Source organism: Silurus aristotelis (assembly GCF_946808225.1).
Source record: "Silurus aristotelis genome assembly, chromosome: 24".
Classification (NCBI taxonomy): domain Eukaryota; kingdom Metazoa; phylum Chordata; class Actinopteri; order Siluriformes; family Siluridae; genus Silurus; species Silurus aristotelis.
This window is the reverse complement of record NC_139597.1, coordinates 1,340,621-1,400,620: the sequence shown is the minus strand read 5'-3', so window position 1 is coordinate 1,400,620 and position 60,000 is coordinate 1,340,621. Positions and strand designations below refer to the sequence as shown.

Genomic DNA, 60,000 nt, shown 5'->3' with positions numbered 1-60,000 from the left:
ATTCCTGCTGTGCAGAGCTGTCAATCCCCGAAATTAGATTTCCAGTTCATTACTGTCTAATCTCATTCATTTACAGCAAAATAAACACAGTCAGAAATTCTTACAAGATTAATAACAGTAATAATCTCTATTTGATGTTCCATAATTATCATATGGTTCTCCTACACTGGCAGAAAAAACTATATAATTATGTCTAATAAAAAAAGCACCCATGAGAAAAGGTGAGTATTTTTCTATAACAGAAATCACAGATGATTCTTAGTGAGGTGGTCTGATGTAGAGACACAAAAGCCCGCAAGTGAAACGTATTTCCAATCCACTGACTGCTTCTTCCTGCTACTCTGCTTTTTAGTTTCACTCTCTTCCCTTTTTTTTTTTTTTTTTTTTCAATATGAATAAAAAATAGACGGAAAATTAACAAACATGTCAAGGTTGATTTGAGTTTGACTTTTTTTGTGTAAATGATAAACATGAACAAGGAACTTTTCAGAACATCAACTGAAACGATATCTTATAAAGCACGAGTATTTTACCTCCTGCACCCGCATTCACCAATTAAATCTTGTTTTCTGGTAGAACATTCAGATTTGTACGTGGTTCTGTGAGGTGAAAACCTCATGCAAACATGGATCAGGAATCAGAGACGATGGAAATCACAATACTGATGACATTTGCGTAGAAGTGATGATAGCAGAGCTGAACAGTCTGGTCTGAACCGAACAGTCTGTCTCAGACTAGACAGTTCGGCTCAGACCAGATGGCTTAGAACAAACAGTCTGATCTAAGGTGTCTGGTCTGAGTTGAACAGTCTGGCCTAATAGGGCTTGTCTGAGCCAAGTCGTCTGGTCTAAGGTGTCTGGTCCGAGCTAAATCGTTTAGTCTTAGCTATCTGGTAAAAGTTGAGCAATCTGAACTGAGCTGAACCGTCTGGTATGAGCCAAGTCATCTGGTCAAAGGTGTCTGAGCTGAACCGCCTGGTCTTAGGTGTCTGGTATGAGCTGTGCCGTCTGAACTCAGCTGACCGGAGACATTTGGTTGTAATCTGTCAGGTCTGAGCTGAGATGAATCTGTGCCGAGCGGTCTAAGATGATCTGAGCTCTCTGGTCTGACCCAAGGTGAGCAGTCAGAGCTGTGCCCACTGGTCTGAAGCGAACCATCTGGATTAGCAGGCAATTACTCGCTCTGCACTTAAATCACTTCCTGTAAATCAGTAATCACTGTTCATCTGTTCCTTCAGAAGCTGGTTGTAGACTGATTTGTTGGGTGTGCAGATGTCTGACACAATGAAGGTGTTTGTGAAATCGTAAACTGGTTTTACACCACGCTGTTTTAAGATCAGTTCTCGTCACGCTGTGATCTACAGCAGGATAAGTTTTTCAGGTCAGATTATATCTCTAACCAGTAAGATAACGACTACGCCATCATTGTGCACATCCTCTGTCAGAGTGATCCTTTATCTTCATGAGCAGGTGAAGTAGTAGCTGTTGTAACACTCATCTATAAGGCTATAACATTCTTTTTTTTGTTTTTTGTTTTTATCATGAAATCTATTTATTATTCTCCAGTCAGACTCCGAAATATCCAGCAGAATCCAGATGTTGGTCATCTGGAACGTGGTGTTGCAACAGACCGAACCACACTTAAATACGTGAACATCGAGACATGATTCTAAATTGAACATGACTGTAAGATTCTTTAAAAGGAACGTAATTCAGAAATGTCCAACAGGTTCCAGTGCTAACTCAGACCTAGGACTTCACGCTGTTTCATCGATGGTACGAAGAGGTGAAGCTTCCTCAGCAAACATCTTCTCGTTAATTCCTCCATCGACTGTCGCCATAGAAACAGAATAGAAATCCAAAAGTGTTTACAAACTGACTCATCTCGTCTCACGTCCTATTATTAGCCCTGAGTTTTCCCACTTTCATCTCATCAACCCACCCTGATCTTTCACTAATATCACCTCAGCAGGAGTTCTGAAAGTTACAAAAAGAAAGAGCTTCAGTACTTTGTGCAGACGAACAGATGAAACCACACACCACATATTTCATATACTGTATTTATATATATTTTTTTTAGTGAAGAAACAAAAAGCACAAGCAGGTCAGCATGTGTTCTGTCTTTGTGTTGCACAAGGCACAATGCATTCGCGTTACACAAACCACCACAATATATTCAATTAAGCCGATTTATTATTATTATTGTTATTTTACCAATTTCTCCATTAATAAGTATTGTGTACATCTCATGGAAAGAACAACTGGCAGCAGGACACCTGCAAAATCTGATCTGAAATAATCTGTTAAAATTTTGCTAGCTAATTTTCCTTGTAAACATCAGCTAGCAACATGCTTGTTCTGATCACGACTGTTTACAATGTGAGTGCAGGTTTTGTGAAGTTAGTTTGGAAATTAAATGTTGAAATGAACTCCCTGTGGTGTCTGTAATTATGTAAATTTAATTATTATAGTTAGAGCAACTCGGTGTTCATTAAACATATCTGGAATCCAAACCTGCTAATCCCAGAGATGACCAATGACTCAAACACTTTTATTCCAAAAGCAGTCATTTTCTAATAAATATACACTTTGATGGTGAAATTATTGTGGACACCTTATATCCTACTTACTGTTGTGTCCCTATTTCCTGTTATAATAACCTCCACTCTTCTCGGAAGATGTTCCACTAGATTTTGAAGAGATTCATCTGATGTAGATGAGAAGTTGAGGAGGCTGCTTCACATCTTTACAAATGTAAACCAACTTAACTTTATTCCCAAATGTACAAATCTACCTCGAAAGTAATAATAATCAACATATATACATATAAAATACGAGTACAGAGCACATTTATCACTTTGTGACCGTTACATGTGCTGCGTTCTGCTACAGTTTTTAAGTGGAAGAACAGAATCCACATAGAATAAGCAAAAAAATGACAACTCATAACCGATAGGTCTGATATACGGTCAGCATGAAGACATTGCAACAGAACTATCAGGAACAAACATTTTCCTCAGATTTTTTGGTAAATCACTAAGAAATCGGCTAAAAGTCCGATCAATCTAGCTAGCATGCAGGTAGTTAATAGTTTATCTGGCTAAAGTAAGGATATGAAGAGTAAAAACTGGACAAATCTATGAGGAATATCAACATTTCCCTCAGTAGTGTTGGTGGAAAAACTAATAAATAACATGTGGCTGGAATTATCATTCATCTAGCTAGCATGTAGCTGTGAATTCATTTCTACAGTCTAAGTACAGAGGACTATGTGAAATATAAATATTTACCTCAGATATGTGATTAAAAAGACATAGTAAAGCTGAATTTTAGTTTTGCTAGCTAGCATGACAGTAGTAAATCATTTATATGAGAAAGTAAGGACATAGATTTACATTGTTCTTGCTCACTATCAAGAATATAAACATTTCTCTCAGAAGTGTTGGTAGATCATTAGGAAAAGACACTGTGTGCCTAAAATGATCATTTTGTCTAGCTAGCATGTAGCTGCTTATTCATTTCTACACAGTCTCAGTAAAATGTAATAATAAAACCAAGACCAATCCATTCAGAATAGGAAATTTTTCCTCAGATATGTGCTTAAAGCAGTAATAAAAGACTTTGTGAATCCTTAACTCGCATATTAAATCATTTATATGGCTATAAAAAGGTAAAGATACAACATTTATCTCAAAAGTGTTGCTAGTAAGAAATAAAAGCTAGTATATTACTGTAATAAGATTTAGCAGTGATGCTAAATGATAGCATGAAAGTTCCACCATTATGAAAAACAAGATTGTGAGCCCTACTGGTGACGTGACCGGAATGTACACTATTTATGAAATATTTCACTCTGATTAGTGACCATGTTAAAAACTAGCATAAATAACCGACTAGCTAGCTAGCCACAATGCTAGCAGTGTTGGATAGGAACCTGCATCAGGAGAACTTTAAAGGCGTTCTACTAACAGAAACAGCTGAAAGGATGTCAGAGGGTTGTGGAAAAGTGCTGAACTTCTAGAACTTTCTCTCTGCCTGCTTAACATTCATTTAATCAACCACCTGACTTTCACTCTACAGTTAACTGCTGAGAAGGAGTTCATCCTGAGGGAGCTTTTTCTCACACTTCTGTTGAGGTTCCAGCTCTTACACGCTGTTCCTGCGGTTGTGGATCATGGCCACAATGTGACTGAGGTCCAGACTTTTCATCATCACCTCCATGAACTCCTCATCTCGTCGTGCTCCTTCTACAAACTCCTCCAGCGATAGCTCACCTGTTCAGGAGAAGAACCTTGAATATTATTCATGAACCTCCCTTAGAACCAGAATATTTTGTCGTTAATTATAAAATAGGAATTAGGAAAAATTTGGAAATTTATTTATTAAAATTATTGGAACATCTGATCATATGACTTTCAAAGGGTTCCTGGGTTGTTCCTCTTGTAGAACATGGCAGTTTTGCAGTCAGAAAGAGTTCCAAGCAGAGCCCACATATGGAAGTTTATACATCCCATGAACTATTAAAGAGCATCTGAAACTTATAAGGGAGCCTTGAAGAAGCTCACATTAGAGTCCTCTCAGATAACGTTCCATGTTCAACCTTTTCATGGACCTTAAAACCCCTAAATATCCAACATGCCCTAAGGGAACAACTGAAACCCCTTTTTTGTAATTGTTTAGGCTTTTTAGCCTCCTAAACATGTTCTACCTGCAGGTCCCCAGCCTGATAAATAGATTCTACCAGAAACACTCCTGAAGGTAGATCTGAAGAGCTCATGAGTGAAGCTGTAACGTATTTGTGTGACTTTGTGTTCGAGTTTCTGACTCACCGTCACCATTCGCATCGATCCTCTCGAACACTCGGTTGGTGAACTCTTCTGCACTCATTTCCTGGGAATCACTGCCGTTAATGGCACGGATAGCCTGGTGTATACACACACACACACACACACACACACACACACACACACACACACACACACACACACACACACAGTAGATACATTTTGTAATAAATCATCCTATAGTAAATTTTTAGAAACATCATGTAATTATTTTGTATCTGTTTATTCTATTTTTAAAAATATTTTCAATATTATTCATTTTTCAGATCTTTTGACTATTTTCTATTTTTTTATACATTTTGGTAAAGATTTATACAAATTCAAATCAACTATTGAAAATTAAATTTTTTTGTAATAAAACATTTTTACTCAACATGCACATTTGGCGTAACATCAGAGACTCGGTTTTAGAAACAAACGACACAAATCATGACCTTAACCTTTATCTTAATCCTAATCCTGTCTCTCTCCATAATCCATAATCCATGAAGAGATGTTGGGAGTCTTTATAAAAAATAAATAAATAAATTAAATAAATAAATAAACAGAAATGAATAATAAAGAGATTGTGTGGTTTCGTATATGGCTATATTGCTGGATAGGAGTGAAAATAAATAGAAATGTATTTTTATTTAAATATTTATTTATTTCAAATCACTATATTTAATTGATTTATTAATTTTTTTATATTTAATCCATTATAACTTTAGAACTTTTACTGAAAAATTGTATGTGCAATGTAAAAAAAAAAAAAAGGTCATTATTATTAGTATTATTAGTGTTCTTCTTCTTATTAACCCCTCAGGACTGGACAGTGGAGGACATGCTCACATTCAGACCAGACGCTCGGGTTAAAGCCTGAAACAGGTCAGAACCAGTAACGGGTTACAGAAATATACCTGAGCAGCTGATATCAGGATACAGCCATCATAAGACACTTATAAACACTGAATACCACGACATAAAACACTGATTGGACATAAGTTTGTGGGCACCTGAGCACCTGATTGGTGTGTGGATCTTTCTGAACATTCCATTCCACACTGATTCCCCATTTACTGGTGTTATTCCCTTCACTCTTCTGGGAAGATGTTCCAATAGATTCATTCCACCACAAGGGGGTTAGTAAAGTCAAGATATAGGTTGAGGATTCCCAATGTTCCTAGATTACCAAGGTTCTTATATGCCCCAGGTCTTATTTTTCAGGGCACTACATTTTTCTATATTCCATGACTATGTATAAATGCCATCTTTGACCATGGTTCTGATATTCCCAGTGTTTTATATCTCCAGGGCTCATACATTTCAATGGTGCTATGTTCCCTGCATGTATGTAGTCCTAGAGTTCCTATATTCCGAAGATTTAAAATCTTCCTTATTATAATTTTTCAGTTTCACAAGGTTTTAAATTTGTCAGATTTGCCCAGGAGAACTTATACTTCCATATAGTCCTACAGTTCACATATTCTCACATGTCCAATATTCTTAGAGCTCCTGTTTTCCCACGGTTTCAGAATTCCTGTTTTTCCAGGGGGTCCAATATTCCTAGAGTTCCTGTTTTCCTATGGGTCTTATATTCCCAGGGGTCCTATATTCCTAAAGATTTCTAGATTTCCACAGATCTGATATTCCTAGAGTTCTTACAGCAGTTCCCGGGCCGCTGTATGTTTACCTTTATGATATTAAGCAGCTCGTGTCGGTCTATGCAGCCGTTGCCGTCCACGTCATAAAGTCTGAAGTACCAGCGTAGTTTGTGCTCCATTTTTCCTCTCATCACGAGACTCAGTGCCGCTACATACTCCATGAAGTCTATATAACCATCCTGTGAAATGTCACATGCAACGTGTCCAGATATCACACGAGAAACAAAACCAGAATAAAACATAACTGAGGCACATCACAAACTCCGGCTCTCTCACATGTCTAACTTCTACATCTGTAGTTACATCTAAGTTCTGAACACTGGTGTGTGTGTGTGTGTGTGTGTGTGTGTGTGTGTGTGTGTGTGTGTGTGTAAAGTTTTATTTTAGTGGCTCTATAGGAAAATGATTTGCATTGATTTATTGTAACTTTTCATGTGGGATGACACCCCACTGAAATGAACCTGAGTGATATCTTCAGCTACGTTTGAACCCTGCAGTGGAGACGCTGGTGTGACCTGCAGCAGGTCTGAGGTGTGACTGAACATAACCTATTTATAAAGGTCTCATCGGGCTTGTGTGTCTTTAACCTGAAGGTAATCTTCTAATCTGTGTGTTAGTATGACTCAGTGTAATCATGACTGACAGAGTCCGAGTGTAGCATCGTCATCATCATCATCAGAAAAGAAAAGAAAAGAAAAGAGAGCTCCTCCAAAGGTTCCTATATTCCTAGGTTTTATTAACCAGTGGTTCCTATATTCCTAGGTTTCTATATGTCCATATATATATATATATATATATATATATATATATATATATATATATATATATATATATATATATGTCTATACTTCCCAGGCCTTAAACCTCCCAGGGTTCCTCTCTTCTCATGGTCCTACATTCCCAGAGTTTTATATTCCCAAGATTTATACATCACCAGGTGCCTATAATTTCAGGATTCTACTTCCCCATGTTTGAAGGGTCCAATATTTTCAGGCCACAAACATGAACTCTCTTACTTTTGTCTTCAAATGTTTCTACATTCCAAGTCTTTCTCTGTTTTGAGGATTCCACAATCACCAGAGATTATATATATTTATAATTCATGGATTCTATTATCTCATGTTCCTATATTGACTTTATTTAGTGTCCCCAATGTTCTATTTACACAGCAGGCTTCTAAGCTTCCACGGTTCCTATAAACCCAGTGTTCCATATTCTAAAAGTTCCTATTTTTTTAGACTTCTGATTACTCAAGGTTCCTATATTCCTATTCCTAATCCTATTTTCCCAGGTCTCCAAGGGCATCCTCTTTATCCTGAATATTCCCACTTCCCACAATCCTATTTTTATATAGTAATATGTTTCTAAAGCTCTGCGAACTGATGCTCTCAGGGTCCTGAGTTCCCTGGATCTATTTTCTCAGGTTCTTCTTTTCCAAAAACTAAAAAACCTCTGTTCCCATGGTCCTATAAAGCATGTCTTACTTTTCCTAATTTAGGAAATATTACTGTATTCAACATATTTCTAGTTTCCATGATGCCATGGTTATAAGTTCTCCTAAATGAAATGTTCTCAAGGGTTGTTCTACATCCTCAAACAAAATTATGTAGTCACGTTCATTTCCACCTAAGTGAGTGTTTGATAAATGATCTTTGGTGACCCAGCCATGATTCCCTACATCACTATAACTTTAGTTCCTCTAGAACCCTTTTTTTGACAGTGTTCATGTGTCTGTCACTCACCTTGTTCATATCAAACGTGCGAAACATCTGTTCGATGTAAGCGTTGGCCTCTGGATCGAGACCCCTGAGTCCGAAGAACTGCTTAAACTCATGGAGCGTTAACTGACCTGAAGGACACTCTGTCATGAACTTCTTGTACCAGAGGTGCATCTCGACGGCCTGTAGGTCGTCCACGGTGCATCCTGTGGAGTTCCCCATGTCTGCAAGTGTGTGGAAGCCCAATCGATCCTCTGTGCAGGCGAGATCCTGCGGAGATCTTCGCGTCTCACAGATTCACGACTCGGGCGCTTGGAGAGGAGGCAGGAGCTTCACACGGCTTTTATACACGTCTCGGGTCAATGAGGAGAAGATGAAGGCGTCTAATCCAGCGCAGAATATAGTTATGAGGCTAAGACCGAGTCGGATTTTCTCCAGCTCACGTGTAAGTGTGTGTGTGTGTGTGTGTGAGAGATGTTCAGGGTCAGCAGTGACATTTACTGTGCATTCGTTCATAGTTACATTTTCTCTCTAAATAACACGTACTGAACTCACACGTGCTCTTCGTCTTGTTGTACGGTGAAGTCGCTTTTGACGAGCCGCAGTCCAGACGGACCTGCATGATGATGAAGTGTTGGAATAGGAGCCATGTAGGTTCAGGATTCCTTTCATTTTCTGGAACCTTCTCTGCTCCAAAACAACCCCAAACCATTAAACCTCCACCTCCATGTGTGAGTGTGTGGGTAAAGGAGTCTGATCACAAGTTCTTCTGGTGGACAAAAATGTCAGATTTGGACACCACAAAACTTCATCCACTCGCATCCATGTCACATTACTGTGTGTTTTTGCCTTTTACATGGAACAATGGTGTGTTTCCACACTTTAAACAGCGGCTGTGTATATAAAGATGTTCCATGAGATTTTGTGGAGATTCATTCAGCTATAAGGCTGTTGATAAAGTCAGGTACTGATGGAGGTGAGAAGATGAGGAGGTTCCTGGGCTGCAGACAGCATTCACATTCATCCCAAAGGTGTTCTATAGTGTTGGAGCTCTAGAGCAGGAGATCTTACACCAAATCCAAACCATGTAAAAGCAGATCTTCATGGTTCTGGCTTTGTGCACAGGGTTAGTGTCCTGCTGAAACAGGTTTGTGTCTCTGTGTTCAAGTGAAGAGAAAATTTCATGCTGCATCCAAAGACGTCTGAAAGAATTTTGTGCGTCAAAGTGGTTACAGATGATTTCATAAAAAACACTAAAACTCCGGTAGCTCCGCCACGTCTCTACTTTCATTTTCACTTTTTCTTTTGTATTTCTGAAAAAAATTCCTCACTTCTGTGTTTAGAGTTCTTCTTCTCATTCCTGCATCCTTTAACACGTGATATAAAACCACAGCACTGAGCTCAGAGACGCACTTCACATGAAGCCCATGTTCCTCATAGTTGTGTTGATCTATTATGATCTCAGATGTTAGACTCCAACTGACATTAGTCATAATCACACACTCTGGAGCTCATGATATTTGGTGTTTGTATCGTTTTAATGATTTATAATCACACGCTTGGCGTCACCCAGATGAGGATGGGTTCCCTCAAGGTTTCTCGCTCAAACCATCTAAGGGAGTTTTTATTGCTCCAGGTCGCCCCATGCTGCTCATCAGGGGTAAATACACAATTCACGTAATCACTTTTTGTTCTATAATTCTTACATTCTGTAAAGCTGCTTTGAGACAATGTCCATTATAAACCTGAAATGAATTAAGGGCCTCGCTCGGGGGCCCAGGAGTGGCCGCCAGGTGTGGCTGGGATTTGAACTCATGACCTTCAGATCCAAACTCAAATGTCTTAACCGCTAAGCTACAACCTACACATGTCAACTACAATACATACAAAATATATTTACATATATATGATATATTCCTTTAATTATTTATTATACAGATGTTTAAAAGTGGCCACATTAAAGCATAATACAGATTCATATTTATTAATATGTGACATTTCAATCATTTTTGGACATTTTGGATGTTTTTTACACTCGTATTGATCGGAAAATAAAATTAATAGGAATTAATAATAAATTTAATTCCCCAAAAAAAAAGGAATAAAATGAAAAGAAAGTTTTATGATAATAATATATAATGGTTATGTATTTCAGTCTACATAAAAGGGAATGATTACAAAAAATAAGTACAAATGGTTACATACAAGAACAACTTTCCCAAATGAGAAATTTCAGTCCTGAAGAAAAATTTGGATTAAATGTTTGTAAGATGTTCAACGTCTTTATATAAAAAAAAAAGTTTTATGTCCAGACCTCACTCCGAGTCCGACTCTTTCCCTGACCGGATCTCCACAGCGATCCCGGTGCATCTCCGGCTCAGCCTGCTCAGGCTCCTGTGTAAGGAGTCGAACAGAGACGCTACACATCTCACGGAGATCGTCGTCCACCTGATGGCCTCCATAAACCAACCTGCGGAGCGAGACGTGAAACTCACAAACACCGCCATGTAGTGGGCGAGCAGGAGGAGGCTGCGAGTCAGCTGCCTGGCGTACTGGACCATCAGGTTCACTCTGCAGTCCAGACCTCGCATCCGGCTGGGGTTCATGATGACCGTCGCAGGATGATCAGTACAAGGATGCGGTTAATGTGCCGTAAGAACGGATCCTTCAAAGATCAAAAGGACTAAAGAAAGCTGGAGCAGAGGGTCATAGGTGTCGCGATGAGAGAGAAGACGTTGTGGGTCTGCTGACGGGTTGCTTTGTGGTTCATCTGTGGGTGTGATGTCTTCAAATGACTTCTTCCTGTGATCCTTAACAGTTAAATAAGTTGGAAAATAAAATGCTATGAGAATCTTTTTCCTAACATCTCTCGTCACGGGTTTGCAGGCGATCGCTCTCCGTCTCGTCTTTATTCTGTGGATGTTTTTCCGTCCACTTCGTGTTTGTTCATTAGCAGTTGCACTTCGTGGACGTTAACGCTGACACTTCCTTTTAGCTCGTGGTTAGAATTCGCAAACACTTTCTGTGCGGTTTGCGTTCAGTTTCCTGAAACTTCTTTGTGACTTCATTTTCCTAAATGAATTACGAGGGCCTTGTTCAAGGGCCCAACACTGGCAGCTTTGTGGAGCTTCCAATCCACAGTCCAATCCCTTAATCACTGAGCTTCCACTTGATGCTCTGTTTTGGGCTTTTACATTTGATCATTTATTGACGCTCCCTTGCTGTTTTTCTTCACTTTGCAGGCGTAATCTTTCTGCTGTTTCAGGTTTTTATCTGTAATCAATTACAGTTACACTTTTTAAACATTCCTTTGTTGCTTCCATTTACAGTTAAACTGTGTGGTTTATTGGTTTTAGGTGTTTTAACTCGAGCAGGCTAATTGCTTGAGTTTTTCAAGATGTTTGACGACGTGAGGTTGTAATTTGTTGACTTTCTCGTACTTTTTCCTCTCAGATTTGGTTCGTAGATCTTTTCCCTGTAGATGTCTTCTTGCTAGAACTTAACTACAGGTTTATTTTTTGTCATTTGGAGATGCTTCTTTGCCTTTTCATTTCAGGTTTGAGGCTGTAATTTGTAGACGCTCTCTCGCCCTCTCATCTCTTTTCTCTGGGTTGTGGTTCTGTATTAATAGAACCAGTGAGACTTTCAGCATCTTCAGCTGGGATCACTTGCTTTTCATTCTGGTGAAATAAAAAACAGGGACAGTCTTTAGATATATAATGTCTGTGATGAACAAGTTTATCCAAGTAATAAAAAAAAAGACAGAATAAGAAAAGAATAATCAGATCAATGGGAATAATAACATGATAATAGGATGAGAAGATTAATAGAAAAATATATATGAAATTTATTTTAAAGCAAAAATAAAATAAGGATAATCACAGCTCAGCAAAAACATACCTTTTCCATTCAGATACAGAACAGGAGAAGAAGGAGGCGGGGCCAATCATGAAGCATCCTGAAAACAAAATGAAAGGAGAAACACAGACATTAGTATATCATTTTTTGTAATACTACATAATTAACCTGTGTAAACTAAATGTACACTAACACTATACAGATTCGGGGTTGTACGTTTGTAGACGCTCCCTGGTGGGTTATTTATTTTTCAGATCTCTGGTTCTAGCTTGTTGAGGTTTTGTGTTACCTTTATATTTGTAGTTGTCATTTGAAGTTTCCTCAACACATTGTTTTAGGTTTGAAGTTGTTATTGTTCTTATAAGTTGTAACTTATAGACAAATCGGATAATAGACGAAGACTCTTTATTTCAAGTTTGAGGTTATAATTTGTAGACACTTTGTTTCAGGGATGAGGTTGTAACATATAGATGCGCCCTCCCTTCTTCGTTTTAGGTTTAATCTGTAAACTAAAATGTTTTAGATGTGAGGTTATAATTTGTGCACGTTTCCTCTGCTCTTAATCTCAGATTTTATTTTGTAACTTATAAACATTCCCTCCCTTCTTCTTTTCAAGTTTGAGGTTGTAATTTGTAGACGATCTCTCTTTTCATTTCAGGTTTGGGTTGTAATTTGCAGATGCCCCCTCGCCTATTCTTTGCAGGTTTTGGGTTGTTATTTGTAGATCCTCCCCTGCCTCTTCTTTCAGGTATGAAACTGTACCTTATAAATGATCCCTGTCCTCTTCTTTTCAGATTTGAGGTTGTAATTTGCAGACTCTCCCTCCCCTCTTCATTTCAGATTTAAGTTATTAATATGTAGATGCTTTCTCGACTCTTCAGTTTAGATTTAAGGATGGAACTTATAAACACTCTCTCCCTTCTTTGTTTCAGTTTTAAGATTGTAGTTTGTAGATGCTCTCGTCCCCCTCTTCTCAGATTTAAGGATGTAATATGAAGATGCACTCTCACCAAATTTCAGACTGTAAGATATATACACCCCCCCCCCCTTTGATTTAAGTTTATAATTTGTAGGCATAAATGTTTCAGATTAGAGGTTGTAATTTGCAGACAGTCGCTCCACCTGTTCTTTTAAGGTTTGCGGTTGCAACATATAGATGCGCTGCCCCGTTTTTGTTTCAGGTTTATAATTTGTAGACACTCCCTCACCTCTTGTTATCAGACTGTAATTTAGACACTTCCTCCTCTTTTAGATTCAGGTTTGTATTTTGTAGACATAACTGTTTTTTTTTTAATTGAGTTTCTAATTGGTAGACGTTCCCTCCCTTCTTTGATTTTATTTTACTTTTTAAGTTATAATATTTAGATGCGCCTTCGCTTCACGTTTGAGGATGGAAGTTGTAGATGATCGCGCAACCTCTTCGTTTTAGGGTTTCGGTGCCCACGGTACAGATGCCACAGTTCAGAGTACACAGCACAGTACTGTTTCAGGTTTGTAATTTGTAGAAGTTACTTGCCTCTTCGTTTCGGGTTTGGGGTTGTAATTTGTAGACACTCTCCTCTTTGTTTCAGGATTAAGGTTATAATTTATAGACATTCTCTTCGTTTCGGGTTTGGGGTTATAATTTGTTGACACTCCCTCACCTCTTGTTTTCAGACTGTAATTTGTAGACGCTCCCTCACCTCTTGTTTTCAGACTGTAATTTGTAGACGCTCCCTCACCTCTTGTTTTCAGACTGTAATTTGTAGACGCTCCCTTGCCCCTGCGCAGGCCAATCAGCGCTGAGAGAGTGTGTGGTTTCCGGGATGTTTTGGTGATGTGGCTCTGCTCACAAACCCCAAACACGACACATTTATCATAGAGTCCGCTAACAGCAGCGTTTACTCACCTGAGGAGGATCCACAGCAGGTGGGTTTAATGGCACCGTGAGTGTGTGATGATGATGATGATGATGATGATCAGAGACTCTGTGCACTAATCCACACGACCCTGGTGGACAGAACCGGTTAAACATTCCTCAGCAGCTCGTCTCATCACTTCACGCTTCCCTTCAGCTTTCAGGTGTTTTTCAGGAGCTGCGCGAGATCGCAGTGTTGCTTCATTAATCTCGTTCTGCTTGTTGTATGTGTGTGAGGGGGGGGGGGAAGAGAGAGAAAACAGCACGGCGCATGCGCAGGCGGCTCCTATTCTCCACTATGTCTTTCTGCACTTCTTGAGCATCTGATTTCATGACGCACCGCTTCCGGGTTTAACTCATGAATATTGATTAGGCAGCAGCAACTCGGCAACGTGATTGGCGGATGCTGTAGAGGCTTTAAATCCGGTTTACCTGTGTGTGTGTGTGTGTGTGTAAGTGTGTAAGTAAGAGAGTAAGTAAATGTGTGTATACACTCATTAGCTGTGTACAGGTTGAACCTGAAGCCGATCTGCTGTGCTGCTGAAAACTATTGGCACCCAGACCCTCTCTCTCTTTGCAACTCACTGCCCCCCCCCCCCCATTTTAACACGTTTCTAGAAATCGGAGAAATTGTCATTCTTTTAAATATATTATAATTGTTTTTTTCTGCTGGCAGGGCGGCCATGTTTAGCCGGCTGACCCAAGGCGTGACCTCCGTCCTTCAGGAGTTATCTGGAGAGGAGCAACATGGTGATGAAGCTGATCCTCAGGTACATGTTCTCCACCTGTACAGTGTTTAGGACATGGAGAGACCTTTTTATTACAACACACACACACACACACACACACACACCCACACACACACACACACATACACACACACATACACACACACACACACACACACACACACACACACACACTGTTTCCTCAAGTCATATTTATTTAACGAAATGTTCCTTCAGCAGGAAATAATTTTTCCAAAACCCAAACAAGTTCCTGTATTTATTCTTCTTCATTTCTTGTGTTCTGATAAACTCAAGGTCATGTAGGGACAGATATTTCTCACATGACTGGAGAGAGAGAGAGAGAGAGAGAGAGAGAGAGAGAGAGAGAGAGAGAGAGAGACGCTCCATACAGATACAAGGAAGGACAAAATTGATTGAGAATAATGGTGGAGAAAAAATTTAAACACCGACATTCACCATCACACACACACCAACATTCACCATCACACACACACCAACATTCACCATCACACACACACCAACATTCACCATCACACACACACCAACATTCACCATCACGCACACCAACACTTACCATCACACACACACCACCATTCACCATCACACACACACCACTATTCACCATCACACACACACACCACCATTCACCATCACACACACCAACATTTACCATCACACACACACCACCATTCACCATCACACACACACCACCATTCACCATCACACACACACCACCATTCACCATCACACACACACCACCATTCACCATCACACACACACCACCATTCACCATCACACACACACCACCATTCACCATCACACACACACCACCATTCACCATCACACACACACCACTATTCACCATCACACACACACACACCAACATTCACCATCACACACACCAACATTCACCATCACACACACACCACCATTCACCATCACACACACACCACCATTCACCATCACACACACACCACCATTCACCATCACACACACACCACCATTCACCATCACACACACACCACTATTCACCATCACACACACACCACCATTCACCATCACACACACACCACTATTCACCATCACACACACACACACCAACATTCACCATCACACACACCAACATTCACCATCACACACACACCACCATTCACCATCACACACACACCACCATTCACCATCACACACACACCACCATTCACCATCACACACACACCACTATTCACCATCACACACACACCACTATTCACCATCACACACACACCACTATTCACCATCACACACACACACCACTATTCACCATCACACACACACCACTATTCACCATCACACACACACCACTATTCACCATCACACACACACCACCATTCACCATCACACACACACCACCATTCACCATCACACACACACCACCATTCACCATCACACACACACCACCATTCACCATCACACACGCACACCACCATTCACCATCACACACGCACACCACCATTCACCATCACACACGCACACCACCATTCACCATCACACACGCACACCACCATTCACCATCACACACGCACACCACCATTCACCATCACACACGCACACCACCATTCACCATCACACACGCACACCACCATTCACCATCACACACGCACACCACCATTCACCATCACACACGCACACCACCATTCACCATCACACACGCACACCACCATTCACCATCACACACGCACACCACCATTCACCATCACACACGCACACCACCATTCACCATCACACACGCACACCACCATTCACCATCACACACGCACACCACCATTCACCATCACACACACACCACCATTCACCATCACACACACACCACCATTCACCATCACACACACACCACCATTCACCATCACACACACACCACCATTCACCATCACACACACACCACCATTCACCATCACACACACACCACCATTCACCATCACACACACACCACCATTCACCATCACACACACACCACCATTCACCATCACACACACACCACCATTCACCATCACACACACACCACCATTCAATATCACACACACACCACCATTCACCATCACACACACACCACCATTCACCATCACACACACACCACCATTCACCATCACACACACACACCACCATTCACCATCACACACACACACCACCATTCACCATCACACACACACACCACCATTCACCATCACACACACACACCACCATTCACCATCACACACACACACCACCATTCACCATCACACACACACACCACCATTCACCATCACACACACACACCACCATTCACCATCACACACACACACCACCATTCACCATCACACACACACACCACCATTCACCATCACACACACACACCACCATTCACCATCACACACACACACCACCATTCACCATCACACACACACACCACCATTCACCATCACACACACACACCACCATTCACCATCACACACACACACCACCATTCACCATCACACACACACACCACCATTCACCATCACACACACACACCACCATTCACCATCACACACGCACACCACCATTCACCATCACACACGCACACCACCATTCACCATCACACACGCACACCACCATTCACCATCACACACGCACACCACCATTCACCATCACACACGCACACCACCATTCACCATCACACACGCACACCACCATTCACCATCACACACGCACACCACCATTCACCGTCACACACGCACACCACCATTCACCGTCACACACACACCACCATTCACCGTCACACACACACCGACATTCACCGTCACACACACACCGACATTCACCGTCACACACACACCGACATTCACCGTCACACACACACCGACATTCACCGTCACACACACACACCGACATTCACCGTCACACACACACCGACATTCACCGTCACACACACACCGACATTCACCGTCACACACACACCGACATTCACCGTCACACACACACACCGACATTCACCGTCACACACACACACCGACATTCACCATCACATAATTTTGAATCACAGAGATGTTTAAGATCGTTCACAGTTCTGTATTTCTGGCATGTGCAGGATGGCTTGGTTCCCCGGTTGTTGTCTGGCCCTGACGTCTCCTCAGATGTCTTGGGTGCTTCAGATGAGATCCTGGAGCGACTGGCTCAGACAGAACAGCTGGTGGTTCAGCTTAAAGATCTCATCAGAGAGAAGGACGGTCAGCTGGCCAGATCCGAGAAACTGCTCAAGGTGAGAAATAACCATGTGTATCGGGAACATCTGGAATGTTCTAAAAAGTCTAATATCAGAAATTATCTTTGATCTGAGGTCCTTTGTTTTGATGTAACCGTGTGCGTGCGTGCGTGCGTGCGTGTGTGTGTGTGTGTGTTTATAGGAGGAGAAAGAGCAGGGTGAGGCAAAGTTCACCAAACTGAAACTGCAGGCGAAAGCTAAAATGGCTGCTCTAAATAAACAAATCATTGAACTGAAGGGAGAAGAGGGACTCAACACCAGTCAGGTAATGGTGAATGTCGGTGTGTGTGTGTGTGATGGTGAATGTCGTCGGTGTGTGTGATGGTGAATGTCGGTGTGTGTGTGTTGGTGAATGTCGGTGTGTGTGTGTGTTGGTGAATGTCGGTGTGTGTGTGTGTTGGTGAATGTCGGTGTGTGTGTGTGATGGTGAATGATGTCGGTGTGTGTGTGATGGTGAATGTCGGTGTGTGTGTGATGGTGAATGTCGGTGTGTGTGTGATGGTGAATGATGTCGGTGTGTGTGTGATGGTGAATGATGTCGGTGTGTGTGTAATGGTGAATGATGTCGGTGTGTGTGTAATGGTGAATGATGTCGGTGTGTGTGTGTGATGGTGAATGTCGTCGGTGTGTGTGATGGTGAATGTCGGTGTGTGTGTGTTGGTGAATGTCGGTGTGTGTGTGTTGGTGAATGTCGGTGTGTGTGTGATGGTGAATGATGTGGTGAATGATGTCGGTGTGTGTGTGATGGTGAATGTCGGTGTGTGTGTGATGGTGAATGATGTCGGTGTGTGTGTAATGGTGAATGATGTCGGTGTGTGTGTAATGGTGAATGATGTCGGTGTGTGTGTAATGGTGAATGATGTCGGTGTGTGTGTGATGGTGAATGTCCGTGTGTGATGGTGAATGGTGTGTGTGTGTGTGTGTGTGTGTGTGTGTGTGTGTGTGTGTGTGTGTGTGTGTGTGTTTAGAATACAGAGAGCTCTTTCACGATGCCTGCTGGTTCGGAGGAGGAACTCCGGAAGTTAAAAGAGAAATTAAGTGAGGAGGAATCGTCCAATCAGAGCCTGCGAGAGCAGCTAAGAGTCGCTGAGCAGCGAATTAAAGAGAAGGAGGAGGAGCATGCAGAACAGGTGCGTCCTTTACCCACATATATTCACATTATTATTTCTCTCCAGGACATGAGTCTGTGCAGGATGAGCTTCTCACTGCTCTGAGGATCATTCATGCACGTCCAGTCTGAATCAGAGTGAACTCTAGCATTCTGTTTTGTTGACTTTTCCTGTAAACGAATCAGGCTGCATTTCTTCAGCACTGCGGCTTGGTCACGTCCCGAAAGATCAACCAAAAAACACAAGGAAGATGCTGGAATACACTGCATGTTTGATTAACGTTCTCGTTAATCTCGTTTTCTGAATCAATCTCCAATCTTCCCAGAAGAGTGGCGCTTATTATACCAGAGAATGGAGATTAAATGTGGAATGAGATGTTCGAAAAGATGCCAAACACATACCAAAATTATGTTTAGGTGTCCACAAACTTTTGACCATATAGTGCATCTTCTCAGAGCTAGTCTTCTTCTAAATATTTCTGCCTTGGTCTATAATTTTAGAGAAGAAACTTTTTTTTTCTGATCTTCTCACCCCAGGTTGGAGTTCTGCAGGCTGTAGTGAAGGACAAAGATGTTCGGTTTCAGGAGCAAATCCAAAAGCAGGAGAAGGAGCTTCTTCAGATCAACACCCAGGCCTCGAACGATGCTGAGCTGCATCAGGTGATCTCTCATAGGCACTTGGTTCACCCTTAGAGCTTTTGAGGATTCCAAGAACCTGCACAATTCACACTGATCCTTTTTTTTATTATTGAATCTGAAGGCTCTGCGTGATTCCCAGAGGAGGATCGAGGAGCTGGAGGAGTCCCTGCGCTCTCGTTCGGAAGTCCTGGAAATGTTACAGCAGGAGCTGAACAGTGCAGATCAACAGAAACAGGTTCAAAATAAAGTTTCTTCTCAGGTTCCTTGCAACCTCGCAACGTTCTCCTTATCATTCCGTTTCTCGTCTAGATTCTGACCGCACAGTTCAGACAGATGGAGCAGGAGTTGGCTGAGGTCCACAAACTCCGAGAACAGGAAAAGGAGCAGTCTTCTGCGCATGCTGAGGAACAACTCCAGGCTTTGAGGAGCAATCTGGAGGCTCTGGAGAGGGAGAAAGAGCAGACCATGATGGTTCTGGAGGCAGAATTGTCTTTGAAGACATCTGAGCTGGAGCAAGTGAAAGCAAGTCTGGATGAACATTTGAGTAAAGAAAACAAGGAAGATGCTACCATGGGGGCGGAGCTACGCACGCTGCGAGCCGACCTTGAAGCTTCTGAGAAACAGAGACAGGAAGTGACGGAGAAGCTGGAGGTCGAGGTTGAACGTCGAGTGGATGAGCTGCACCACTTGCAGGAGAAGCTCGATGAGGTGGAGAGGGAAAGAGAGGAAGCGATGCGGACTGAGAGAGAGGAGCTGGAGAGGCTGCAGATGGAGCTCACGTCCCTCAGAGAGAGGCTGGACACAGAAAAAGAGGAGCAGGAAGCCGGGGTACGAGCCAAGCAAGCGCTGGAGAAGCTCTGGAAAGGACTTTACTCTCTCAGCAGTGAAGGATCCGAGGTAGAGACGGACGTCCCAGGAGATCCTACTCAGGTTCTGCATGTTTTGGAAGCAAGATTCGACGACATGAGAGCAGAACATCAGGAGAGAGACCAGCGGATGACTCAAATCAGCGTTACCATAGAAACGCTACAAGGTATAAAGGCAGAAGAACATCCTAGATGGAGAGTTTATTTAATTATTAAGGGGGGGGTTCCTACCACTGAGATGAAAAACCAAATTTACCATCATGTTTACAGAACAGCTGGATAAAAGCACGGCAGATGCCGAGGAGGCAGCAGGCAGGATTCGGGAGCTCGAGCAGCAGCTGTCTGAGCGTCAGGTGAGGAGATATCAGAGCCGTAATCAGGTAATGATGTATCTGAGACTCGGGTCAGAGTGTTGATAATCCTCTACTGGCCTTCATCCCTGAGCTATTCCACACTCCACGCGTCTTTAGAACATATCGAGTGGACAATCCTGAGCATTTTAATGGTGTAAGATCTCACACGTAACCGTGGATAATCATCTTATACCATGAGCACTTTCAGGAGTTCTGACTGAACGCTTTAAAATAACGCTCCATTCTCTTGTTTTATATACGAATGATTATAGCTCCAATTCTGCTGCTCCGAGTCTCGCACAGATATAGTAGAGCCAGAAGATTATTCACCATAGAAGTTCCATCACATGCTAAACTCCTCCATGGAGATCAGTGAGGTCATTAGGAAACGTGTACAATCGCCGTCTCACTCTGGATGGAACTGGAACTGGATGTTACTATGGTTACCGGTGTTTATAAACAACATTCATTTAGATTCAACGAGACATGTGTTCAAAACTCTGAACTCACACCTGAACCTCCATCCAATCACAATCCACTATTTTCACCTGAACTCCCTCCAGCCAATCACAATCCACTATTCACACCTGAACTCCCTCCAGCCAATCACAATCCACTGTTCACACCTGAACTCCTTCCAGCCAATCACAATCCACTATTCACACCTGAACTCCTTCCAGCCAATCACAATCCACTATTCACACCTGAACTCCTTCCAGCCAATCACAATCTACTATTCACACCTGAACTCCTTCCAGCCAACCACAATCTACTATTCACACCTGAACTCCTTCCAGCCAATCACAATCCTCTATTCACACCTGAACTCCTTCCAGCCAATTACAATCCACTATTCACACCTAAACTCCTTCCAGCCAATCACAAGCCACTATTCACACCTGAACTCCTTCCAGCCAATCACAAGCCACTATTCACACCTGAACTCCTTCCAGCCAATTACAATCCACTATTCACACCTGAACTCCTTCCAGCCAATTACAATCTACTATTCACACCTGAACTCCTTCCAGCCAATCACAAGCCACTATTCACACCTGAACTCCTTCCAGCCAATTACAATCCACTATTCACACCTGAACTCCTTCCAGCCAATTACAATCTACTATTCACACCTGAACTCCTTCCAGCCAATCACAATCAACTATTCACACCTGAACCCCTTCCATCCAATCACAATCCAATATTCTCACACACACACACCCACACACACACACACACACACACACACACACACACACACCAGGGTTAGTGTGAATAGTGGATTATGTTTATATATAATTCCGAATTCTGTAAATCTAATTCTGGATGCACCCCCGCAGCCCCTATGGTACTTTAGTGAACTCTTCTTGACGTTACTTTAATACAATCGTGTTTTTAAAAAACGTATAAAAATTACCGTGAATTTCAAGATAATCCACAACTTGCTGTTAGAATTCAAATAAGAACCTGCAAATTTTCTGAGCCGTGAATTATAAATATATATAAATAAATATAACGCTGGTGATAAACATGTTCACACTGTGAGTTTCTAAAGTCGGTGTGTGTGTTCTAGGTTACTGAGGAGCCAGTGGGAGAGCAGGTGACTGAACTGTCTGTCAGGGATTTGGATAAAGCAGAAGGTGAGTGTGTTTGTCTTCACGAGTTGGAAGGCAACCAAGTAGACTTTCCCCCCTCGTGCTGCAGGTCTTTTATATACACATCTCACACGTGAGATGCCTCACTCTCCAGCGGTGTTATTTTTAGTGTTTCAAAGCCCAATTTCAGTTCTTGTGTCTTCGCTTTTAATCAGCATCGCTTCCACTCACAACCATGTACATATATACAGTCATATATACTGTAAACTTTACGGTACGCTACTGTAAAGTGCTTTGTTTTGCTGAATTATAATGAAGTTTTTCAATAAATGACGGTACACTACCCCTTACTGATCACTATTCTTCCAGACTCCTGGGTACGCTAATCATGTCTCCACTTTAAATTACCATGGAGTTATCAGAACACATCTCCATCGTAGGTCAGGGAACTACCTGTATTTATATACACTGGGCCTCCCCTGGGCTTTTCCAGATTACCCATAATCCAATCATGAAGTGAATATGAATCATTGTAATCCTCCACTTCCTGTTCAGGTGAGGACGTGCGATTAAAAGCCCTGCTAGTTCTCCTCAGCTGATCCACATTTGTAAAAACATTGTGTATTTGAATTCCAAACATTGATGCGATTAGGTGTTATTTCTCTTCAGGATTGTTTTTGATAAGATTTTGATGTGATTTTCCCAACCAAAGGTGCAGATGAACACAGTTCTGAGAAGTTCTCAGCTCTGGAACAACAGCTATTGGAGCAAGAGAAGGAACTTGTTGCCCTCAGGGAACGCTTGGCATTCAGCGAGTTGCAGAACCTGAAGATTTCACAGGATGAAACCTCAGACTCTCAGAACGATGCAAACGTTCCTGCCATGCCTGACAGTTCTGGAGCTCAACCTGGTGTTGAAGATGTTTCAGAGGAAGACACGACACTGATTGCGGTAGATTCTGAAACGTCTGCACTGTCTACGTCGGTCGTGTCGTCTGCCGACAACGAGAGCAGTCCTGAGAAGACCGGACCACAACCTGAGTCACCTGTAGAGTTAAAGGAAGCTTCCTCAGATGAGATGGTGACTAGCACAGACTCAGAAGTTGCTCATAGCAGCTGGACACTTCTAGAAGCTATTAATCCAGATGCAAGTCAAGAGTGGCCTCAACAAATTCAGGATCTAAATGCTCTTCAACTGTCCACCCAGTCCTGGGAAGAAACTAGTGAAGAGCAGGTCACATCGACATGCTCGATGGTAAAAGTAGAGTCATCCATGGTTATCCAGAAAACTGTTCAGATTCAACAACACCAGCAGGAAGAAAACTTGCTGAATGCTGATTCCAGTCCTGATCAGGCTTTTCCACAGGAACTCCAGAAAACATACAGCGAACTCCTGGGTGAACTTCAACAAATGAAGGATTCAGCTGCTGAGTCCCAGGAGAAGGTACACCTTCTGGAAGAGGAACTGAAGTTACTTACTGTTGTTAAAGATGAAGCAGAAGCAAAGGCGTTAAGATATGAAAAAGACTTGCTTGAAGTTCGAGATGAGATTTGTAGAAAAGCAGAGCAAAACGCTGTAGAGAAAGAGAAACAGAAGGAAGTTCTTGAGGTGCAACTGGAGATCTTGCAAAAGGAGGCTTTCTCCAAAGATCAGACGATCCAGTTGTTGCAGGCAGATCTTAAAGAGATTCAGGAGAAACTGGCTGAAGAAGGTGGTCAAGCTCGGATGCTGGGTGCACAGTTGGAAAATAGAGAACTTGTGTCCTCAGAACTGGAGGAGAAAGTCATCACAATGGAGGCAAGGATTCAACAACTTTCTGAGGAGGCTGAGAAAGATAAAGCTGCTCTCCTTGGCAAGACCACGGAGCTTGAAAATTTGCATCAGTCTCTGTCACTGAAAGAGCAGGAGATGATGGAACTCAGTGAGAGCATGACTGCCAAACTGCTCCATGCAGGTGAGGAAAAGTTTGCGATATCTAGCGAGGTCAAAATGCTAAAGGAGCAGATGATGGAACTTGAAAAAACCTGGGCTGACCAGCAGAAAGTGAAGGCAGATAAGACAGCTGATGAAAGTGAGGACTTGGTAGTTTTGCAAAAGGAGAATCAGAACCTGGTTGCTCAAATAGCCACCATGAAGACAGATGGGGAACAGGTGAAGCGAAAGTTGCAGGCGGCCTTAGTGAAACGTAAAGAGTTGATGAAAAAGATTGCTAAGTTTGAGAAGGAAGCAGGCAGTTTAAAAGAAAAAGTACACCAAGAGGAAGATGTTAGCTTTGAGGATGGAGAAAAAGAACAGGAACTACAGAATCTTGAAGCACAATTAGAAGAAACGAGACAGTCCTTGACTTCCAAAGAAGAAGCCTTAAGTTTGCTGGAACAGAAAATGCTGAGCCAAGATCAAGCACTGGCTGAGGCACATGTAGAAATCCAACGCCTTGTAGAAGAGGCTAAAGCACTCGCTGAACATGAACAAATCATAAGGCAAGTTCAAGAAGAGAACACCAAACTCCAGTCACAGGTCACCAACATGGAATCTGAGCTTGATTTGTTGCAGAAAAAGCTCCACGAGGCCACGGGCTCTCGCAAAGACACTCTGCACAAGGCGAAGGAAAAAGATCGGCATCATCGTGAACAGCTTAGGCAGCAGAAAAAAGAGTACAATGTTCTCCTAGAACGGTCTGAAGCTAAGGAGGACGAGAACGCCGAGCTACTAAAACGTGTAAAAGAACTGGAACATCTTGTGGAGTCAAGGGAACCAGGAGATCAAGAAAAGCTTGTGAATGTAACAAAAATGGCTGAGACTCCAACTGAGAATGTGGAGAACATAGGGTCAGGAGATTGGGGTCAAGAGGACTGGGTTGACTTCACCACATCTGATCCTGAAATCAGTCAAAAAGAATCAGCTGCCGAGCAGGAACCACAAACCACATCAGGAAATCATGAGCGGGAGGAAAATTCTCTCCAAGACCTAGTAAAGTCTGAACAAGCTGCCCATGTGGATCTGGAGAACCAGCTGCGAGAAAGCCAGGCAGCTCTGTCACTCAAGGAGACCGAGTTGCTGGAGCTCAGCAAGGAGCTGGAGACATTGAGGGCTAAAGAGAAACAGATTGATGCGCTTTCAGAAGAACTGGACGATTTGAGGACAAAGTGTGAGCAAGCGGAGGCCCATGCAGAGATGTTAAAGGCTGAAGTGGAGGAGGCTGCTTCTGTGGTCAGGAAAAACATGTCCGACGCAGAATCTCCCGTTGTAGCTCTTCAGGCAGAGGTAGATGAGTTTAAGCAGTTCCTTAAAAACAAAAATGATGAGATCATTGACCTAAGCCAGCAGCTGAGTGAGCAGAGTTTCCTTCTGCAGAAGATGCAGGAGACTGTTCTGGAAAAAGATCAGCTGATTGCATCTTTGCAAAATGGACTGAAAGCTGAGCAAGAGAGGAGTCAAAAGCTAGAAGCAGAAATCCCACTGAAGCAGGAGGAAGAAAAAGATAACAATGCCAAGTTTCAGCAGCTACAGCGCAAATTTCAGGCTGCTCTGGTGTCACGGAAGGAAGTTCTCAAAGAAAACCAAACTTTAAAAGAAGAGCTAAGCAGAGCCGACAAGTCGAGATCGGAGCTGCTAGCAAAGATTTCAGCTGTTGAGGCAAATCTGAGCAATCTAAGCATGGAGAAAAACAAACTAATTGAAGAAGTGGATAGGACTTTGCTGGAGAACCAGAGTCTTGGTGCCACTTGTGAAAGCCTTAAGCTAGCAATGGATGGTCTTCTAAACGAAAAAGAAACGTACAAGCGCCAAGCTGATAGCGCCACAGAAGAAGCCGAACAGGCATCTAGGCGGTGGGAAGAGAAGGTGCAAGGCATGAAGGAGGAGTACGAAACCTTACTGAAGTCATACGAGAACATAAGCGATGAAGCTGAACGGGTTAGAAGAGTGCTGGAAGCTGCAAGGCAGGAGAGACAAGAATCGGCGGCTAAAGCACGAGCTCACGAGGCAGCCAAACTCGAGGCTGAGAAGGTAGCGAACGAAGCTCAGAAGGAAATCGATGTTGTGAAAGAGAAAATGCGAAAGTTCGCCAAGACAAAACATCAGAAAATTATGGAACTAGAAGAGGAGAATGAGAAACTTAGAGAAGAAATAGAAAAGAAAGGAACCAAAGAACATGACCCAGGTTTGGAGCAGGAACTTGAGGAAGTAAAGAATGAGTTGGAATCTTTGAAAGCTAAATTTGATTCATTAGAAGCTGATCGACATTCTTTGGAGAAGGAAACTGAAAATCTGAAACAACAGCTGGATCATGAAATGGATAAAAAGAATGGCAGACTTTTGGATGTTGGTTCTTCAGAAAACGTTGAGGAACATGTGGTGCAGCATTTGCGTGCGGTTTTACCTGAAAACCAGGAAGGTGGTAGCTTTTCCAGAGGGTATAATTTGTTGATGCAACCAGTTAACTCTGGGGGAACCAAATCTGAACAAGAGGCTTCAGAAGTAATAGCTAAAAGGGATGAAAGCCAACATGTAGAAACCGTTGAGCAGCGGAAGGAAATGGAGGTGGCCCTTGAGATAACAGAGAGCAAGCTGAAAGAACTACAAGCAGCTCTTGAAGATGAGAAAAGAACCAGACTTGAACAAGAATCATTGCTTAATGAAGAGCTATCTTCTCTAAGGAAACATCTCCAGGAGTCTCGGGAACGAGAGAAAAAGTTGATGGAGGAGGGCTCTAATAGTGAATCCCAGCTACAGGTGACTCACAAAGGACTTGAAGTAACGATGGGAACCAGAATAGAGCAGGAATCTTTGCTTAATGCAGAGGTGTGTTCCCTTAAGCAGAATCTTCTGGAGTCTGCAGAAAGAGAGCAGAGTCTAAAGGAAGAGTGCACAAAGAAGGAAAATCAGCTTCAGGAACTTCGCAAAAGTCTCGAGGTTGAGAAGGATGACCTGGAAGAGCGACTGATGAACCAGCTAGCGCAGGTCAATGGCAGTATTGCAGGTTACCAACAGGAGGCAGCCGACAGCCGAGATTGCCTTGCAGAACTCCAGCGAGAACTGGAGAAAGTGCAGAGGGAACAAGCCGAGTTGGAGGCCATGCTGGCAGGAGAAAGGGATCGAGCAGCCAGGCTTGAGGAAGATAAAAGACAGGCCCAGAGAGAAAGAGCTGAAGCAGAAGCAGAAGCGGGTCTACAAAGAGAACTTGAGCAGAAACTAAAATCAGTGAAGAGGGTAAAGGAAGCTAGCCAGAGCCGAACACGTCAGCTTGAGGAGCTGCTGAGGGAGAAACAGCTGGAGGTCCGACAGATGCAAAAAGACTGCATCCAGTACCAAGAACGTATCAGTATACTCGATCGGGAAGCTAAGACTCTTCTGTTGGGTAGAGATGAGGTGTCTAAGGAGCTCGATGCAGCTCGGCAGGAGATGGCAAAGCTCGAAGAAGAGAGACGCAGACTTGAAACAGAGTTGGCAACGTATAAAGGGAAGCTGGATATCGCTCAGAGTGAGGTGAGCCAGGCACTTGCTGAGAAGGTAGCCTCCGAGCAACTTCTTCATCGACGGGAGGCTGAGTTGAAGTCCGAAGCTGAGCGAACGCTGGATGAGGTGAGATATCGCTTGGGAGCAGAGCTAAAACAGATGGAGCTTCAGTTGGAGCAGGCCTACCGAGACAGAGAACGAGAAGAAGAGGCAACGCTGGTGGCTAAGAATATTGCAGATGCTGCAGAGAAATATGCCCGGGAGACTCAAGCACGTCTGGACGAATCGCTAGCACGATTGGCCGCCTTTTCGCGCTCCATGTCTTCACTGCAGGACGACCGCGACCGCGTTCTGGATGAAGCTAAGCAGTGGGAGAACCGGTTCCACAGCGCCCTCCAGGGAAAAGAGGCTGAACTGCAGGAAGCCGAAAACAGAGCTAAGGATGTTTCTGAGCGACTTCAGAAGGAGACGGCACAGAAAGAGCAGATGCACAGTTTACTGGAGAGGTTTGTTTTTTGATTAGATCATTTTCTTTCACAATTACTAACGATCTTTTATTATTATTCATGGCAAACTATTAATTATGATCTTGTGTTTGTTTTCAGGTTGCAGAAAGCAGAAGAGCAGTGGCAGCTACAGTTATCCGAAGCAGAGAAAAAGCACAACCAATCTCTGACCATTCTGGAAAAAGAAAGAGATGAGCTATTTCAGAAACTGTCTCAAACCGAAAGCTCTTTGTCCCAGACACGGTCTCAGCTCACTTCTCTGGAAACTGAGGCAGAAGGTCTCCGCCATCGAGCTAAAGCCCTAGAAGAAGCAGTCGACAAACTTCAGAGCGACGCCAATCAAGTCAGGGCTGAACTTAAGGAGCGTGAATCAGAAGAACGAAGGTTGTGCTTGAACCTGGAGCAACTAGAGACAGACCTGCGTTCCTCTAAAACCCTTACAGACACTCTTCAGGCAGAGTTGGCTGAGAAGCAGAAAAGGGAAGTGGAGCTCCTTGGAGAGAAGGAACACGCCGTCACTCAGGTATTCGCTGTTTTATAAGTGTATCAGTCCAGAAAAACTCTGTGCCATATTGTTCTTCATATCATGATTTTGTTCTGCCCCCTGTAGGCTGCAGAGGAGGCCAGGAAGGAAGCCGAGAGCAGGGCAGAAGGAGCGGAGAGTCAGCTGGAGGAGAGAAGAGCAGTCGTGCGAGATCTTGAGGAGAGGCTTTGTAAGACTGAGGAGGAAGCGAGTCAAAGCAAAGCTCGCCTGGACTCTTTTACGAAGGCTATGGGATCCCTACAGGATGATCGGGACAGGGTACTAAACCAATACAAGCAGTTAGAGGAGCGACACCTCCAGGTACGGTTTTGTTTATTTTCATTTCAGAGCTTTTCAGAGTCTGTATTGGAGTCTGACTGATTCTTCCATTTTCAGGTCATGATGGAAAAGGACGGTCTCATTCAAGAAGCTGCTACAGAAAACAACGGCTTGAAGGAGGAGCTCCGTGCCCTTCTGGCCCAACGCGACGACCTCAATGCGGAAAACGCCAAACTACACGCCCAACTCCATGGCTACCGAGATGAGCTAAAGCAGGTTCTGTCTCTGAAGGACTCTCAGCATAAGAAGCTGCTTTCGGTTCAGCTTGAACGTATCAGTGCCTTAGAAAAAGAGAGAGAAGGTTTCCAGGCTAGGATGGAGATCCTGGAAAAAGAAGCTTTGGTAAAAAAAGGACCTGCAGTGGAACGTGAGCTTTTGAGCCAGTCTGGAAAAGTCGAAGCAGTGCTCCATGATGCTCCTGGGGCAGAAGTAGAGAAACTAAGGGAGCAGCTTCAGGCAGCCGGGAAGAAGATCAGCTCCCTGGAGGAAATGCTGGTTTCTGAAAGGGAGGCATATGCAGCCCACAGTAAGGAGTTGAAAGAACTGCGCTGGGAGGGCGGCATTCTTCGGACGGAGACCGAGACGGCTGAGGAGAGGGTGGCCGAGTTGGCCAGAGACTTGATGGAAATGGAGCAGAGGTTGCTAACCGAGAAAGAAGCAGCAGCTCAGCTACGAGCTCAGAACCAGGCCTTTGGCCAAGCCATGGCTTCTTTGCAGGATTCACGTGACGAGGCCATCAATGAAGTGAAGGAACTGCGCCTTCGCATGGAACAGGGTCACCAGTCGGGAAGCTCCTCTGCGCCACCTAGCAGCACGACTGGGGAAGTGTGGAGTCTGAAGAATGCCCTCTCTGCACTCCAGAATGACCGTGATAGAATGGTATCTAAGTTTTAATGCCAACTTTAGAATTGTAGGCAGTATTTTTTTAGTCTTGACCTGATTGAAGTATTATAATATTATTATAATAATAGTTATTAGTATTATTGTGGAGATTTGTTTGAGTTTTAATGTATATGTTTTGCCACCTAATGCCAGATTAGTTGATTATTTTGTTCTGCACCGTACAGATACATAAGCGATACATTTTAGCAGATATATCGCCTATTAAAAGAGCATTATTACTATTATAATGAAATTTTTTTCATATCTATTGCTATTAAAATCAAAACATTTACTAAATTATGCATAATTCTACCAAACATTTAATATAAATAATAAATATTGCGCTCTTCGTGCAGTCTCGTGTAAGAAACAGCACGTGGTGTCAGTGATTCGCCACTAGAGGGTGCACTTGTAATGACAGCAGACCGGAAGCCGGAAAAACTATCTGTATTAACTTTTGCCAATAGTTCCAGCGATCAATATCGGTACCTCTTTATTATCCTTTATTAATAACTAAGGGACATTTTAGTTTGAAACCCATCCTTTATTACTAAATACAGATATGATATGAGTAAAACATAGATTTAAAATTTTCTATATATGAGTCTGGCATTGTTCAGAGGGCCGTTCCAAATGTAAGGCCGTAGTTTGGGGACACATGATTTAAGCAGTCCCATAATTCAGTTCTCACCCTGAGTTGATCTCTTTCTGTAACAGCTGGAACAGCTGCAGATGCAACAAGACGAACTGGACCGACTGGGATCCGGAGAGCTCGCGAGCCTCACCGAGATCCTGGAGCAGGAAAGGAAGAAGATGTTAGAGATGGAGAAAAGGACGACTGTTCTCCTACAAGGGAGAGATACACAGCAGGAGAGAGACAGGCAGGATTTGGAGATGCTCAAGTAAGAGGAAGTTCTAGTGATATTTTTATAGCACTCGCATTCAATCAATCAGTAGCTTGGGGTTGTTTATTTTTAGTAGTTATAGTTGCCAGGGGTAACAACCTAAGTATGTATGGTTTAATGTTTGCACACCACACACCAGGCTGATGGGAAGCACCTTGTGTAAGCTATTCGTTTTCTGAAACCCACCACTGCTCAATGTATCGCCCCCTGCAGGCTGGAGCATAGCGACTTGCAGGCTCAAGCAGAGACTCTGAGGAAGCAAACTTTAGCAACGCTTTCTGAGCGTGACCAGCAGATACGCCATCTCAGTGCCATGCTGGAGGAGGCACGATTATCAGAACCAAAACTACTGCAGGAACACCAAACACACAGACAGGTGAGGGGAACTGACTTTCTGCTTATTATAATACTGTATAAATTATATCATTATCTATATATTATTAGCCTTAATTAGCTTTTACCTGTTTCAATTAGAATAATAGTAATTCTTGACTTTAATTGAGTATTGACTATATATTTCCTGACATATTTTTAGGGCAGAATGGCAGAAGACAGTGCCCCCGGAGGTCCCCTGGGGCATAGGGAGGACTATAAGGCAGAGTGTGTCCTTCTCCAGAACAGGTATCACTTTAAAGTCAGTTATAGTTACATTAAATGTAATGATGAACAGTTGGTTGTTTACCAATAACGTGTGTGTGTGTGTGTGTGTGTGTGTGTGTGTGTGTGTGTGTGTGTGTGTGTGTGTGTGTGTGTGTGTGTGTGTGTGTGTGTGTGTGTGTGTCAGGTTGGATGAGGAGATGGAGTTGAGACTCAGAGTTCAGGTGCAACTCTCGGCAGCACAGGATCATCTCAAACGGTGCGACCTCAATCTCAGAGTGACATCACTTTCTGTCTGCTATCTGATATGAGACAGACTGACAGACAGACAGAGAAATAGATAAAATATGTGATGAGATGAGAGTGATGTACAGACACACAGACAGTTGAGAGTGATGCAGACAGATGTGAGACACAGATAAAAGAGATGTGAGAGACAGACAGGTGAAACAGACAGACAGACAGACAGACAGGTGAAATAGACGAGACAGACTCAGACTTTATTCCACAAATTTATAAGATATGCTTACTTTTTGCAAAAGGTTTTAACTCTTAGCAATTTATAATGTATCCCCTTTATTAAGTACGTGTTTGTGTCTGTGCGCAGATACACACAGGATCAGTGGCTCTCTGGACCGCACTCTGAGACGGCCGTGCTGATTGAGCCACCTGAGGGCGCTGTGACTCGGGTAAGTAATAAACCTCTCGTGATTAAGGGACGTGAGAACAGGAACTCACTGGTTCCTCATGATGATGATGATGATGATGAAGTTGTGTTTGTGTTTCAGAGCCGGAGTGGAGGTCCCGGATTGGGCCGATCGCTCCGAGGAGCCTTCTGTTCCCGTCAGAGGACTCCACTGCTCGTGTCCCTGTACTTACTGACCATCCACGCCCTGCTGCTGCTCTGTCTGGGGGGATATCTGTGAGAGAGAGAGCAAGATCTCCATTAGAGATCAACAGTTACACGATACATACTGACCTACAAACAGGGCAAACTTTTTATTTCCCCCTTTTTTTATAATAATGTATATATTTTTAGCTAATTTGCCAAAGTCTTCCTCGTGGAGTTTCATCCAAGAGGCCAAAACCTCTCACTGCCAAATTCAACACTATCACAGGGGCTAGAAACAAACCTGTCATTATGTAGAATGTGTTTACACACGCCCACATTCCAGCCAACTACAAACTATTGATCTACAGAAAACAGGACTTTTACCAGCTGTGGGTTCCAGCTGTGGGTTCCTACAGATGGTGAGATATAAAAATATTTATCAGAAAACGCTGTTTATTTCGTATCTGATCTTTGGGAAACTCTGCTTATACTTTGCATTATAATAAATGGAATTAAAGCGGCGCTCAGTGATTTTTAAGGCCCGTTTTAATACTCGTTTGTGATTATTATTATTTTTTTTATCTAATTAAAGCGGCAGCCCATCAGGTGTCTCTACCTGTCCATCATCGGGTTTAAAGTCTCCGCCCACTTGTAGACGTTTTCACACGTTCTAGAATTCCATCATTCCATCATCTTTCACTTTTGGAAATGAAAGGTGCAGAATTAGATTTTAGCAAAAAAGGACACACTGATTAAAAGAAATCTAAAACGCCTCTGAGTGAAATTAAAGGACGACAAGATTGGAGGCAGGTGGAGACGTCGCCGTTTCCTGATTAGTTGCTTTTTAATGTGATTGAGCTACAAATTCTTCACATCGTCCTCTCAGTTCTGACTTCTAATAAAGTAGTGTTTAAAGGTGTTACGCTAACTTCAAGCTGTCGTAACAATTTTCCGGTCATGTGCGTCGCCATGGAAACGAGCGACTTTGGAATCTAAAGCACAGATCTCAATGTTCTTCCTGTCATCGCCGTGATGTAAAAAAAAAAAAAAAATCCTAACGATCTTTCATTCCTTCGTATTTATGTTTTTAGCGTCTTTTCCCTCTCCATAGAAACGACTAGAAACACCTGTAGCTCCGTACAAACGCGACACATTCCACGATCAGGGGTTTAATCCGGGTTTTATACGTTATACATCAGATACAAGTGCAGAATGTAAAAACACTAATCATAGGGTTTCTTTCCCATTTTTCTGTCTGAAAGACTTTTCCTGTGCTGGGTTTGGGGGTGTGGCCTGGAGGTTAACTCCTTGTTTACTGGGTGATTTGAAGCACAGCCCTGAGCAGGACTTCCTGTTTTACCTGTATACCTACCTGTAAATGATCCGTTATTTTCTCCTGTATTTCTTTGTAGGGGTTATTTTTTTGGAAATAAAGCTTATTTATAGAAGGGGAAGTCGAGTCTTTCTACAATCTTTTATGCCTTTGTATTATTGTGTATTTACTATGAACAAAAATGCAACATTGAAGTGCATGTACACTAAAAAACTACAATAATGATCCTTTATACACCCTTAATACAGACCCTACACATAGACCCTTCATAAAGACCCTACATACAGACCCTGCATACAGACCCTGCATACAGACCCTTCATACAGACCCTTCATACAGACCCTTCATACAGACCCTACATACAGACCCTACAGACAGACCCTTCATACAGACCCTACATACAGACCCTACACACAGACCCTACATACAGACCCTACACACAGACCCTTCATACAGACCCTACACACAGACCCTACATACAGACCCTTCATACAGACCCTACATAAAGACCCTACATACAGACCCTACACACAAACCCTTAATACAGACCCTTCATATAGACCCTACACAGAGACCCTACATAAAGACCATACACAGACCCTACACACAGACCCTTCATACAGACCCTACACACAGACCCTACATAAAGACCCTACATACAGCCCCTTAATACAGACCCTACACACAGACCCTTAATACAGACCCCACAGACAGACCCTCCATACAGACCCTACATACAGACCCTACACACAGACCCTTCATACAGACCCTACACACAGACCCTTCATACAGACCCTACACAGACCCTACATACAGACCCTACACACAGACCCTTCATACAGACCCTTCATACAGACCCTACACACAGACCCTTCATACAGACCCTACATACAGACCCTTCATACAGACCCTACATAAAGACCCTACATACAGACCCTACACACAAACCCTTAATACAGACCCTTCATATAGACCCTACACAGAGACCCTACATAAAGACCATACACAGACCCTACACACAGACCCTACACACAGACCCTACATAAAGACCCTTCATACAGACCCTTAATACAGACCCTACACACAGACCCTTAATACAGACCCTTAATACAGACCCTACACACAGACCCTTAATACAGACCCTTAATACAGACCCTACAGACAGACCCTTCATACAGACCCTACATACAGACCCTACACACAGACCCTTCATACAGACCCTACACACAGACCCTTCATACAGACCCTACATACAGACCCTACACACAAACCCTACAGACAGACCCTTCATACAGACCCTTCATACAGACCCTTCATACAGACCCTACATACAGACCCTACATACAGACCTTACATACTGACCCTTCATACAGACCCTTCATAAAGACCCTACATACAGACCCTACACACAGACCCTTAATACAGACCCTACACACAGACCCTACATACAGACCCTTCATACAGACCCTACATACAGACCCTACACACAGACCCTTAATACAGACCCTTCATAAAGACCCTACACACAGACCCTACATACAGACCCTACATACAGACCCTTCATACAGACCCTTCATAAAGACCCTACATACAGACCCTTCATACAGACCCTACATACAGACCCTTCATACAGACCCTACATACAGACCCTTCATACAGACCTTACATACAGACCCTACATACAGACCCTTCATAAAGACCCCACATACAGACCCTTAATACAGACCCTACACACAGACCCTTAATACAGACCCTACATACAGACCCTTAATACAGACCCAACATACAGACCCTACATACAGATCCTTCATACCGACCCTACATACAGACCTTACATACAGACCCTTCATAAAGACCCTACATACAGCCCCTTAATACAGACCCTACACACAGACCCTTAATACAGACCCCACAGACAGACCCTACATACAGACCCTCCATACAGACCCTACATACAGACCCTACACACAGACCCTTAATACAGACCCTACAGAGAGACCCTACATACAGACCCTTCATAAAGACCCTACACACAGACCCTACACACAGACCCTACATACAGACCCTTTATACAGACCCTTCATACAGACCCTTCATAAAGACCCTACATACAGACCCTCCATACAGACCCTTCATACAGACCTTACATACAGACCCTACATACAAACCCTTCATAAAGACCCTACATACAGACCCTTCATACAGACCCTACATACAGACCCTTCATACAGACCCTACATACAGACCCTACACACAGACCCTTCATACAGACCCTACACACAGACCCTTCATACAGACCCTACACACAGACCCTTCATACAGACCCTACACACAGACCCTTAATACAGACCCTACATACAGACCCTACACACAGACCCTACAGACAGACCCTTTATACAGACTCTACATAAAGACTCTACATGCAGACCCTTCATACAGACCCTACATAAAGACCCTACATACAGACCCTACACACAGACCCTACACACAAACCCTTAATACAGACCCTTCATATAGACCCTACACACAGACCCTACATAAACACCATACACAGACCCTTCAAACAGACCCTACACACAGACCCTTCATACAGACCCTACACACAGACCCTTCATACAGACCCTACACACAGACCCTACATAAAGACCCTTCATACAGACCCTTAATACAGACCCTACATAAAGACTCTACATACAGACCCTTCATACAGACCCTACATACAGACCCTACACACAGACCCTTCATACAGACCCTTAATACAGACCCTACACACAGACCCTACATACAGACCCTACATACAGACCCTTCATACAGACCCTTCTTACAGACCCTACACACAGACCATTCATACAGACCCTACACACAGACCCTTCATACAGACCCTTCATACAGACCCTACACAAAGACCCTACATAAAGACCCTTCATATAGACCCTACATAAAGACCCTTCATACAGACCCTACACACAGACCCTACACACACAGAACCTACATAAAGACCCTTCATACAGACCCTATAAATTGACCCTACATACAGAACATACATACAGACCCTATAAATTGACCCTACATATGGACCCTACATATGAATCGTACATATGGATCCTAAATGCAGAACCAACATGTGGACTCTACACATCAACCCTTCGAAAGTGAAAACAGGGGGCATGAATAACATGGTGAAACTGTGAAAATATTCATTGGGAATTACTGACTTCTCCTGGCTCCGCCCCTCCACTCACAAACCGCCCTCATATCATCACACGTCTTTGAATGCAGGAGCATGTACTTTTCCCTCCACTTAAACTTGGCCCAAACCTGTCCCAGCATGACCCATGACTGGGTTTGTGCCCCTGTGCACAAACCCAGATCCATAAAGTTCTAGAGCTCCATCCTTATTGAACACCTTTGGGATTAATGCAAATTCTGACTGTACCCCAGGCCTCCTGATCTCACCTACATGTAGCTGCAGGAATCTCCACAAATCCAAAAAGATGCCAGGATGCTGCCATTAAGAGAAAAAAGAGGAAAACTAAATCATATTATAAATGCTGACTTTGTCTTTATAATGACTCAAAAATACTCGACTGAACAGAAATCTGTGATCTCAAGCAACAAAATTCTGAGAGTTCATCAGAATCCACAACCTCCTCTCTCTCTCTCTCTCTCTCTCTCTCTCTCTCTCTCTCTCTCTCTCTCTCTCTCTACTTCCTCCTGACTTCCTATATCTCTCTCTCCTCCTCATGCACGAGCGCTACTTCACCGACTGCTGGTTTTCTCTCTCTTTTTCTCTCTTCCATATTTTTATCTGTTTTTTTATTTACTCAACGCAACCGCAAAGTAAGTAAACTATAATTCGTTGTGTTCTCTTTTTCTTTCTCTCCCTTTTAATAAAGTTCTAATATATATAATATATTATAATTATTCTATTGAGTATACGTCTTTAATACCAGAAAGTGTGTTTGCAGCTTGTTGTAAAACGTAATAATTTTCTGCTCTGTATTTTCTGTTAGTTGTGGTTTAGTGAATGTGTGCTTGTAACTGAAATAGTGAGGGATCTGGAAATAAAGATAGAAAAAGTGCAAAAAGTTTTGCAGAAATTGAGGAACTTGTGTAGTGACATGACACGGAAGAAACCATCAACTCTGACAGGAAGCAACAACAATAACAATATATGCATATATATATGTGTGTGTGTGTGTGTGTGTGTGTGTGTGTGTGTGTGTGTGTGTGTGTGTGTGTGTGTGTATATATATATATATATATATATACAGTTACTGATACCACACCTGTAAAAGCTGCATTTAAACACACTGTACTGCATCAAATAAAGCTAAAGTGTCTGTAAGTGATTTTCGGTAACACACGTCTTAATTGTGTTCACACCCTGAGCTCTACATTCACGCTACCAAGTGATAAGTGTGTGTCTTGTGGGTGTGTAGTGACCAGTTCTGTCTTTTAATTCCCTCGAGAAACAGCTGTAGCAGGGCTTATAACTAACTACTGAAACACAAATCAATAGGGTCTGATGTTATTGTATCTTACTAATGTTACTTACAGCAGCTTTAATTTTCCTGATGTTATTGTATCTTACTAATGTTACTTACAGCAGCTTTAATTTTCCTGATGTTATTGTATCTTACTAATGTTACTTACAGCAGCTTTAATTTTTCTGATGTTATTGTATCTTACTAATGTTACTTACCGCAGCTTTAATTTTACTGTGATTTTAGAAGACTTGCCAATATAACTGCAGGTTTATAATAACACTGACCTTTGTGATGAGTGCAAACGCAACTTGTGTGTAAGATAAGAAAGGTTTTTGGACTTTTTCTTCTCTGTAGATGTGGAAGTCTGTGGTGGGTCACAATGTGAGTGTGAAGGTGGCTTCTGAGGGGGACGACTGGGAAACCGATCCAGATTTTGAAGTATATCTTATATTTATCTTATCACTTTAATTACACTGTACATCAGTGAAAAGAATTCAGAATTGAGTGGAATTTATATGATACGAAGTGAGAATGTGTGTTTTTGTGTGTCAGAACGATGTTTCGGAGCAGGAACAGAGGTGGGGATCAAAAACCATTGAAGGATCAGGACGCAAAGAGCACATCAGGTACAAACCAGGACAAAAACCAGTACATATCAGTCGAGGGTTTACTTTATAACGTGCTGTTGTTTTTCCTCAATTACAGACTGAGTATCTCATGACTCACTAACTGACTTACAGACACAATGACTCATTGGCTGACTCTCTCATTGACTTACTGACAGACTGATTTGCTGACTATCACACTGACACAGTGACTGACTATCTCATAAACTCACTGACTCTCTCATTGACTCACTGACACAGTGACTGACTAACTAGCTCATAAACTCACTGACTCTCTCATTGACTCACTGACACAGTGACTGACTAACTATCTCATAAACTCACTGACTCTCTCATTGACTCACTGACACAGTGACTGACTAACTATCTCATAAACTCACTGACTCTCTCATTTACTCACTGACACAGTGACTGATTTACTGACTATCTCTCGACTCATTGACTTACTGAGACAATGACTGACTCACTGACCCACTGGCAGACTGATTTACTGACTATCTAATTAACTCACTGACTCACTAATACAATGAATGACTCGCTGACTCATGAAGACAATGACTGGTTTACTGACTCTTACTGACTCCCTGAGACAATGATTGATTCACTGACTTACTGAGACAGTGACTGATTCACTGACTCACTGACTCACTGACCCACTGATGGCTTGCTGACTTTTTCAAGGACTTAATAATGACTCTCTAACTTATTGATAGACGTACTGACGACTCCTTGACTGACCGATTGACTGACTCATTAATTGACTCGCTGACTGACTCTGATTATTGTGACTTTAAGTAAATGAAGTGTACAGTACACCTCATACCCAGTTATCAGTTCAGTAGTTATTACTAGCGCTAGCTTCATTCGCCATATAACTGTATTCTGTGCAGCTCAGCGTGTCTCAGAAGAATCGTTCAGACCTTCAGGAGGTGTAGAATACATTTATAGACGTTTCTATTCTGCACTGAACTGAAACCCAGGCGGTTAAAACGTCACCCAGTATGACAGAGGAAGTGAGAGAGAGGAAGTAGCCGAACTGCAGGGTATTAAACACCCAAATATGGACTCGGTTTAGCGAGAAGGCGAATCGGCACATGGAGGCAGTAGAAATGTTGAGAGCAGAGCATTCTGGGAAAAGAGGAGGACTGCTGTGTGTAATGGAAAATACTGAATCAGCGGCTGTGAATAGAACGTGTAAAAAACGTGTTGGTGAATAAGGTCATGTGACCACTCTGCTTTATCTCCTACTCAGTTGTGAGTAAATTGGACTTTTATACAGGACTGTAATTATTACAAATAATTCACAATAAATCCTAAACCCCTGCACTTTTTATACACACAATTTATACACCTACAAATATGCCCTTTAGCCTTTAGTTTATTTCCTGATTACACCTGCCCTTGTGCTAGCTAGCTAATAAATTAGCCTCAGTCGTTTACTAGCATAGAGTTTGGGTTCATTGTTACTTAATGCTTAGAAACAAAACTTTACACAAATTTGAGATTCATTACTGTAAAATATAAAAATGTAAATAATAAGTAAAGAGTAAAGAGTGAGGAACTTAACGCTAAACTGCTCAGCTGGTTAATAATAAAAGTGTAAGTGGCTCTGGAGAAGAGCGTCTGCCACATGCCACAAATTATAATGTACTGGGATTTATGTGGAAGTATGTGGTGTGTGTGTGTGTGTGTGTGTGTGTGTGTGTGTGTGTGTGTGTGTGTGTGTGTGTGTAGTGTGGCTGATCTGAGGCAGAAGGTCTCTCAGGAGCATGAAGTGGTGCTGAAGAAGGAGCAGGAAAAAGGTCCTAAAGCTTCATACGGATACGGCGGCAAATTCGGCATCGAGAAAGACCGAATGGATAAGGTCTGAAATATTACGCATGTAATATCATTATTAAAATAAATTGGCTTATTTTTAAAAATGTACGCTGCAGCATGCAGGAGTTATTTATTTATGATCTATTATTGATTCATTATTTGTTTATATAAACATGGCTTATATAACGCATTGCATTGTAATTATTACTATTATTATTATTATTATTATTATTATTACAAGTAGTGTTAAATTGTTTATATTATTTTATTTAAAACTAAAAATATTAATAATAATAATAATATAATAATATATAATTAATAATATTAATATTCAATAAAATAAATATTTGTTATATTTTACAGGGTACCGTTGTGTATAATTTTATTCCAATGCTAATATATTAAAATTACATTTAATATAACAAGTATAATTTTCTGAGCCTTGTTTGTTGTTTTTATATATAAAAGTATTTTATTACTATTTTGATAAAGTGGGTGGAGTAACAGAGATTCAGCATTACATGATTACATGTTTGATAAATGTTTTTTCCCAGGATGCAGTGGGGCACAGCTATGTAGCTCAGGTATGTCAGCACTCGTCTCAGACAGACGCAGCGAAGGGTTTCGGAGGGAAATTCGGTGTACAGAAGGACCGTAAAGACCAGGTACATGTGATAACTCACCATATTTAACATGTTCAGAACAACAAGGAAGAAGATGTTCTGCGTTTCACGCGTTCACACGGTTTCCTGCATTGTGTTCTCGCTGCTCGGGTCTGATTCTATCGCACTTCCTCTCCACAGTCTGCTCTGGGCTTCGAGTATAAAGGAGAAGTCGAACAACACGCCTCTCAGAAAGGTACTTCATTTCACAAACAGTGTTCAGGTGAAAGGAAGGAAGTGAAAGACGTCACTTCACCCTTTCCACCTGCCACCCAGGGCTCATATTAATCGAGACCTTTTTCTCCTATTGTATGTAAAATTCTGCAGATTACTCTAAAGGTTTCGGGGGGAAGTTCGGAGTGCAGAAGGAGCGAGTGGATAAAGCGGCTCTGGGATACGATTATAAAGGAGAAACCGAGAAACACGAGTCGCAGAAAGGTGAGAAAAACACAAATTATATATATATATACAGTGGGTACGGAAAGTATTCAGACCCCCTTAAATTTTTCACTCTTTGTTATATTGCAGCCATTTGCTAAAATCATTTAGGTTCATTCTTCTTCCTCAAGAATGTACACACAGCTCCCCATACTGACAGAAAAACACAGAATTGTTGACATTGTTGCAGATTTATTAAAAAAGAAAAACTGAAATATCACATGGTCCTAAGTATTCAGACCCTTTGCTCAGTATTTAGTAGAAGCCCCCTTTTGATCTAATACAGCCAGGAGTCTTTTTGGGAAAGATGCAACAAGTCTTTCACACCTGGATTTGGGGATCCTCTGCCATTCCTCCTTGCTGATCCTCTCCAGTTCTGTCAGGTTGGACGGTAAACGTTGGTGGGCAGCCATTTTTAGGTCTCTCCAGAGATGCTCAATTGGGTTTAAGTCAGGGCTCTGGCTGGGCCATTTAAGAACAGTCACGGAGTTGTTGTGAAGCCACTCCTTCGTTATTTTAGCTGTGTGCTTAGGGTCATTGTCTTGTTGGAAGGTAAACCTTCGGCCCAGTCTGAGGTCCAGAGCACTCTGGAGAAGGTTTTTGTCCAGGATATCCCTGTACTTGGCCGCATTTATCTTTCCCTCGATTGCAACCAGTCGTCCTGTCCCTGCAGCTGAAAAACACCCCCACAGCATGATGCTGCCACCACCATGCTTCACTGTTGGGACTGTATTGGACAGATGATGAGCAGTGCCTGGTTTTCTCCACACATACCTCTTAGAATTAAGGCCAAAAAGTTCTATTTTGGTCTCATCAGACCAGAGAATCTTATTTCTCACCATCTTGGAGTCCTTCAGGTGTTTTTTAGCAAACTCCATGCGGGCTTTCATGTGTCTTACACTGAGGAGAGGCTTCCGTCGGGCCACTCTGCCCCGACTGGTGGAGGGCTGCAGTGATGGTTGACTTTCTACAACTTTCTCCCATCTCCTGACTGCATCTCTGGAGCTCAGCCACAGTGATCTTTGGGTTCTTCTTTACCTCTCTCACCAAGGCTCTTCTCCCCCGATAGCTCAGTTTGGCCAGACGGCCAGCTCTAGGAAGGGTTCTGGTCGTCCCAAACGTCTTCCATTTGAGGATTATGGATGCCACTGTGCTCTTAGAAACCTTAAGTGCAGCAGAAATCTTTTTGTAACCTTGGCCAGATCTGTGCCTTGGCACAATTCTGTTTCTGAGCTCTTTAGGCAGTTCCTTTGACCTCATGATTCTCATTTGCTCTGACATGCATTGTGATCTGGAAGGTCTTATATAGACAGGTGTGTGGCTTTCCTAATCAAGTCCAATCAGTATAATCAAACACAGCTGGACTCAAATGAAGGTGTAGAACCATCTCAAGGATGATCAGAAGAAATGGAAAGCACCTGAGTTAAATATATGAGTGTCACAGCAAAGGGTCTGAATACTTAGGTAATATGGTAATAATAACATGGTAATAATACCATGTGATATTTCAGTTTTTCTTTTTTAATAAATCTGCAACAATGTCAACAATTCTGTGTTTTTCTGTCAGTATGGGGAGCTGTGTGTACATTCATGAGGAAGAAGAATGAACTTAAATGATTTTAGCAAATGGCTGCAATATAACAAAGAGTGAAAAATTTAAGGGGGTCTGAATACTTTCCGTACCCACTGTATACAGTGAGGAAAATAAGTATTTGAACACGCCGCTATTTTGCAAGTTCTCCCCCTTAGAAATCATAGAGGGGTCTGAAATTGTCATCGTAGGTGCATGTCCACTGTGAGAGACATAATCTAAAAAAAAAAATCCAGAAATCACAATGTATGATTTTGTAACTATTTATTTGTATGATACAGCTGCAAATAAGTATTTGAACACCTGAGAAAGTCAATGTTAATATTTGGTACAGGAGCCTTTGTTTGCAATTACAGAGGTCAAACGTTTCCTGTAGTTTTTCACCAGGTTTGCACACACTGCAGGAGGGATTTTGGCCCACTCCTCCACACAACTTCTCTAGATCAGTCAGGTTTCTGGCCTGTCGCTGAGAAACACGGAGTTTGAGCTCCCTCCAAAGATTCTCTATTGGGTTTAGGTCTGGAGACTGGCTAGGCCACACCAGAACCTTGATATGCTTCTTACAGAGCCACTCCTTGGTTATCCTGGCTGTGTGCTTCGGGTCATTGTCATGTTGGAAGACCCAGCCTCGACCCATCTTCAATGCTCTAACTGAGGGAAGGAGGTTGTTCCCCAAAATCTCGCAATACATGGCCCCGGTGATCCTCTCCTTAATACAGTGCAGTCGCCCTGTCCCATGTGCAGAAAAACACCCCCAAAGCATGATGCTACCACCCCCATGCTTCACAGTAGGGATGGTGTTCTATTTATAAAATATAAAGTTCTATTTTGGACTTTCTCCCATGACTCCTCTGGATCATCCAAATGGTCATTGGCAAACTTAAGACGTGCCTGGACATGTGCTGGTTTAAGCAGGGGAACCTTCCGTGCCATGCATGATTTTAAACCATGACGTCTTAGTGTATTACCAACAGTAACCTTGGAAACGGTGGTCCCAGCTCTTTTCAGGTCATTGACCAGCTCCTCCCATGTAGTTCTGGGCTGATTTCTCACCTTCCTTAGGATCATTGAGACCCCTACAAGGTGAGATCTTGCATGGAGCCCCAGTCCGAGGGAGATTAACAGTCATGTTTAGCTTCTTCCATTTTCTAATGATTGCTGACTAACAGGTCTTTGAGGGTCAGAATTCTAGCTGATAGACAGGTGTTCAAATACTTATTTGCAGCTGTATCATACAAATAAATAGTTTAAAAATCATATATTGTGATTTCTGGATTTTTTTTTTAGATTATGTCTCTCACAGTGGACATGCACCTACGATGACAATTTCAGACCCTCCATGATTTCTAAGTGGGAGAACTTGCAAAATAGCAGCGTGTTCAAATACTTATTTTCCTTACTGTATATGCTGAAATCAGTTGTGGTCTTCCTGTGTTACTAACGAGTGTTTGGCCTGCTGGGGCTCCTCCCCCAATAGCTCCGCCCTCCCACCAATATGCTCCACCCCCCAGACCATACAAATCATTCGCAACCTTCAATAAAAAAGGTTAAACACATTTAATAATGTTTGCAAAATTGCCTGAATTTTAGTATGTAAGCATTTACTGTATATAAAAGTTCAGCAGAAAAACAGATAAATAATTGAAATGAGCGAGGGTGGGCGAGGGGGAGGGCGAGGGCGGCCGCAGGGCAGTCCCCCCCAAATGTTTGCATCCTAGATTGCCGCTTAGTTTGCCTCTGCCTAGAAACGGTGCTGTGGCCTGCCCTAAGGAAGTGAAAGTGCTTGGCCCCCTTAATCGCTGCTGCAAGCTATATGTTTTACAAATATCAATCTGGAATAATTCTTTTTGAGCGTTACGCATCGTGTTCCCATTTCACCTTTCTGTATGTACACATGCAGCTCGCTTGCTTGTCTGACTTCACCTGTGATGTAGCATTTAATATAAACACAATTTCTTCCTACACATTATTTGGCAATATTTTTATACATAATATTTCTATTTTTTTATTTGTTGGCTCGTTTTCCTGCGTGTCACTGGTGTACTCTATATTCAGCACAGTTTAATTGAAAGAAAAGTAAAAAAATGGTGGAATAAATTTTTTTTATAAAATTACCCCACATTTATTTATTTATTTGTTTGTATTTTGTTTCTTATTTTCTTTTTCTTTCTTTTTCCCCTGCAGATTACTCTAAAGGGTTCGGAGGGAAGTTCGGAGTGCAGAAGGAGCGAGTGGATAAAGCGGCTCTGGGATACGATTATAAAGGAGAAACCGAGAAACACGAGTCGCAGAAAGGTTTGTATTTATTCTGATTTATTGGGACGAGCAGCAGAAGTGTGTAGAGCGACCTTTAGAGCTCTTCATATACTTTTTGTTTAAAGTTTTTTGTTAAACAGGAAAAAGATGACAGTAGCAAAGATGTAGAGAAACTTAACAGGAAGCCAGTGTAGGGATGAGAAGATTGGGGTTATATGGTGATATTTTGTCGACCTTGTGAGAAATTTGACTGCTGCATTCTGAACTAACTGAAGCTTGTTTATTAATGATGCAGGACATCCACCTAGTAATGCATTACAGTAGTCTATTCTAGAGGTCATAAACGCATGGACGAGCTTCTCTGCATCGGATATAGACAACATGTTTCTTAACTTAGAATTATTTCTAAGGTGAAAGAAGGCTGTTTTTGTAACTTGGTTGATGTGATTTTTAAAAGATAAGTTCTCTAAAATAACTCCCAGGTCTTTTACTGTTGAACTAGTGGTTACAGAACATCCGTCTAAATGCAGGCTGAGATGCTGGAGCTTCTGTATACTGGTTTTTGGGCCGATGAGCAAAATCTCCGTCTTATCAGAATTTAATAGTAGAAAGTTATGAGTCATCCAATCTCTTATTTCTTCAACACACTCAGTTATGCGAGCTAATTGAGCGTATTGCCTGGTTTTGTTAAGATATATAGCTGGGTATCATCAGCGTAACAGTGGAAGCTATTTCCATGCCTAATAATATTTTCTAACGGATGCATGTATATTTTGAAAAGCAGGGGTCCTAGAACTGAACCTTGTGGCACCCCATAATTTACCTGCATTAACCTGATAGTTCTTTATTTTAATCTACAAAATGGTAACGATCAGACAGGTAGGATTTAAACCAGCTTAATGTCTGTCCCTGAATGCTGATGTAATTCTGTACGCGATCCAGGAGAAGAGCATTTGGTACCCAGGTGTTCAGTAAGAACGTACCCGACTTAATCCACCTTTTAATACCACCACTATCACGTCACAATTATAGAAACCATCAATAAAAAACAAAAACACAATATAACAACACGTGGCATTACAGAGAGACATTTCACATATTGAGGTGAAAAACATTTTACTAAAACAACAAACCCAGTTACACTACAACCACAACTGTGCACCTACAACATCTGGAGCAGTTCATAATCAATATTTGTGTAATAACATGACAAAAACATTCAAATGTAAATAAAATACAACCTACTGAAATGCATACTCATAATGTGCAGCGCCCCCCAGAGGCTGTAATTCAGTTGTACGGCTCGTATTCACTGGTCTGGAAGTGGAGAACAAACCCTTTCCCGGGCTGAGACACGCTAGCGAGCTTCAGGGTTGGTGACCTCCTCACCATGTCTCGCTTTTCTTCACAATGGATTTTTAAGTGTCTGAGACCGAATCAATTTCTCTTCCTCTGTAGGCATAAAAAAGTCTAACTCAGATGTATGAACGTGTGCAGAGCTACACATGTGTTTTACCAGTCGAACTCGGCTGTAACAGTTTCCCTCTGAACAACCAATCAGAGGACGGAACAATGCTGACGCTATTCTGGGCCAGTGATCTGCCCTGTGAGGAGAATCTGAAATCTGATTGGATAAAGAAACAGAGCTGTTGGTAATATTCTCGATGGTAAAAGTCCAGCAGTACTGATTCTGAAGGTTCTGGGGAGATTAGATTCACATGGCAGCACATAGAGGCTGAAATCTGATTGGACAAAAAAACCTACATCCACATCCACGTACTGAAGCAGTGCAGCCGAGAGAAACACTACGAGATGAAGAGAAGAAACTGATGGAAGAAATTCATACAATTTCATGGAACAAATATTAGAGTTTAGGTTGTAAATGTGGGTCAGAGCTTCTGATAGTGTTTAGACCAGTAGAGAAGATTTACTGACCCTGACCACCCCCACTGAGTAAATCTAACAGAGAGATGTAGCCTTGGTCTGAAGCTGAAAGTAAAAGTAAAAAGTAGCTCATTTATAATTTACTCTGAGTAAAATTGACAAAGTTACTTGTTTTAACAGCGAGGCGTGGGATTGTAGTGTAGTTAAAAAAAGGAAATGAAATATAAATCTTAAACTCGCTGTTTTTATTAAAGGAACACCTTTACAAATAACAACACAATTACAAATTACAATAAAAAAAACACTACAGTTCATGACTTGAGTTTAATGTGAGTCGTGCACTTTCATAGCAAAAAATCTGTTATAATATTACTTATGATACTGAGAGAAATCGCAAATGCAGATTCAGAATTCTGACAGTGAAAAACACACCTAACAACTTCCATCAGTGGCGTCTGTCTGGTCCATCTCCATCTCCATTTTTCTTTCTTGTGACTTTAGCGTGTTTGTTCTTCACCCATCAACCAATCAGTGCAGTAGTTTCCAGAGTGCGATTCTTTTCCCTCTGCATTATTTCTATTGATTTTTTTTTTTTTTTTATAAGTAACAAATGTAGGTTAGATGTAAGATGTAGTTAAAAACAAAACTTCAAACAAAACATACTTAAGTAAAAGTAAAATTACAGATTATAAAAACTGCTTCAAAAATAAGTACCGTATTTTTCGGACTATAAGCCGCTACTTTTTTCCCACGTTTTGAACTCCGCGGCTTAAACAACGAAGCGGCTAATTTATGAAGTTTTCCTGGGTTTTTCCCAGTTTCACAAACTTCAAACCAAAAAACTGAACCCCATAACATTAGACCAATGAAATTTCCGAACGGAAACGAAAAACCGCACCTCACCTGTGTTCTGAGCTGCACGGCATCGGGAGAAGAAAAGTTTTTTTAAACGCACGACGATCCCAAAAGATAAACTCCCGAGAGAAATAGTTGTGAACGGAAGGAGGAAGACAGTGAACAATGACTTTCTTGGTCGGCTACTGTTTAGATACAAGCCGTTGTAGCGTGTTGAGTCTGGGTGAAGGGAGAGCTCGCTAACTCCAGTTACAACACAAATCATATAAGCACAGACAGGATTTGAGGAAACATCTCACCTGACATAAGAGCTCATGTTCGTCTCATTTTGCGAATGGATGAAGTGAAAAGGTTCCTGAACCCTGAACACTTCTGTGACTTCAGAGCTGTTAAAGGAAATCAAAGCCTTTTATGTGGAACAGAAATGTCACATGATTTCACATTGTTATTTATTTATTTTATTGTTTTCCCCCTGCAGATTACTCTAAAGGGTTCGGAGGGAAGTTCGGAGTGCAGAAGGAGCGAGTGGATAAAGCGGCTCTGGGATACAATTATAAAGGAGAAACCGAGAAACACGAGTCGCAGAAAGGTGAGAAAAACAACTCCTTTACTCTAAAATCTACCAACAGGAGGAAAAAAGGATGAGAGAAGAGAGGAAAGGAATAAAGCAGAAAGAAGTGAAAGAGGAGGAAAAGGAAATAAGAAGAATGTGAGATAAATATATAAAGGGAGACGAGAGAAAATGTAAACGAATGTAAGAGATTAAAGCAGAACGAGAAGAATGAGTAAGATGAGGAGAAGTGGAAGTGTACAGAGTAGAAAGCAGAAGAAAAGGGTATTGGAGGAGAGGAAAGATGGGAGACTGAGAGGAGAAAGTGAGATCAGAAAAATCCTGAGAGTATCAGTAGAGAAAGGGTAAATGCCTCCATCCTCAGTACCAGCTCATGCCACCAGGGGGCCTCTGTCTTTCTGCGCATCTTCTTTTCCAGACTATGCTAAAGGTTTTGGAGGACGCTATGGCGTACAGGACGACCGCATGGACAAGGTAAACCTCATTTAACCTGCACATTAACACATAAACGTGATCATTGATTTTCTGAATGACATGAACTCGTCTGATCTCAGAGCGCAGCTTCCTTCAGTCAGATGGAATCTCCGACTTCATCCTATGAGAAAACTCAACCCCTCGAGGCCTGTAAGTGTCATACTGTTAAAATACAGACGCTGATACCCTCACGCTATGCTACTGTCACAACACCTCAATTAGGACTGAATACCTTCTATTTACATTCATAAAAATACAAACCCACCAATCTGATTTGTTATTAATTGTGTAATGTTAGTGTAATGTGTAGCCCCCTGCTGGTTGTGAGGTGAATAGTGAGTGCTTGTTAATCATCATTAAAGAAGCCGTGTGTAATGCTAGAGCCCTCCGCTGGATGTAAGATGAATAATCAGTGGTTATTTACCCTCATTATAGAAGCTGTGTGTAATATTACAGCCCTCTGCTGGCAGTGAGGTATAAAGCAAGAGTGAAGTGAATAAAATCACTGTTGATCCTCATTAAAGAAGCTATGTGTAATGTAGAGTCCTCTGCTGGCTGCACAGTGAAGTGCAATAAACACATGAACAGTCTCTTTCTCCTTGCCTAGAGGTCCAAGTTTTGGCATGGACCAAATTTCAGGTCATTTCAGGTCCTGAAAAATGTAATCCGAAGCCTCAAGTCAAGAACCTGCAACAAAGAATGTTAGAATAATACGATTATTAAGGCACTGTGTGTGTGTGTGTGTGTGTGTGTGTGTGTGTGTGTGTGTGTGTGTGTGTGTGTGTGTGTGTGTGTGTGTGTGTGTGTGTGAGTAGCGAGCTCAGGAGCCGGAAACTTGAAGTCTCGCTTTGAGAACATGGCGAAGACGGCGGAGGAGGAGAGCAGGAAGCAGGCAGAGGAGGAGCGAGTGAGGAGACAAGCTCGAGAAAAGAGGGAAAAAGAGGAGGCTCGGAAGAGACAAGAGGTAAACAACACACACACACACACACACACACACACAAACACTGGACTTGTGTGAACTTTTGAACTAAGCAAATTGTGTGTATGTGTAGGTGACCAGCTGTGAGTACGAGCAGGAAAAACAGAGGACTCCTGTCATCCCTGAAGCTGTAAAACCATCACCGAGCTTCAGATCACTTCCAGAAATTCCCAGAGACTCTCCTGATCCTGTAGCTCAAGTAACAACTGCTGCCTATAGCACACTCCTCCACTTCTACTCCTCCACTTCCTCTCCTCCACTTCTACTCCTCCACTTCCTCTCCTTCACTTCCTCTCCTCCACTTCCTCCCCTCCACTTCCTCTCCTCCACTCCTACTCCTCCACTTCTACTCCTTAACTTCCTTTCCTCCACTTTCTCTCCTCCACTTCCTCTCCTCCACTTCTACTCCTCCACTTTCTCTCCTCCACTTCCTCTCCTCCACTTCTACTCCTCCACTTCTACTCCTCCACTTCCTCTCCTCCATTTCTACTCTTCCACTTCTACTCCTCCACTTCCTCTCCTCCACTTCCTCTCTTACACTTCCACTCCTCCACTTCCTCTCCTCCACTTCTACTCCTCCACTTCCTCTCCTCCACTTCCTCTCCTCCACTTTTACTCCTCCACTTCTACTCCTCCACTGTCTCTCCTCCCCTTCTACTCCTCCACTTTCTCTCCTCCACTTCCTCTCCTCCACTTCCTCTCCTCCACTTCTACTCCTCCACTTCTACTTCTCCACTTCCTCTCCTCCACTTCCCCTCCTTCACTTCCTCTCCTCCACTTCTACTCCTCCACTTCCTCTCCTACACTTCTACTCCTCCACTTCCACTCCTCCATTTCTACTCTTCCACTTCTACTCCTCCACTTCCTCTCCTCCACTTCCTCTCTTACACTTCCACTCCTCCACTTCCTCTCCTCCACTTCTACTCCTCCACTTCCTCTCCTCCACTTCCTCTCCTCCACTTTTACTCCTCCACTTCTACTTCTCCACTGTCTCTCCTCCCCTTCTACTCCTCCACTTTCTCTCCTCCACTTCCTCTCCTCCACTTCCTCTCCTCCACTTCTACTCCTCCACTTCTACTTCTCCACTTCCTCTCCTCCACTTCCCCTCCTTCACTTCCTCTCCTCCACTTCTACTCCTCCACTTCCTCTCCTACACTTCTACTCCTCCACTTCCACTCCTCCGCTTCTACTCCTCCACTTCCACTCCTCTGCTTCTACTCCTCCACTTCCCCTCCTCCACTTCTACTCCTCCACTTCCACTCCTCCGCTTCTACTCCTCCACTTCCCCTCCTCCACTTCTACTCCTCCACTTCCTCTCCTCCACTTCTACTTCTCCACTTCCTCTCCTCCACTTCCCCTCCTTCACTTCCTCTCCTCCACTTCTACTCCTCCACTTCCTCTCCTACACTTCTACTCTTCCACTTCCACTCCTCCCCTTCCTCTCCTCCACTTCCTCTCCTCCACTTCCTCTCCTCCTCTTTCTCTCCTCCTCTTCCCCTTCTCCACTTCCCCTCCTTCACTTCTACTCCTCCACTTCCTCTCATCCACTTGTGTTTTCACAGGTAGATGATGAGCAGCCTGATAATGACTATGACGAGCCCCCGAATCTTCCCCCTCGATCTGATGACCTGTTAGATCAAGATGACTCTGCTCCTCCTCCACTTCCTCAGAGAAACATTATTGAAGAAGAATACGAGGAACTTGGCTCAGCCCATGAAGCGGGTTAGTCCACATGAACACCATATAAACAACATCTGAACACCACATGAACACCTCGTAAGCACCACATAAACACCACATGAACACTGAATGAACATGACATGAACACCCAATGAGCACCACATGAACGACACAAAACCATATGAACGTACACTGCATGAAGGACCACCACTGACCCAGGACCACTGCATAACATGAACACATGAACAACACAATAAAAACATATAAACACCATATGAACCCACCAGAAAGACCACATGCACATCCACCAGCATCACTCCACTGTGGGTGAAGAAATTTACTGAGTAAATAAAATGTGTGGATTTATGATTTTATTCAAATGAATAAAATTGGAAGAAAAGTCACTTTTTGAGATGATGTAATGTGGCGTGACGTGATGTGGTGTGATGTAACGTGATGTAGATGTGACGTGACGTGATGTGGATGTTACCTGATGTGATGTGGCGTGACGTGACGTGGCGTGACGTGATGTAGATGTGACGTAACGTGATGTGGATGTGACGTGACGCAATGTGGATGTTACGTGATGTGGATGTTACGTGATGTGGCGTGACGTGGCGTGACGTGAAGTGGATGTGGCGTGATGTGGCGTAATGTGGATGTGACGCGATGTTGCGTGATGTGGCCTAATGTGACGTGACATGATGTTGCGTGATGTGGCGTGACGTGATATGATGTGGCGTGACGTGGCGTGGCGTGATGTAACATGGCGTGACGTGACGTGATGTGGCCTGGCTTGACGTCATTTGATGTGACGTGACGTGTCTGTCACAAAAGAGTAAATGAATCACTGAATGGTTTTGGATTTATAAACACTGCTTTTTCCCCATTAGAAGACGACAGCTCCGTTCCTCCTCCTCTTCCTCACAGGGACATCGGAGGAGAATACGAGGACCTCGGATCAGCTCATTACACCGGTCAGTCATCACAGAGTCCACACACACACACACACACACACACACACACACACACACACACACACACACACACACTCTTAACACAATGATTCTGTGGTTACTAACATTAGTTTCAGACTAATAAATAAAAATAAATTACCAAATGGATTTAGACTCGATTTATAACCGTAACTTTTCCTCCTCTGATCACATGGTAGAAGAATCCGCTCCTCCTCCTCTTCCTCACAGAGACATCCCTGAAGACTACAGGGACCTCAGATCAGATCACCCCACCCGTGAGTCCAACACACTCCACTTAATCACCATCACCAGTGCACTGTGGGTGTGTCCCAAACCACACACACCCTATAAACTATATATTCCACATAAACACCAGTGCACTGTGGGCGTGTCCCAAACCACACACACCTTATTCACTATATAGTCTATATATACGTTTCATTGGGGTGGTTTGGGACACAGCTGAGGTTAGTATGTAATTGTGTGTGTTTCCTCTTGCAGCTGTTGAGAACGATTATGAAGATATAAACACTGGTGGACAATCAGCCAAAGCTCTGTACGACTATCAGGGCGGTGCGTATAACACACACACACACACACACACACACACACACACACACACACACACACACACACACAGATCGGGGTGTGTGTTCTAACGGTCCGGTCCTGGTTTCAGAGGCGGATGATGAGATCTCCTTTATGCCTGATGACATCATCACTCACATCGAGATGGTGGACGAGGGCTGGTGGAAGGGACACTGTCACGGACGCACTGGACTTTTCCCAGCATCCTTTGTGCAGCTCATGTAGAGAAAATCCACACGTCTGCATTATATGTGTGTGTGTGTGTGTGTGTGTGTGTGTGTACAACATCGGCTCCTTTTTCATGTTGTTTTTGGGTGCAGGGTTGCCAGATCTGCTGCTTTTAATGCCTCTTCTTACCTTCCGCCAGGTGTGTGTATGCGTGTGTGTGTGTTTGTGTGTGTGATATGCAGACTAGATGTAAAACCGAAAATTAAACAAAGGCCCAGGAACTGTTATGAATATAATTATTATAGAGGCACAATGTTTTATCATGGTTTTTATTGGATCGTGGTTTATTTTTAGATGTTTTATGTTTTATAAATATATATTTTTTCCAACATATTATAATCGTGATGCACTTTTTATTTAGGAGTCAAAATGTGCCATAAAGTTGCTAACTGAGGGTTATGCTGGTGAGGATCATGTTGGTGAGGATCATGTTGGAGGGGGTTATGCTGGTGAGGATCATGTTGGAGGGGGTTATGCTGGTGAGGATCATGTTGGTAGCTGGGGGTTATGTTGGTGAGGATCATGTTGGAGGGGGTTATGCTGGTGAGGATCATGTTGGAGGGGGTTATGTTGGTGAGGATCATGTTGGAGGGGGTTATGCTGGTGAGGATCATGTTGGTAGCTGGGGGTTATGTTGGTGAGGATCATGTTGGAGGGGGTTTTTGCTGGTGAGGATAATGTTGGAGGGGGTTATGTTGGTGAGGATCATGTTGGAGGGGGTTATGCTGGTGAGGATCATGTTGGAGGGGGTTATGCCGGTGAGGATCATGTTGGAGGGGGTTATGTTGGTGAGGATCATGTTGGAGGGGGTTTTTGCTGGTGAGGATCATGTTGGAGGGGGTTATGTTGGTGAGGATCATGTTGGAGGGGGTTATGCTGGTGAGGATCATGTTGGAGGGGGTTATGCCGGTGAGGATCATGTTGGAGGGGGTTATGTTGGTGAGGATCATGTTGGAGGGGGTTTTTGCTGGTGAGGATCATGTTGGAGGGGGTTATGTTGGTGAGGATCATGTTGGAGGGGGTTATGCCGGTGAGGATCATGTTGGAGGGGGTTATGCTGGTGAGGATCATTGTAAAGATCACGTTGGTAGCACAGTTTCAGCTGAACATTGTGTATAATAAAATGCAGATTTGTCTGAATAAACTGCTGCTGCAGCATGTTTTAAGTCACTGTGTCCTTTTACAGCTATAATGATTCTTCATAGTTGCAACCTTTAGCTTTAATGAAATCTTTACACAATCTTTGATGTTCTCAGTCAGTTTCATGAGGTCGTCACCTGGAATGGTTTCCAACTATCTCGAGGAGTTCCCAGAGATGTTAAGTGCTTGTTGGCTGCTTTTCCTTTACGCTTTGTTCCAAACCATCCCAAAAGACACAACCAAACATCTCAAATTTTGACTCCTCAAAAGGAAGGATCTTTACACGTATGGCATTTGGCAGACATCCATATCCATACCTACTTACAACTGAGGGTTAAGGGCCTTGCTCAAGGGCCCAGCAGTGGTAGCTTGGTGGTGCTGGGATTTGAACTTTTGATCCAGAGTGAGATACCTTAACCACTGAGCTGCTAACTCCAAAGCTACTAAGGTCCAAACAAGTCTCTTCTGCTTGTTTTTCCAAATGGCTTCTTTGCCACAATGACAGGCCTCCTCTAAACAGTGGATGTTGAAATATATCTGCCACTTGAACTGAAAAAAGCATTTATGTAAATCCTCAGTTTATGAGGCTGATTATTCTAATAAACTTATCCTCTGCAGCAGAGGTAGCTCCTGGTCTTCTCTGATAGTCCTCATGAGAGCCTGTTTTATCAGAGTTTGATGGTTTTGAGACTGCACTTGGGGATCCATTTAAAGTTCTTGAGATGTTTCAGATTGACTACGCTTCATTTTTGATAGTAACGATGGATCGTTTCTCTTTCCTGAAGGTTTTTTACTGTGATCTGGATTTGTACAGTAGATGTAGTAGCACTAACAGGGTTATTGACTCTGTACTCACACTTTCCTCTGCACTGATGTTCTAAAGCACATTAAGAAGGAAAGAAATGTCACAAATGAACTCAACACACGTGTGACCTGACACTCATCCCAGGTGACGACCTCATGGATCTGATGAGAGAACGCCAGCAGCTTGCAGAGATGCATCAAACCTACATAGAGCTTCTTTAATCAATCAAAAATATAAAACATTGTTTTTGTTTACTATAGAAGTCCAGACGTGTTCTTTCATAGTTTGAATTCTTCAGTATTAATGTTTAAATTAATTAAAATAAAGTAAAAACTGTGAAGGAGGTGTGTGTTATCACACACACACACACACACGTTCTACTCTGTTAGAGTGTTTAATTCAGTTCAACACAATTCTAACATCTCAAACGAATTCTAGGTTTTATTTAAATGATGCAATATGAATATGTATGCATATTTAATTAAATGAAGACTCATTTGCATAAATACCCATCAAGCAGTTGATCAGTGGAGAAAAAGTTTATATTTCAGAATAAACCTGGACACAGGACGTGTTGGTGTTTATTAAACACTACTGATTTACAGATTGAAAAACACACACACACGCACACACACACACGCACACACACACACGCACACACACACACGCACACACACACACGCACACACACACGGTTTTCTTCTGCGACAGGGAGGACATTTCTCCATTATGAGCGCTTTGTGTGAGAGAAATGCAGCTTTCAGTGTCCACCTCGAGTCCCAGCGTCTCACACTGTTCTCCTTTGTCTCACACCATTCTTCTGCACCTCTCTCTCTCTCACACACACACACACTGTCCATAAACTGTACATCACACAAACAAGTGTGTGTGTTTCTACCAGGCCAGACCCTTCTTCTTCTTCTTCTGGGGCATTTTCTTGCTCCTCCGCTGGTTTTTGAGTTTCTTGGCCTGTCTCTGACTCATCCACACCGGGTACTGACCATGTTCATTCAGCTGTGTGTCCTTATTCCTCTTACTGTCCGTCTCCATCCTCCCTGTCTCATCTACAGAGACACAGAGAGAGAGAGAGAGACACAGAGAGAGAGAGAGAGAGAGAGAGAGAGACACCGAGAGAGAGAGCGCCACAGAGCGAGAGAGACACACACAGAGAGAGAGAGAGAGAGAGAGAGAGAGAGAGAGAGAGAGAGAGAGAGAGAGAGACACAGAGAGAGAGCGAGAGAGAGTGCCACAGAGCGAGAGAGACACACACACAGAGAGAGAGAGAGAGAGAGAGAGAGCGAGAGAGACACACAGAGAGAGAGAGAGACACAGAGAGAGAGAGAGACACAGAGAGAGAGAGAGCGCCACAGAGCGAGAGAGACACACACACACAGAGAGAGAGAGAGAGAGAGAGAGAGAGAGAGAGAGAGAGAGAGAGAGAGAGAGAGAGAGAGAGAGAGAGAGAACATCAAATTATAAATGATCACTTATGGACAAAACACAATAATGAGGGTTTTACCGCTTAATAAATGAGTTACTCATCAAGAATCATAAATGAAATGAGAGAATGAATCTCTTCTTCACGCAGCGTTTATAACGCTTCATTCACACTCCATTAACGCTCAAGTTCAAACACATTTCCTGTGATTTAATAAAGTGATGATTCTGATTTTGGACTCGACCAAAGCACTAAAAAAAAGCCACAGCCAAACTTCTCCAAGCTCCAAAACTTACATCCATAAATACAAAGTGTTTAATTAAAGAGATATTCTTTCCAATAAAGCAAACGGTGATACCAATCTAGAACATTTATTAAAAACATGAAAGTCTGATTTTAGAAAACACATCATTAAGGGTTCTAAAGAAAGCAGAATCTTCTGATCACAGATATTCTCTGCTCATATCCATTTTCTCCAGTTAAATCTACAGCTTCTGTCAAACCAAAACATCTTCTCAATGAAGGTTTTTCTGACAGTCAGACCAGCAATAATGATCATCATCTAGAAAAGAATGACTGAACATTCAGACTCTTTTCTGGACTTCTTAAAACCAGTCCAGAAATCTAAAACAGAGGCATAAGATGTGACATTAATTATAAACGATCCGTTGTAGAAGCACATCAAAAACAAAATGAAAATCCACCAGAAGTTCTACACAATTCCAGCCCACATGATCCCCAAAGTGCAGATTCTTTAGAACAAAGGGAAACTCGAAATCTCAATTGCAGGAGGACACCAGTGATCTCCATCCCAAAAAAAGCCTTCTGTAGACTTTTTGTAGATTTTTGGTGGATCACATGCGTTCAGATGATCCATGACTGAGATGCTGCGAAGTTCCCTCTATATGACTGGGGGAGGATCCACCTCCACCTCTGCAGACCACCAGAGACTTTGTTTTAGCATGTAACCCTCAAAACACTTCCAGCGTTTTAAAACCCTCAAAGCTCCAAGAGCATTGCTGAAGTCTGAGTGAGCCTCCATCTTCTCATTCAACCAACAGAACCTGCCAGGTCAGTTACACCTTCTGCCAGTTTCTTCTAGAGGAAGAGGCTTTCTGATGAACCTCATAGGATGAAACCAGGTTTCTCACATCTTTGTCTCATCACCACTATGACATCATCAGCACATGCAACTGTTGCCCCTCGTTACAAGATACAGAACAAACTATCGAGATCCCACTGAACTGTGGCCTGAAGTCCAGCAGCAGTTCCAGAACTACAGCATGTAAAACCCCTGAAAGTCACATCTCGCCTGCTGGAAGCTAAAAAAGGCCTCGTCAGGTGGACATTTCATTGTAAAACACTACAACAATTGAACATAAATATCAAAACATTTAAAAACAAAGTCATGGTCTACCAAGGAGACTCTGGAACAAGAAATTAAATCTTGAATCAAATGATGAGAAACTGAGCGTCCAGGAACTCAAACACACTGATCTTCATCTGAGTCACTGAAGCTCCACAGCATTTCATCCTGTGGTTAAACCTTCAGGAAGTATCTTGTAGTCAACACCAAGCAAAAACACCAGTGTTTTCAAGGTCACCCTTCTTGAGTAACGAAGCCATCGTAGCCCTGTGAAGACCACGAGAAGTGAACCTTCATCTCCAAGAAGACCAAAAATGAGTCTTTTCCAACTATGGTCCAGAACTGCTTGTAAAGATCTGCATATTCCAATTCTGGAGCTTTTCCTGGAGCGAGTTCATGAACAGCAACACGTTTCTGATCCTCTGCAGGACAAGGCACAGCCATTTCATAATCACAGGGTTGAGCTTCGTAGAGATCCTCATAAAAAGAGTGTGTGGGAAATCATTTCACCATCATCAGTCACTTCTCCTCCCGCTGGAAGGTCTTTATTTTACAAGCTTCTTCTCCATCTTCTAAAAACAGATACATGTTGAAGCATCCATGTTGCGAGAAGATGTAAACTTTGAATGGACGGCTGCCTCTTGGGTTCTTTCTTCTAGAAGATTCCGTAGAACTTCATCAGACTCAATCCCATCTTCTCAGACCTTTTATACAGTGCTGCTCTGTGCTGGGGCAACAGACATGTTCTGAAGATCAGATAACGGCAGGTTCTTCATGGTTTCTGTCTAAAGTGTAATTAAAATCCCCCAATCCTGAGAAACATCACGTAGAGCAGCTAGAAGGTGAAATAATGGATTCGCTCTGAACAGTTGTTGGAGGTATGAACACTGAAAAGTAAAAAATTAAGGCCATGAACTGTAACATCAACACGCAGCATTTGACCCGGAACTGATTCAAAAACTCACAATATTCCATATAATCAGTCCAGAGAAGAATCACAACACCTTCACGAACTCTAGAACCATTCCCTCACGAGTCTCTAAAAAAACTACGCTGCTCTTCTTCATCAAATAAACCACACCTTTTCACATCACCAGTGATGTTTCCTTTCCCAAATCTCAGAGGTGCCATCAAAACATTTACACAACAGCTGAGCAGAACAAACCTCAGCTTTCACCTCGTGAGCGTAAAATACTTCCTACATCACACAGGAGCTTCTACAACCAACACCAAGA

At 42.6% G+C, this 60,000-nt stretch overlaps 4 protein-coding genes across 10 annotated transcripts in view; 2 read left to right on the top strand and 2 right to left on the bottom strand.

Annotated features, from left to right (window-relative positions):
• Nucleotides 1–2,744: 2,744 nt before the first annotated feature.
• Nucleotides 2,745–9,028, bottom strand: guca1aa (guanylate cyclase activator 1Aa). Its single transcript, XM_083529079.1, has 4 exons — nt 8,229–9,028; nt 6,516–6,665; nt 4,829–4,922; nt 2,745–4,273 (listed from the first exon to the last, which is right to left on the bottom strand). The coding sequence occupies exons 1-4, from the start codon at nt 8,424–8,426 to the stop codon at nt 4,146–4,148; spliced, it is 570 nt and encodes a 189-aa protein (XP_083385205.1). The 5' UTR covers nt 8,427–9,028; the 3' UTR covers nt 2,745–4,145.
• Nucleotides 9,029–13,748: 4,720 nt separating this feature from the next.
• golgb1 (golgin B1) lies at nt 13,749–34,020 on the top strand. 3 transcript variants are annotated; one of them, XM_083528970.1, is made up of 20 exons: nt 13,749–13,987; nt 14,636–14,729; nt 17,791–17,961; nt 18,107–18,229; nt 18,933–19,094; nt 19,610–19,732; nt 19,833–19,946; nt 20,021–20,744; nt 20,848–20,930; nt 22,504–22,570; nt 23,238–28,488; nt 28,588–29,011; nt 29,099–29,332; nt 29,408–30,229; nt 30,950–31,134; nt 31,351–31,513; nt 31,673–31,758; nt 31,922–31,993; nt 32,342–32,423; nt 32,523–34,020. In XM_083528970.1, the coding sequence occupies exons 1-20, from the start codon at nt 13,980–13,982 to the stop codon at nt 32,658–32,660; spliced, it is 9,126 nt and encodes a 3,041-aa protein (XP_083385096.1). In that variant the 5' UTR covers nt 13,749–13,979; the 3' UTR covers nt 32,661–34,020. The 3 variants fall into 3 exon arrangements, with proteins under 3 accessions (XP_083385096.1, XP_083385097.1, XP_083385098.1); XM_083528971.1 differs by having other exon boundaries at nt 13,751–13,970; XM_083528972.1 differs by lacking the exons at nt 13,749–13,987; nt 14,636–14,729 and adding an exon at nt 15,045–15,133.
• A 3,571-nt stretch (nt 34,021–37,591) lies between these two features.
• On the top strand, nt 37,592–56,305 carry hcls1 (hematopoietic cell-specific Lyn substrate 1). Of its 5 annotated transcripts, XR_014531459.1 has the most exons (20): nt 37,592–37,739; nt 38,744–38,827; nt 38,942–39,015; nt 40,750–40,879; nt 41,388–41,498; nt 41,637–41,691; nt 41,823–41,933; nt 45,709–45,819; nt 48,998–49,108; nt 49,509–49,564; nt 49,645–49,714; nt 50,380–50,528; nt 50,617–50,742; nt 52,106–52,265; nt 53,117–53,200; nt 53,398–53,475; nt 53,702–53,773; nt 53,880–54,774; nt 54,854–54,895; nt 55,005–56,305. XR_014531459.1 is itself a non-coding variant. In XM_083529035.1 (18 exons), exons 2-18 carry the CDS (start codon nt 38,744–38,746, stop codon nt 54,011–54,013), a joined length of 1,716 nt encoding a protein of 571 aa, XP_083385161.1. In that variant the 5' UTR covers nt 37,592–37,739; the 3' UTR covers nt 54,014–56,305. The 5 variants fall into 5 exon arrangements, 3 of the variants coding, with proteins under 3 accessions (XP_083385161.1, XP_083385162.1, XP_083385163.1); XR_014531458.1 differs by lacking the exons at nt 41,823–41,933; nt 48,998–49,108; XM_083529035.1 differs by having other exon boundaries at nt 53,880–56,305.
• A 180-nt stretch (nt 56,306–56,485) lies between these two features.
• llph (LLP homolog, long-term synaptic facilitation factor) overlaps nt 56,486–60,000 on the bottom strand; it is a 7,985-nt gene continuing 4,470 nt past the window's right edge. The window contains exon 2 of the mRNA XM_083529081.1: nt 56,486–57,025. Coding sequence (XP_083385207.1) covers nt 56,856–57,025 — 170 coding nt within the window. The 3' untranslated portion in view covers nt 56,486–56,855. The remainder of the gene's footprint in view (nt 57,026–60,000) is intronic.

What these genes read in the sequence shown, in the direction of transcription:
- guca1aa (XM_083529079.1), bottom strand. Translation starts at nt 8,426, where the DNA reads ATGGGGAACTCCACAGGATGCACCGTGGACGACCTACAGGCCGTCGAG. An exon ending in AGCTGCTTAATATCATAAAG is followed by an intron (nt 4,923 to 6,515) that starts GTAAACATACAG and finishes TGTATACACCAG; the next exon opens with GCTATCCGTGCCATTAACGG. An exon ending in GATCGATGCGAATGGTGACG is followed by an intron (nt 4,274 to 4,828) that starts GTGAGTCAGAAA and finishes TCTCCTGAACAG; the next exon opens with GTGAGCTATCGCTGGAGGAG.
- golgb1 (XM_083528970.1), top strand. An exon ending in GGATTTGGATAAAGCAGAAG is followed by an intron (nt 22,571 to 23,237) that starts GTGAGTGTGTTT and finishes TCCCAACCAAAG; the next exon opens with GTGCAGATGAACACAGTTCT. An exon ending in ATGCACAGTTTACTGGAGAG is followed by an intron (nt 28,489 to 28,587) that starts GTTTGTTTTTTG and finishes GTTTGTTTTCAG; the next exon opens with GTTGCAGAAAGCAGAAGAGC.
- hcls1 (XM_083529035.1), top strand. Translation starts at nt 38,744, where the DNA reads ATGTGGAAGTCTGTGGTGGGTCACAATGTGAGTGTGAAGGTGGCTTCT. An exon ending in GGACGCAAAGAGCACATCAG is followed by an intron (nt 39,016 to 40,749) that starts GTACAAACCAGG and finishes GTGTGTGTGTAG; the next exon opens with TGTGGCTGATCTGAGGCAGA. An exon ending in ACAACACGCCTCTCAGAAAG is followed by an intron (nt 41,692 to 41,822) that starts GTACTTCATTTC and finishes AAAATTCTGCAG; the next exon opens with ATTACTCTAAAGGTTTCGGG.